General features: G+C 36.3%; 6 protein-coding genes and 1 non-coding gene across 13 annotated transcripts; 4 read left to right on the top strand and 3 right to left on the bottom strand.

The window, feature by feature from the left end:
- Positions 1-36,564: 36,564 nt before the first annotated feature.
- FUS12 (proteasome family protein) lies at positions 36,565-42,122 on the bottom strand. 2 transcript variants are annotated; one of them, XR_013584359.1, is made up of 13 exons: positions 41,974-42,122; positions 41,501-41,593; positions 40,432-40,510; positions 40,046-40,286; positions 39,455-39,529; positions 39,254-39,388; positions 38,823-39,010; positions 38,485-38,553; positions 37,903-37,993; positions 37,460-37,594; positions 37,208-37,320; positions 36,875-37,027; positions 36,565-36,758 (listed from the first exon to the last, which is right to left on the bottom strand). XR_013584359.1 is itself a non-coding variant. In XM_078589209.1 (13 exons), the coding sequence occupies exons 1-12, from the start codon at positions 41,978-41,980 to the stop codon at positions 36,937-36,939; spliced, it is 1,317 nt and encodes a 438-aa protein (XP_078445335.1). In that variant the 5' UTR covers positions 41,981-42,122; the 3' UTR covers positions 36,565-36,758; positions 36,890-36,936. The 2 variants fall into 2 exon arrangements, 1 of the variants encoding a protein (XP_078445335.1); XM_078589209.1 differs by having other exon boundaries at positions 36,890-37,027.
- Positions 42,123-48,491: 6,369 nt separating this feature from the next.
- LOC144714431 (complex 1 protein, LYR family protein) lies at positions 48,492-50,120 on the top strand. Its single transcript, XM_078589175.1, has 3 exons — positions 48,492-48,505; positions 48,659-48,883; positions 49,890-50,120. Exons 2-3 carry the CDS (start codon positions 48,680-48,682, stop codon positions 50,001-50,003), a joined length of 318 nt encoding a protein of 105 aa, XP_078445301.1. The 5' UTR covers positions 48,492-48,505; positions 48,659-48,679; the 3' UTR covers positions 50,004-50,120.
- Positions 50,099-51,545, top strand: LOC144714430 (Ubiquitin carboxyl-terminal hydrolase family protein). Its single transcript, XM_078589174.1, has one exon. It carries the CDS (start codon positions 50,099-50,101, stop codon positions 51,365-51,367), a length of 1,269 nt encoding a protein of 422 aa, XP_078445300.1. The 3' UTR covers positions 51,368-51,545.
- Positions 51,546-54,778: 3,233 nt separating this feature from the next.
- LOC144714319 (co-chaperone protein p23-1-like) lies at positions 54,779-57,655 on the bottom strand. Its single transcript, XM_078589039.1, has 6 exons — positions 57,611-57,655; positions 56,269-56,446; positions 56,040-56,190; positions 55,144-55,178; positions 55,006-55,063; positions 54,779-54,938 (listed from the first exon to the last, which is right to left on the bottom strand). The coding sequence occupies exons 1-6, from the start codon at positions 57,613-57,615 to the stop codon at positions 54,913-54,915; spliced, it is 453 nt and encodes a 150-aa protein (XP_078445165.1). The 5' UTR covers positions 57,616-57,655; the 3' UTR covers positions 54,779-54,912.
- A 1,396-nt stretch (positions 57,656-59,051) lies between these two features.
- Positions 59,052-59,124, bottom strand: TRNAR-ACG (transfer RNA arginine (anticodon ACG)). The gene has a single exon. It is a non-coding gene; the product is annotated as a tRNA-Arg (tRNA).
- Positions 59,125-59,198: 74 nt separating this feature from the next.
- Positions 59,199-60,712, top strand: PSRP5 (plastid-specific 50S ribosomal protein 5). The gene is made up of 2 exons (XM_078589204.1): positions 59,199-59,357; positions 60,262-60,712. The coding sequence occupies exons 1-2, from the start codon at positions 59,231-59,233 to the stop codon at positions 60,582-60,584; spliced, it is 450 nt and encodes a 149-aa protein (XP_078445330.1). The 5' UTR covers positions 59,199-59,230; the 3' UTR covers positions 60,585-60,712.
- A 4,596-nt stretch (positions 60,713-65,308) lies between these two features.
- LOC144714283 (GCN5-related N-acetyltransferase 6, chloroplastic-like) lies at positions 65,309-69,931 on the top strand. 6 transcript variants are annotated; one of them, XR_013584304.1, is made up of 11 exons: positions 65,309-65,455; positions 65,622-65,793; positions 67,056-67,211; positions 67,297-67,349; positions 67,805-67,841; positions 67,999-68,070; positions 68,317-68,421; positions 68,506-68,653; positions 68,735-68,811; positions 69,158-69,394; positions 69,683-69,931. XR_013584304.1 is itself a non-coding variant. In XM_078589002.1 (10 exons), exons 2-10 carry the CDS (start codon positions 65,660-65,662, stop codon positions 69,743-69,745), a joined length of 915 nt encoding a protein of 304 aa, XP_078445128.1. In that variant the 5' UTR covers positions 65,309-65,455; positions 65,622-65,659; the 3' UTR covers positions 69,746-69,931. The 6 variants fall into 6 exon arrangements, 1 of the variants encoding a protein (XP_078445128.1); XR_013584301.1 differs by having other exon boundaries at positions 66,986-67,211; XR_013584305.1 differs by having other exon boundaries at positions 65,312-65,428.
- Positions 69,932-72,089: the final 2,158 nt, after the last annotated feature.

Genomic DNA, 72,089 nt, shown 5'->3' with positions numbered 1-72,089 from the left:
GGCATTGGAAAATGAAAGATGTAATGTTATCATATTTCAAAATTTGTAAGAACATTTACTGTTCAGAACTGTAATGAATTTCACAGAGAGAGATTATTTCTTCTTTACAACTGTTGAGATTTTTTTACAGTATTAAGTCTCAGAAAAGATTACCACTGAAACTGTAGAGATTTACAATTTCAGACAAAGATTTAATGTTCACATATGTAGAAAAAAAAGGATATACTAAAGTTTAAATGCAATAATAAATTCAGAGATATTAAAGATCAAAGTTATTTGAATGTTGAAAGTCAGTTCAAGAAAGTTAAAATTCTAATTTCATCAATATTAAATCTCAAAAGGCAGTTAAAGAAACATGAAAGTTTCAGAGATTCATATTTTAGTATAGTTAAAATACGAACTCTTCAAAATTTAATGTTGACCAATATGAATCAAGCATTTCAGACTGTTTATTGTACTAAAAACTCTGAATTATGAAATCAAAATATTCAATGAATCCCTAAATCTATTTTATATAAAACAAAATTTACCATCACACTGATAATATTTTTTAGAGAAATGAAAAGTCAGGGAATATAGCACAAGAAAATAAAAGATACAGGAATATTGCATACTGATTTCAGAACCTGAATGTGATGGCCTAGAAGAAAGCATGAGTCAATAATTAAAGACCAGGAAAAGTGTTCTTGAATTAATGAGGAGTCACAAATATGGAACTTTGAAAGAGAATGAGGTAGAACCAAAGCCGTAATGGTCAGTTTTGAAATTTAAGGTTTACTAGAACATAGAATTTCAGTAAACCATTTAAGAATTTTCAAGCGTAATCATAATTAAAATTTTCTAAACATATATGAAAATATATTACTCATTATCATAATTAAAATCTTCACTGAATACATGAGATGACTCTAAATTCACACTCTTGGTAATATTATGATTAAAAAATATTCAATATTGGTGAATTATAATTTGATACAGTTTTAACATATATTCAGAATCAAAGTGAAAACAATAAATAACCATATTATCTTACCTTCAACAAGTCCAAAATTATCACTATGTTCATTGCCACATTATGATTTCTCAGGGATTTTAATGAATAATAATTGTTGGCTTCATAAAATTCAACAAGTTTATTTTTTGATGGGTAATTTTGGAGATTTCAGGAACTTAGTTTTGGAGTTGAGTAGGCTGAAGACACTTATCGAACCCTGACAATGGCTCCTTGGAGCTTCTGAGGTCAAGAATGGATAAATGCCCACCTACAGAGCCCCATCAGAAGCCCAAAAGGTTAAAGGAAGTCACCTTGCATGTTCTTGAAATTTGAACTTCCTCTCCACGACATAAATTAAATATTCAAACAGTAGCTCTGAATAAATTAGAAACAATAGCATAATTGTATGGAGATATACTAGTGGAGATGAGAGTGAATTTTTTAAAAATGCTTGCCTTGTATATAAATAATCTCATCTTCCCTCTGTACACATTATAAATATTTTTCTGTACAGGCTGGAAAACTAGAAGAGGATTCATAGGTTTTAGGTTTATCAACATTTTAAGTATAAGTTTCTTTAAGTGACATCTTCTCATCATCCCCTCTCTGCCCTTGCAAAACAGCTGCTCTAGGAGGAATAATCAGAGCCAGTTGAGGAGAGATTAGAGAACCAGTGAGACTAACATTCATACATATGTTTATATGTATTTCACTTATGGAACTTTTATCACATATAACTCATATATTCTTTCTTTCTACACTACCTCTCTCGATCACCACCCATACATAATATATTAACCATTATCAACCGTTATTTGATAGCCTCACATAACCTATTTAACTTATTATAGTATCCTATGACTTATAGCCAAATCCCCTAATTCATATCTTCTCAACCAACCTTATCCAATTTTCTCCTCACCTTACTCCTCTACTTTCATATATACTATCCTTTCTCATATAAAATAAGATAACATGTAAATTCCTGTCTTGCAATGGATCTACTCTTTAAGGTAACATATCATTTCCTACCCTATATATTTTATAATGTCTTTTGATAACATTATCTACATATTCCGGATGAATTTTACATCAAAAAATGACAAAAAATACAAAATCTGGATTCATTAATAGGCAGAAGATGTAAATATGATTCTTTTGAAATTTGTGAAAGCCTATAGAGTCTTCAAATATTCTCTTTCATAACATCAGAATGTGAAAAAATGTACAACAATAATGGATATTATGTGTAGCTGATCATATTGAAAAAAAAAATGTACATCAGAATGCCCTTCAAGTCAATCACACAACCATATTGTGTTTAAGTTCATTGAAATAAATATAATTGTTCATTATTATTCTCATGTGATTTTTCTAATGAAGTCCTTGAATATTTGCAATGACTGAGTGAATTATGATGAGATCATTTTACATTGATCACTAGCCTTTCCTTGTGTAATCTAATATTCTTATTCAACGGAGACTTGAGACAGACGTCAAACTATATAGATGGAATAGCACAATATGACCCGACATATATGATAAGTATAGCTGAGCATGTGGCCATTAATGTGGAGACACTGAGGACAGATTGTAATTTTTCTTTAGAGAAAGATTTCTGTGAATTGATCGGTTTGAATCCTTGAATGCTATAATACCTAAACTTTGATCAGGTTGATTCATGTCCTGGTCATATAAGTTGTCTGTTGACATGTGACACCAAGGGAATCTTAGGCATGGATGGTGATGTTTTGATTAAGATGTATGAGTCACTACTATAGTTCTGGATCATCCCAGACGTGGACGATGGACAAGACGGGACGAATTTCATGCCGTCTGACGTCCAAAGTCAGTTCAGGGACGAAGGACAGGATGGGTTTTTTGCCCGACAGTTCAAAAACCATCCCGTCTGGTCCTCTCGGGATGATTTTTCATCCCGGCCAGGAAAAAAACTGTCTCGTCCCTCGTCCCAGATGAAAAAAACAGGTTATATTTTATAATGCTAATAAAATGTCTTTTGAAACAACAAGGCCGACAGACGCCCCCCCTAGTTGTTTCTTCCTTTTTGATAGAAGAACAAGGCCGAAAGTAGTTTGCAGCCTCCCTCCTCCACCCCTTCCAATGCTACCAGCCTACCACGCAAGGTCCTCGCCAGCGGCATTCATTTCCTCGGCGCCCTCCATGCCCGTTCTTCATCGTCAGAGATCGCTTCCCCGATGGACAAGCCGACAACGATTGAGGTATGTGCATTCTCACATTCTGATGTGAATCTCGCATTCATTTGGATATGATGAAATGCGCATTTCTATGGCCTATGAACGTCTGCCTCAATCTCTCAATTTCCAATTATCTTGTTATGTTTCTTATTTTTCTCAATCTTTCCTCTCTCTTACTCTCCATCACTCCCACTTTCTTAATCTATGATTCTCTCGCATTCTATCTCTCTTATATTTTCTGATATTTCCTTGTCCACTCTTCATTTTTATGAATCTCTCTTTCTCTTGCTTTCTATCTTTCTTGATCTCTCACTCTTTTCTTCGCTTATTCTCCATTCCTTCCCATCTCTTAATAATGTATTTCTTTTGCTTTCTACCACTGTGAATTTTCTCAATCATTGCTTCATTCACTTGCCATCTCTCTAAACCTCTCTTTCTCTTGCTTGCTATCTTTCTTAAATCACTCAATCATTCCTTCTCTTACTCTCCATCCCTCCCAATATTGTAATATCTCCTTATCATGCTTTCTACCTATCTGTATCTTCTCAATCTTTCCATATCTCACTCTTGATCTCTCTTAATCTCTCATTCTCTTGCTTTTTACCTCTTTGGATTTTCTCACTATTTTCTTCTCTCACGGTCAATCTGTCCCGATATATCAATTCTCTTTCTTTTGCTTTTTACTTCTTTGGATTTCTCTATATTTCCTTCTCTCACTCTCCATCTGTCCTAAAATATCGATACCTCTTTTTTATTTCTTACTTCTTCGTATTTTCTCAATATTTCATTTTCTCAATCTCCATCTGTCCCTATATATCAATCTCTTTCTGTGCTTTCTACCTCTTGGAATTTTCTCAATATCTCCTGTACTCACTCCCAATAACTCCAAATATCTCAGTCTTTCGTTCTCTTACTTTCTACCTCAATTTTCTTAACCTTTCTTTATCCCACTCTCCACCTATCTCAATGTATTAATCTCTCATTCTCTTTCTTTCTACTTCCCTGAATTTTCTCAATTTGTCCTTCTCTCATTTTCCATCTCTCTCAATACCTCAATCTCTCATTATCTTTCTTGCTACCTCCCTCAATTTTCTCTATCTCACTCAAACTCTCTATCTCTTGCCTTCTATATTTCTTAATCTCTCAATCTTTCCTTATCTCACTCTGAATTGATTCCAATCTCTCACTTTCTTGATTTTTATCTCTCCAAATTTTCTCAATCTTTCCTTCTCTCACTCTCTGTCTCACTCAACCTCTCTTTCTCTTGCTTTCTATCTTCTCAATCTCTCAATCCTTCCCTCTCTCCCTCGCTCCCTCTCCATTGATCCTAACGTTCAATACCTCATTATCTTGCTTGCTACCTCTCTGAATTTCTCAATATTTCATGTTCTCACTCTCTATCTCTCTCAATCTCTGTCTCTTGTTTTCTATATTTCTCAATATCTCAATCTTTCCTTATCTCACTCTCAATTGATTCCAATCTCTCATTCTCTTGCTTGTTATCTCTCCAAATTTTGTCAATCTTTCCTTCTCTCACTTCCACCTCGCTCAATCTCTCTTTCTCTTGCTTCTATCTTTCTCAATATATAATAAATTGTTCATATATCTAATTTTACCTCAACTTTCTTGGATTTTATAGAAGTCTGCGCGGCATCCTGAGCATGTCACTACTGCCACTATTGAGCAGGTCAAAATATAACTCGAGCATAGACACCTGATCTCGTGTGTCTTTGTCGTCAACCTAAAAGAAATATATTGTGTTAAATTACATAAATTTCAATTTATTTTATGTGTTATGTGATTAATGTGTAAGAGTCAGCCAGAATTTTTCTGGATCAATGGATCTGTAGTTAGTTCAATCGGTCAAAAACTTTTGTTTGATTATCAGTGGTCATCACTAAATGTGATTGAGAATACAGAGAAGAAAAAATGGGCTCTTTCCACCCATCTTCCTTGTCATATGCACTATTGTAATGGATCCATCAGTCCATTCTACTCAATGGCTTACGATTCGATCAGTCCATGGAGTACATCTGATTGATGGATGGTTTGATCCGGTTGATATAATTTCCTTTCACGTAGTTAAGTGTAATACAGCATCATTATTTTCTGTGATTTTTAATTTTGTGAACTTAGAGTTTGGAGAACATTTTTTATATTTGAATGCGACTCTAGTATTTCATGAAAATTGTGTGTAACGTGCATTGTACGAATGATTGCATCTTGTGACTTAATTTGGTACAGTAATGGAGTCCACATCCGCTACCACTCCAAAATCGACGTCTAGGGCCACGCCGCTAGTGTCCGCAGAATACCTCCCACTAGAGGTTGATGACAATGTCTCATCTCGAAGTGGAAGATAAACGATTAGTCTAAAGTTTTAGCTCGATTTGTTGAAGTTGGACAGGACGAGTACCAATAAACGCTTTGTCAAGCGCAAAACCCTACTCATAAGGTCATCATCAAGAGGGATAAAGATAAGAGCACAAAAGTATTTTGGAGACATCTAGAGAAAGCACATCGAAAATTTCACAATGAAATGATGGGAGGCCTGACAAAGCAAAGAACTATTCACCACTATGAATTAATGTCCCACCAGTTGTACTTACACGGCATCAACATGGAGCAGACGAAGGAGGAATTCGTTTGGTTCATCTGTGACAACAATCTTCCTTGGCGAGTTGTGAAGAAGAAGTTGTTCGGAAGACTATGGTTCTACAGGACACAAGTGTTGGGGACATCCCTGGTCTGGATGCGGTCAAAGCGATGGTTGAAAAGACGTACAGAGAAGTCCAAGGGTAATTGGTGAAGATTTTTCCTCACGTCCATTGTGTCTCTCTTACCGTGGATGATTGGACATCCCAAAATAACATCGCTCTTCTAGGTGTCATTGCCCTCTAGAAGCTTTGTCTGCTACTTCTTGCTCTCCAACAAACCAAGGGATCCCATTGTGGCACCAACATGGCGAGGATCTTTGTGGAAGTTGCATATGAATATTGCATCGAGTTGAAGCTTTGTGCCATCACCACGGACAATGTGTCTAACAATAGAACGATGGTGGCCTCCATTGTGGATACTCTACAGACCGTAAACCCTCAATTCACTATGGACTGACACGTACCAATCGTTGCCCATGTACTCAACCTCGTAGTCCAGGCCGAACTTAAGATTGTTAGTAATCTAGAGGCACCGGGAAGTAATACTCTACGCGTTCAAGATTGTTGCCCAAATATAATGCTAAACACCGATGAACTGACCAAATCACAAGTTGACGAAAATACTGTGGCAACAGTTGCACCTTTGGGACTAGCCACTTCATGCATGAGAGCCATCGTTAAAATCATTCAGGGATCCACATAACGAATGGAGAAATATGTTGATATGTTAAAATGTTTGACCTCACGGATTCGAACAAGATAAAGGTTCACAGCCCAATGCGATGGAACTCCACTTTCACTATGCTAGAGCGCGCTCTTGCCAAGAGATAGGTATTGGATCATATGGCTATGAGGTTCCTTTCGACGTCGACTAAGGATTACAGCCTATGTGAGGAGGACTGGGAGTTAACTGATGGATATCTGGGCATCCTCGGCCCACTATGCTAGGGTTCTGTTTGGCAAAAAAATTGTCAATCACTAAGGTAACATCATTGGTCGCAGAGCTTGAGACTCACCTTGAGCAGGCTATGTACAATGCAAGGGCAGCATTGGATGTCGAGCGGAGTAATGCATTGCAGTCGGCGTGTAGTGCTATGCATACCAAGTTGATGCAATATGCAATGGTACTTTGGGGCAATCATACGTTCACTATAACAGCAACATTGGATCTATTTTCCAAAATAGAGGTTGTGCATTTGTCATGTCGCCAAGATGTGTTTTCCTATCTTGGCGGTCTTTTAGAATATGCATATCATTCAAAATTCATTGAATGCGACTCAGAGCAGCGAGAACCGTAAGAAAGTTTCCATCCACCACATTATGTTTCCTCCAAGCGGCTGTATACATGTATGTGCAATCGTCAGCGACGGCGCTCCATGCCCAGACAAGAGCTGGATAAGTATCTAAACGAGGCTGGTGGAAGGATGTCGGGATGCGATACCTTCCAAACCTGACCAAAATTCCATGCCAAAATTGCGTGCCAACTTGACCAGCGCACCGGTGGAGCGGTTTTTCTCAGTTGGCCGAGGCATCACCATGTATCGAAGATCATGTCTAGATGCAGAGAACATTGAGCTGCTAATGATACTTTGGGATAGTTCCACCATGTAGACCAGTACTCCTCAAACTCCGATGATGGCTCTAACGATGATGACAGTTCGTGTAATGGTGCGTTATGTTCTATTGCTTTCTGACCTGTGCGTAAGCATCCTTCTTTTTCTTAACTTTCTGTATTCCATGTACTAGAGTAAGGGGGGAACAACAGGAAGGCAGTTGATGGGTTTATGTTGTTGCTACGTTCTAACGTTCACTCTAAGTCATGCTAGTTCACCATCTTTTTACATCATATCCTTTATTTAAAACAGCAAGGCGGTGGGAAATGATTCAAAAACCTTGCTGATTTTTTTCACATTCCCTCATATGTGAATTTCAATGCTCTAAAAATTACTGATGGAAATTAATCTTTTATGAGTCCAGGATATGAAACTTTTTTTTTGGTTTTTGGATGATTTCAGACTTCCACTCATTTATGCCAAATTTATCAGTTTAATTCCTACCCATGAAACTGACTTTTTTCTGCAGCTCCTATTCTCAAAAATCTCTCAATGGCTTTCCTCCCTTTAGAACACCCTGCAGTAGACCCATGATCGTCTGGAGGATGTCAGTAATGCTTCAAAATCGTGTGCCATGCAAAAACAAATGGTTTCTAGAGCAGCACATCTCCTATCAGAAGTCTCTACACATGCTGCTCAGATCAGAGTTTCTCAGGAGCTGGAGGAAATTATGCTTTGTTTGGCGTAGATTTCTACGATTTAATGTGAAACATGCATACTGTTGTGTATGATTTTGTGTAAAACTGGTCGTTTATTTTTCTTAAACTGGACATTCTCTCTCCTTTATTTATCTCCCTTGATTTTTTTCTATGTTACAATCTTTTTTAGTGAGTGATGTTTGCCCCCTTTTACATATACATTTAACCAATGTTAGAATGGTTCTTTTCATGTTGTTCTGTCTCTGTTTTTCTATAATTTTCTCTTTATGGTTGGTGTGAAAGAGAGCTCATTACATTTCTATGGAATTTTATTGCATTTTTTTTGAATTTAATCAAAGGGTAAATGGGATATAAAAAATCTGATTTTACCCTAATTATCTGTTAAATTATTCATTTCATGCAATTAATTTAATCATGGAGATTAATTTCACACAATTAATTTAAGTATGGAAATTCATTTCACGTAATTATTTTAAGCATGGCATTTTATCATCCATTATTTGTCCGTCCATCATCCGAGACCTCCAGACAGACATTATTTTTGTCCCATGGGATGAAAACCATCTTGTCAGGTTGTCCACAGGATGAATTTTCATCCCGTCTTTCGCCTATACCCTTGGACAGGATGGTTTTTTTGTCCTGGGATGAAAAAACCATCCCGTCCGCGTCCCTGCACTATAGTCACTACTCATGGGATTCAGATATTCCTTAGCTCTGATATAGCATGAAGCAGACGAAGGTGGTTCAGAGGTCAATATGGGATTATCTTCCCTCGGTATAAGAGGAGATTGACTCCAAGAAGAAGAGGTATTAATCATTGTCCAGCATAGAGATTCCCTTGGTGTTCTCTAATGTATATGTTACACAGCAGTTCTTGCTAAATCACGGATTAAGGTTTGAAGACTGACCATACCCTGAGTCATTCAGGAGTATCACATGGACAAAGGATTATATATATAATAATTGATGTCATAAAAGGTTTTATTTGAGATATCAATTACTATTCGCTATCTTCAAAATCACAAGATGTAGCTTGGCAGCCCACAAATTAGGTACCTAACCAATCAATAAAATTAAATCAATCCTTGATTAATTAATATGTTTGTATATAATTAATTGGGTTGCTCAAGTAGTGTTATTGGGCCATCAAACTTATTAACTAGAATGATACATAGGCCTAGAGGATCAGACACATGAAATTAATGGACATTAATGGATATACTTAAATGTATAAAGTTTATTTATTAAAATTTCCTGAAATAAATATAAATAGAGGGGGAACCCATTATAGGTGCTCACCCCAGCTAGATCTCACCCCAGCTCCTTACTTCATTCTCTTCACTCAACTCACTCCACTAGAATGTCTTGATGGTAAGGAGATCAACAAGATATTCAAGCAGAATAGGAGAGAATTAGAGAAGATCCAAAAACGCATTAACTGCCTAGATACATCTAGAAATCCTACATGTGAAAAACTTGAGGACATTTAGAGATCCTACAGAGTAAATCCATGGTGGACCAATTTCCCCAAAAGGTAATGAGTTTACTTTATAGATCAATTTTGAATTGATCGCCTATCTTTTGTAGCATTGAAAAAGATTTTCAAACATTTACTAATAGCATGTGAACCTCAACAAAGATATGTTAATATTTCTGTGAAATTATTTGAACCTTTAAGATATTATTTATAGCATTAGATCAGAAAAAAAAGCTTCACCAAGAATTATAACTAATTTTTTCTCTTCTTTAAAACCATAAATCATATATGAAATATATAAACCATTTGACGCCTTTATACTCAAATAATCGTGGAACAGAGATTCACAATGATAGAGATAAAAGTATTATAAAAATAAAAACTAAACAAAATCCGAAAGACCCACATGGGGATGATGAATAATGGAATCCACACAGATAGCATCATATTATTATTTTCAAGCTTCAATGATTTTTTTTGTAAAATCCAATCAATGAAATTTCAAGATGATCACTTAAATCTAGTTCAGACTGATCTTTTGCAATAAAATTTAAGATATGCCATATTATTCAAGAAATGTGTACTTTATAAATAAAAATATGCTATTATATTCTGAGTCATAACTTAAGATCAAATATTTTTTACTAGTGAGTATTAAGAGCTTAAGATCACTTTCTCACAAGGGGCTTTTTTGTGAAGCTTATAGAGGCAGTGGATCATGAAATTCGACCTGTTTTCTAAATCTATATTAAGTACGGATAATATTGAAATCTAATATGAACCAAAAAAATATTAATCCCTCTAATATATTTATAATATGAAACACTTGTCCCTAATGAACTTAAAGATGAAGGCTATGGTTTCTTTGTTTCTGAATGATCCATCAAGAAATAACCTTAATTCTTATCTCCAAAATATAAACATATAATATGTCCAGAATAATTTCATATTAATTCAAATCAATAATAGATTGATAATTCCACCTTCAAAAAATATTATTTTCTTTTTTACATTCAGAAAGCAATGGAAATAGAGTGATGCACCATATTCTTCACATTATTTGAATTATTTTATTCATTTAAATAAAATGATGACTACCAGTTTATTAATGTTCCCATCAATCCAATCTGACTTTTCTAATTATCGAAATGTACTGTGTCCCATTTATCATTATCTTCCTCAAATCTCAAAAATTTCACACATTTTTTTTTCTAAAATCCAAATCTATGTACATTTTGGGCATGCCACTAACTATATAATATTCCTTAACAATCCAATCAATCACTATTTCCCACATTTTTTGAATTTATACTAAAGATCAAAGGCTCTTTTATACCTTATGATGGTTTATGCCCTTTCATAAGTTCACTTGGAATCTTCTCCATGTATGTGCTGCATTATGAGATAGTGAAAAACATCTAGAAGAGGCTTTCATTTCTGTTTTTAAAATTTTAATTTCTACCTTATATTTTCTTCCTCAAATATTTTATATTATTTGATTTAATTAAACGTTCCTCTTAATATGCAAAAAAAAATTACTTTGTTTTGGGAAACAACCTACTGGGTTTCATTGTCCATCCAAAAAGATCCAGTAAGAATTCAAAAATTCTTTTGCCACAAACTATTTATCGTCCAAGATTATAGATTCAGTCTGTACATCTTTCTCTCTTGTCTCACAACACTATATAAAGATTATCTAGACCTAAGATGAATTCAACTTTTTCCCATTGGGTCTTCTCCAATAGGACCCTTAATCTCTCCTTCCTTCAAATGCCAAATATCCCTGAAGACTCTACCATCTCCAATCCTCCCAGTCTTCCCACAAAAACTCTTCCCAACCTCTTTGTGTCAACTTCTAAAACTAGTCCAATAATCTACATTAACAGTTCCCCTTGATTATCATTACAATCTTTCAAAAACTTCATCAAAACACAATAATTTCAGTATCAGTGAATAATGGAGAAATGGTTCTTAAAAATCAAATTCAGAAAAATAATTTAAATAGTGATTTACATCTATACAGATCCTTAATACAAAATATTCAATTGTATAAGTAGAAAATTTTAGTTCAGATTTATAGAATTATGAAGTATGCTTTCAACTTTAAACTGAATTAATTGTCACAGATAATTCTTCAATAAGTACGGTACAAAGTTTCAAAAAGAATGTTAAACTCTATATTGTATATTGTCAGAAAATTTTACAAGACTCAATGCGACAAGAATATTTTCACATAGAGAATGAAAATTTTAATGTGTTAATAATTATATAAAATTCTTGATTTGTAGGTATGAAAAAATATAGAAATAAATTGCAAACTTAAATCAAGCATTTTTTTGAAACTAAAATATAAAATCATATTCAAATATCTTGAGGTTATGATCCTTTCATAAATAATCTAAGACATATTTGGCTGATAAGAAATTTAGAATGGACAACAAAAGAGTTTACTTTGGAGTATTCGTGACTTGGAATATGTTAAATTTTAGTGATACATACAGAAATTGATTATAAATTTTTAGGCCAAAATAAATCATGTACATTGAAAATTCAGAGAATAAGTAAATTCATAAATTGATCAACTATTAGCAGTACTAAGTAGCAGTATTTAGTAAAGTCAACGATGCATCAGCGTCTCATTATATCAGTTTTCTATAATCACACAAATTTAATATATGAAATGTTTTGGAGAGAGAGATTCAATTCCAAAATAATTTCAGTTTTTTTAAGTTAGCAACAACTTATACTTAAACACTTTGATAAATCATATTCCATATTAAATCAATATGTTATATTCAAACCTCATCCTAACTTTAAATAAATATCCCATCCACAAAATTGTTATAATAAATGCCTTTGAAGAACCAACGAGATGAGTCGTTTTTTTCCATTTGTATTGAAGGATCAAAAAAGTATAATAAAAAATTATATTGTATGTCCCCTAATGTGTAGCATCAAGAGAGTTGCAGAGTCAAGATGGTCTGTCAATTCCCATCTTGCACATCACCAAAAGCCAGAAAAATGCTTGCTATGTGCCAAGTTTTCAAAATAATAATGATAATATATTACAAGAATGTTATGTTTATAATCGCCCATTGATAATGTCAATTTTAGGGGTTTTAATTCGTCGTTGATAATTGAGATTATTCAATAAAAATATATTTAACCGTACTTAAGAATATTTAATTAGTGACAACGAGAGTAGAGTGTGCGAGTTAATATCTCGAGTAAAAGGATGTAAGTTATATGTTGATTTACTTAGTAAATAAAAGAGTAAGTGAACATGAATTATGCAAAGCGATATGGGGTTGAGTAAGATAATGTGAAGGACACAACGGTGGTCGAGTGTTTGAACGATGGTAGTTGTAGAATGTAGAATGGAGTGATGGAGCGGATAGAGAGACAAGATAAGAGGATATAAAGAAGTAAAATGTGAGTGAGAAGATGAGGATAAACCCTAATTAAGCAAACTATGATGTTGGGAAAAGAAACAACGTAAGGCAAAGATACTTTCCTTAGATTCTAACGTTCCACCAGGATCACGGTGACTTACGAGTGCCGGTAAGCTCCCCCTCTTCTCCAATGCTTCTCTTCACACACCCGGGACACCAAGAGCACACTTGATGGATCTCAAAACTCACTATCTTTCAATCCGCCCACACAAGTAAGAAGCTAGTTCAAGATGAATTTCATAATGATCCAGGCCTCTATTTATAGATCAGAGGGCATGGATGGGAAGAAGCAGCTCAATCAGAGTTGTAACTCAAAAGTTATGGCCGTTTGAAGTTGAGAAAATCCTAGCCCTTGATTTCATTCTCTCTCCTCATCAGCCTCGCTGACGCTTCCTCCTTTTCCATTTTCATTAAAATGTCACATCGCTTGATACTCCACATCTCCTCCCCTACTGCGTGCGCACTTTTTGAAGTCCACGTGTTCCTATAAAAGGGCAAAAACAAAGAAAACAAAGATAAAAAATGAGAAAGAAAGTTTTTCTCTCGAGGCTGACATGGTGGCGCGTCAGTGCGCGCCACATCGCCTCTCTTTCTTTCTTCTGACTTTTTTTTATTTTTTCAGCAAAGGATACGAGCATGCGACGTGTACACGCATGAGCCACATGTACATGTGGCACCCCATTGTGTGCCCACGTCTCTCTTCGTTAAAAGCAACAGAAAAAGGAGAAAAAGTATTTTTTGTCTTCTGCACCTCGGTCCACGCCGCATTTATTGCAAAAAAACACGTCCCTTTTTTTTATTGGTCCATGTCGCCTTGTGCCAGAAAAATCAAACAAAAAATGTGTTAGTCCTAAATACAATCATGGATTTGTGAATCGTGAAGCCATGATTGTCCAACTAGATGATTGGTTGTCGCCAATCATCAGCATAGCTATGATTTGTTGCCACTTGACGAATCGAACAGCAACATGTAGCGGCGCGGAAAATTTTTTAAAAAAAATTATTACTTTAAAATTTCATATTAAATGAAATAAAAGCCCAAAAATGCATATATATGTCAAAAAAATCATATCTTTCCAAATTTAATGTCAAAAAAATCATTTTCTGTCTTGAAAAAATATATTCTTTTAGAATCTATTGTCAGCAAAATTCCCCAAAAATGCACATAATTTAGAAAATCATTCTAAAAATAGATCTAATCATTTTAATCTTGATAACAGAAAAATATGAATGATTTAATGCAAATAGACATGTAAATATGATCATATTAAAGTACTAAATATTCATGTTATCCGACCCCCCAACTTAAATCATTGCTAGTCCCTTAGCAATGGCTTTGAAGATTCCTTGGGTTGTTACACTCATTTTGATCCTAGAAACATGGGTATGAAATGTTTATAATATCATGTACACATCTAAGTAAGAATATTTCCATGCATAGCTATAACACAAATGATAAATTCCCTAATTGCTTCGGAAATAGCTGGTGGTCATGAGGGAAGCTTACTTCTCACACGGTATGATACTATAATCATGGTGGTGCTCTCTCTTTCCTTCTAGTATAGGGAACTCTCTCACTTGTGATAGATATGGTGACTTCTGGGGCTCCCTACTAACCTTCCTCTCACTTGAAGTTAAAAGGTGAACATTCTTCTCCTCTTATTTGAGCATAGAATATCAACTGTGTATCAACAAATAATGGCTAATGGAATTCCTATCTAACTAAGGGAAAAGAAATAAATGAATAGTGGGTGGCCCAGAAGAATGGGTAAGGATAGGTAAGGGATGTTGGGTGGATAGAAATACTTAGATTGGTTACTCCCAATATCAGATGAATAAGTGGAAAACACTAGGAGGAGTAGAGAACGATGATGATGATGATGATGGTGGTGGTGGAGGACACTCTTAATTAGTGTGGAAAACATAAGTTCTTGTCTCCTAAGCATGAGATGATGCAGGTAGTGATCAATAAATTCCTCCAATTGACAGGCATATAGCTTTCGGAACAAGAAACCCCATATTTTTTTCTTCTCCCTTTTTTTGTAAAGGAGTGCCAAAATTGGAAGCACATAAACAAAGAGGTATTTGATCAAATAATCTCATAAAAAAAAATACTCTCATGCTACTAGTAAGAATGATGAGATGATGTAGATGAAGACAAAGGGAAGGATAATAGTGCGAAGATATCATAACATTGTTATTGGGAGTAAAGCATATCATTAGTATGGGGTATTGGTATAGATGGTTCCTTATAGGGATAAACAATAATGGGTGAACTGCTCAAGGTAGAGTAGGAGAATGGGTGAAGCTGAAATATATATGGTTTTAAGGTGTCTCAAGAAAAGTGATTCTGTGCTCTAAGACTTGAAGAAGTGATAACCCAAAAGATTCTAGTTAACAAGGATCCCTTTCATTTGAGAGACTCAGCTAGTGGAAAGTGGTATGATGAATATTTCACTTGGCACTCAACCTTAAAATAGTACTTCAACCCTTTGATTTTCATGTTTGTTCCTCACCATACCAGATATCCTAGCCAGTTAGGAAGAGATCATAGGTCTTGAATCACGACTCCTACCATTAAGAGGTATACTCGATCCGCTACTAGAGCCTAACTTCTATGCCCATATTTCTAAGATTTAAATTGGAGAAACTTCCCAAGGTGGGGTTGGTTGAAAGGAAGGGAGAAATTTTGAAAAAAATACTGGATTTTTTTAGAAACTCAATTTACACCCCAACTTAATTAGATTCATGAATTTATAAATTAAAATTGTTCTCCCCACCAACGGAAATTTGCATTTTCCCTAATGCAACAAATAAAATTGTAGGAGAAAGGGTTGTCAAACCTTCATTCTTGTGCAACTGATGTTGATGTGTTTTCGTGGATCCTTATGTTCAGTATAGTTGCCTCCACGCAATTTATTCTCCTAAAAAAACCAAAATTTTCTAGAAAGATAGTTAATGAGATTAAATATAAAAATATTAAAGGAAAATTCAAAAGGTTAATGAAGAAAATCTATGAATTAAGCAGACCATACTAATGCAAGACTAAACCCCAAGATCATGAAGATCTATCGTCGCTTTCATAGGTTGAGGTTCTAGCTCTAGGTATGGCTTCAACCTTTGTCCATTCACTTTTAACTGTCTATATGTCTTTGGATCTGAAATCAAAACAACTCCATAATGAAACAATTTGATGATAATGAAAGGTCCATCCGATCTGCTCCTAAGCTTTCCTAGAAATAATTTCAATCGAGAATTGTAAAGCCATACTCTTTGATTCTCATGGAAATTTCTTCTATTTAATTTGCTATCATGAAAGGCTTTCATTTTGGCTTTGTAAATTACAGAATTTTTTATGCTTCATTTATTAACTCGTGCAATTCTTAGAGCTGTAACATACAATTTTTCCCTGCATCTCCCACAGCAAGATTCAATTTCCTAATTTCCCAATGAGCTCGATGTTGGATCTCAACAGGAAGATGACATGCTTTTCCAAATATAAGTCTATAAGGGGACATCCCAATGGGTCCCTTATAGTATGTTCTACATGCCCATAGAGCGTAGAGTAATCTCTCACTTCAATCTTTACTGTCAGGGCGTGTTATTTTCTTTATAATCTTCTTTATTTCTCTATAACTTCAATTTTTCCATTAGCTTGAGGATGATATGGAGTGGTCATGTTGTGATGTAATCCATATTTATTAAGTATAGATCTGAAATGACAATTCTTAAAATGGGATCCACCATCACTAATTATTACCCTTGGACATCCAAATCTAGAGAATATAAATTGAGTTAAAATTTTCAATACTACTTTATAATAATTTTTCCTATTTGGTATTATTGCCTCAACCCACTTGGACACATAATCCACAGCCATCAGTATATACTGGTGGAAAAGGTCCCATATAATCTACACCCCATAAATCAAAGATCTCAATTTCTATAATCAGTTTTAATGGCATGGCATCATTCTTTGTTATATTGATCATGTATTGGCATTATAAACAAGTTTTGCAAAACGCATATGTATCTCAAAATAACATAGGCCAGAAAAAACAGCATTGAAGTATTTTCAAAGCAGTAATTTTTTATGCAAAATGTCCACCACAAAAAGATGCATGACATAATTCTAAGATGTTTCTATGTTCATCTTCCGGGACACATCTCCTCAAGTATTGATCAGCCCCTAAATAAAATAATTCAGGATCTTCCCAAAAATAGTATTGGACTTCTCTCATAAATTTATTCTTTTATTTTTCAGACCAATCCTCTGGGGTTCTTCCTGAAGCTAAATAATTCACTGTGTGAAAACCATGGGACTTTTCAACAATCAGAATTGGGTCACTAATATTGAGTCGGGTTAAATGATCAGCTACACAATTTTTAGACCCTCGTTTATCCTTAATTTCCAAGTCAAATTCTTGCATCAATAGTATCCACCTAATTAATCTAGGTTTTTCCTCTTTTTCATTTATTAAATATCTAATCGCTGCATGATCTAAAACTATGACTATTTTACTACCTAATAAGTAAGATCTAAATCTATCTAATGCAAACCCAATAGCTAGCAATTCCTTCTCACTTGTAGTGTAGCGTACATGAGCGTCTCCAAAAGGTCTTGCTAGTATAGTAGATGGCCACGCACTTCTTCTCAATTCATTGACCAAGTACCACTCCTACTACAAAATCAAAAGCATCTCACATAAGTTCAAAAAGATAGTTCCAGTTTGGAGTTTGTAGTACAGGTGCTTTCACTAGAGCCTCCTTTATCTACAAAAAGGTGTGCTTTCCTGCAACGTTAATTATGAAGTTCACATCTTTAGCCAATAAGGTAGTCAACGGTTTTGATAATTTTGCAAAATCTTTGATGAACCGTCTGTAGAAGCCTATGTGGCCGAGGATTCCTCTAAGTTCCTTGGTGTTGGTGGGGAGTGGAAGGTTATGGATCACCTCCACTTTGGCCTTGTACACCTCTAACCCACCACTGCTGATCATGTGTCTCAGTACTATTCCCTCTTGGACCATGAAGTGGGACTTTTCCCAACTGAGTACTAGCCTCTCTCCACGCAAATCTGCAAAACCTTTTCTAAAATAGTCAAAGATGTATTAAAATTTTATCCAAAAACAGAGAAATCATCCATGAAAATCTCTAGAAAATCTCCAACTAAATCTTAAAATAAAGCCATCATACATCTTTGAAATGTAGTTGGTGCATTACATAGTCCAAATGGCTTTCTTCTAAATGCAAAAGTTCTAAATGGGCAAGTAAAAGTAGTCTTTTTTTTATCGTCGGGGTAAATTTTGATCTGGTTATATCCTGAATATCCATCTAAGAAATAAAAGTAGTTTTGTCCTGCTAATTTTTCTGGAATATGATACAGGAAGGGCAGTGGGTAGTGATATTTTTTTGTGACTGCATTAAGCTTCCTATAATCAGTGCATATCCTCCAACTAGCGGGTAGTCTAGTTTGAATTTCATTCCCTTGATCAGTTCGAGTTACGGTAATTTCATCAGAAACTAATCAATACAGTTCTCAACATTTGGCCTGGTCAGACCCTATTCTAAGTGTAACATGTTATATTCATGAATTTTGTACATTCCTATTACAGTCATTATCTAACATTTAACCACTCCATTATGTTATAGCGTCTCATAAATGTCAAATAATTCAAGATCCCCTTCTATTCATTGAATTCAGTAAAATATTTTTTTCAAAATTTCAAGGACTTTTATAGAAGTCACAAATAGCATCATAAGGGATATAGAAATACATGGACTGACCATCAATGTACCGCACAACTATAACTAAGAGACAAGATCTGACATTAAGTTGGATCGATAAGCAGGTCATTCTTGATCATATGGATAATGAGTAAACAGCCTATTTTTATACTATCTTTGCTTATTACTTCTCATCACTTGTGTTTACTTAAAGCTCATTATGATTTCTCCTTGAAATTTCTCTAAACGTCTTAAACGTTTCATTCTTATGAGCTATAATTTTCACTTAGGTAAATCTAGAATAGCCATCTATAATTACTGATCTAGTTAATTATTTCTACTCTGGCAGGATTTTGATGTAGAACAAAAATATTGACATAGATAACTCCAATTTTTATCTTTAAAAATATTGACTTGCAACAAAAATATGTCAAGTTAAAAGTCGAATATCTTCTTCACATGCTTAATTTTATAACAAGCTAGGCATGTCTCATCATCTTCAAATTTACTTCCAAGATTTATCATTAGCATATGCTAGTTATATTTATAAGCTGATGATGACCGATGTAGACATTTTTTCTATGCAATATATACATTATATTTAAATACCTCTAAGCAGATAATGGCCTATATTTTTTCTATTACTTCCTTCTTTATTATTACATGTATAATTTCATCTATCTTTCCACTCAACAGAAAGTTTCCTTTAATGTATTCTATGAATTCAAATTGTTAAGTATTTTCAGATAAATAACTTCTGATATTTTTAATTGTGTTGAATCCCTTCAACAAATAGAATATTTTGGATTAAAGCCAAATTCTTCAAATCGACAGCTATATGCCTAGCATTATAATACCTTTCAATTATTTCCTATGACTTGGACATCTGCCTTTCAGACTCTTTCTTTGAGCTTCAGTTCTCTAGGGCATTTGCTCCATCTTCATAGATCTCACTATCAAATCCTTGGTGGTGTTGATGATGAGACGTGGCATTGATATTTGAGATATCAGAGCGGCTCTTATTGTCCCCCTCTCTATAACCTTAGATATTGGTACAATCTCTGATATGTTATCCATAAAGCAAATTAATGGTTGTAAGTTTTATGTAATTGTGATGTAAATTTTCTTTAATCAAACTAAATATTTTTTAAAGTTATTTGGGATTTCTAGCGTTGAGTGAGTTCATAATCATAGGGACTGTTAATTAAAAATAAATATAATTATAAATTATAAAAAAAGAATAATTTAAAATAAGATGATGGTAGGAAAGATATTAATAGGTATGTAGCTATATAATAATCTAAACTCAGTAAAGATAGTGATAATAAACGTGGTAAAGATAATACTAAGAGTAATTATTTTCTATGTTATGAGATATGTGAAGAAGGTTTAATAATGCAGAGTTTTATGTAGTTCAAAGAGATAAATGAGAATATTTGGATTACTTTTTTCATAATAAATAATTGATAGGTAGGTATATGTGTGAAGAAAATAGTTCTTCATATTATTATAATAAAAAAGGATAGGTTTTTGGATAGATATAAATCAAGGATATATTTGATGTTTACTCAGGAAAAAGAACAAATAAATGGAGAGAATAATTAAGGGGAGTAAGAGAAATCATAGGATAATACTGTAAAATGTAGATAGGAGAAAATTGTATTGACAGAGTGAGAATGTACATAGATATAGCAATCTAGGTAGTCATTTAAGATAATATTAATGAAAACTGGAAGAGAAAATATTGTTTAAAAATCTGAATGGAGCGTGTAATGAGGTGTTTGATGAAATAACTCAATAATGTTAGGTCTCCCTTCAGTATATTGTTTCCCGAAACAAAAGATGCTGTAAAAATGATGAAAACTATGTTTTAAAGGTCGAGGTGGGTTATGTGCACCAGTGGTCTCATGAGACAGCTCTGCAAGCTTTCTTAGCTCTCTTGGAACTATTGGATCTGATTTGGGCTCTCCCCTTGCTTAAAAACACTATCTGGCAGGAAGGAGTGATGAATGGAGGGAGATTGGCAATTCTATCATTGGGCATTATATCTTCGTACGAAGTCAAAATGGTTGCGATTAAATAGCTTTCATAAATGATCCAGATAAGGTCATAATTGATTTCCACAATGGCATGCTTATTTTCTCAATAAAGGGACAATGTACAAAATATAACAAAAATAATATCCACTATGACGGAGAACTAAGATAATCATACTATATGTACGTATTCATGTGAAGAGGAAGCTGTGAAAAAATGATAGATAAAATTTTACATTCAACACATCAAATGAAGAAGCTGAAGCTATCACTCCTCAAATTTTATCTAAAAAATAGTATTTAAATTCTGTGTAGTTGTAAATTTTAAATAAAAAAAACCTTCTAAAAAACTATCAATAAATGACTAAAAAATCATCATTTATATGAAGAATTTATTCGATCAGTTGTATTACTAAATATTAAAATATTTAAGATAATATATTCTAGAAATCAGAATTCAGATACAGTGATAATATTCATACATATCACATGTAGTTTATAAATTCAGGTCAATATGTCTACTAATCTACAATCTAATACCAATCAATTGATACAGTTGAGATAAAATCACTGGCTAACCTCGTTTCCAACAAGATTTATTCTATTTTTACTGAACTTTTGGCATTCTATGTTGAAATCCAACTGGTAGATCCCTTGTTTCTTGAATATGCATGTCCCTCTTGTTCCAGCAGGAGGTCAAGATTCTATTATATCCACGTACTCAAGAACATGCACCAGGATAGATTTACCCAGTGAAACAATGGAATAGAACATGTTACACTAAGTTGTTGAGTATTTGGACAGAAGAGACTCTTCCCTTAGATGGAAAAAAATTGCATCAACTTTAATGTCTTAAGAGGGATTAATTGTTTTGGAAACCAAGGGCGTTGATGTTTGGAGTTCAATGTATCAAGCAAAAAATTTGTCATTATAGGATTAATACGGAGTGTAAATGGGTTAGCAATTTTTTTCCAACTCACTTATGATAAATTCATCCTATCCATTGTCTCGCATCCCTATCCTGTCAAGTAATCAAGAGACATTCCTTTTACTTTGATGGTTCTTGTCTTTTCTTCAGAGCTTAAATGTCCATATCTATGAATCAAAATTGACATCTTCTTCTCCCTGTGATCTCTCTCAATGATAGACATGTTAATTTTATATTTATGATGATTAAGATTTTATAGCAGAAACTACTTATTGATTTATATCGCAATGACATCTGTAAGGATTCATTCAAATATAAAGTTAATATTTAAGTTCAAGGAAATCATTCATCGCATTATGTGGCACATTTTTTATTAAATCTACTACTCACAAAGATATCCAATGTTCTCTTATAGATAATTTTATTTTAAAAAATCATATAAATTCTTCATGATCTCTTTAGTGTCAATATTGTATCTCCAGTATTTTAGCCCGCCCCTTTGAAAGTCATCAAAATGATCTTATAAAAAAATTTGTCTCTAAGCATAGTTATGCTTTGACTTTATGTAAAATATTTATAATTGTCGTTCTGGCTCACTATTTCTTAGAATATTTAAACCCATAAATAAGGGTATAATCATGTGCACTTATAATTTGGTTGGTATATAATAAGTTTTTCAGACTACATAATTTATTTCATTAAATATAGTTATATTTAGTATTCATGATTTATTCTTAATAATGTGATATCATAATAAATTAAATGATAAATATTATACATACTTTCTCATATTCATCATGTTATCAAATAAAACTTCCAATAATAAACTTTAAGGTGCATACATAGGGAACTTTTCACAATCATAAGCTTGAAATTCATATGTACTTGTTGTTTTTTATCCATCACTAAATAGATCAAAAATAGCATCTAAGTTTTCCTCCTTATATATATTTTGGCTTCCATGAGATATTAGTAGTGATAGGTGGATACATATCAACTACTTGCATTTTACATATCTTTTAGTCTGAGGAACATTTCTAATGTTTCTCATAAGGGCCATTATGTATGAGCGGCCCACAATAGTTATGTTTATTTCTTTTCTTTTGTCTCTCGTACGGCCCTAGGCACACCTGATTTAAATAGGCCCACGTCTGCCTTTTACTACCTAGTATATCTACTTCCTTAAAGGAATAGAAGAAGTAACTTGTTTATTTGGCATTCTTTCTCCATAAACATTTTTCCAACCCTTACAAGACAGATAGCTGGTGGTTGAGGAGAAGAAAGGTATCAGAGCATGGTATTAGAGCAAACAAAGTGATATGTGTCTGAGTTCTCCTATGCCTTGGTACCATCTTGTTTCAGGTCGCCTGACTTACTCCAGGTCATCCACACTAAGACATTGGTGATTCTCCTACCACCTTGTTTCAAGAAAATGCTACGCGCCAACTGACTTGGGCCCATCAAATTCTTGTGTATTTGCATCTATGATATTGTTTAGAGCCCAATCTTCCAAATATTCTGAATTTGTACCCCTCAGTTGTTTGAGTATTTTTTTATGGGTCCCTTGATCTTCTAAAAGGCTAGAAACATGTTTTTTGCTATCAATAATGGCAAAGAACAAGGAAGCATCTAGAGTTTTGACACTAGGTGAATCTAGTGGCGAGAATAGTAGAAGCACAGTTGTATTTCCAGATTTTCAGGTCAATTTTGACGGGCTGAACATGTTTGAGCAGACCAAAATGGTAGATTTTGAAAGATATTATGTGGTCAACAAGCCAATCACACCACCATGTTTATTTAAGTTCATTGAATAAAATATTGTGTTCATTATTCCAGTGTGATAATTATAATGAAGTCCATGAATACATGCAATGAACTAGTGAATTATGATGAGATCATAATAGAGTGATCACTAGTCTTTAAAAATATATTCTAAATATTTATATTCGATGGATAGTCTAGATGGACATCGAATTATCCGGATAGAATAGCACTAACTTATCCTACTTATACAATAATTATAGTTGATCTTATGGCTATTAGTGTAGCGACACTAAGGATAGATAGTTGGTTCTCTTTGAAGAAAGAGTTCAATGAATTGATCCCTATGAATCCCTGAATGGTATTATACTCTAAACGTCAATAAGGTTTATTCATGTCATGGTCGTATAAGTGATCCATTGACCTGAGACACCAAGGACCTCTCATGGATGGATGACTACATTTTGACTATGACTTACGAGCCTCTAATCATGGGATTCAAACAAGCCATTGATAATATGAAGCTCACTAAGATGATTGAATGGTCAAAACGGGATCATCTGGCCACGGTATAAGAGGAGATTAACTCAAGGAAGACGATGCAAAGAAATCCTGGCCAGGGTAGTGAGGATATTGGATAAGGAATTCTCAAATGATCCCCGTTACGCACGAATACTAATCAAATGAAAGATTAGGGTTTGACGATCAACCATACCCTAAGTCATTCAAGAATCTCACACAGATAATGAATTATACATATACGGTAACTCATGACGATAAAGGCTCCATGAGAGAGTTCAAAAAATACTTCGATATCTTCTAGGGCACGAGGTGTAGCTTGGCACCCCACGGGCTTAAAACTTAACCTATCGATTGGGTTAAATCGATTGTTAATTAATTAATCTACATGTTGATATAGGTAATTAATAAGGTTGGTCAATAAATGTTATTGGGCCACTAAAGTTATTAACTAGAATGATACATGGGCCTAGAGGGTGACACGCATAAGGTCTTAGGGGCATTGGTGGATATATTTTACTTTGTGGGGTTTTTGAGAAAAACTTGAGTAAAATATAAATCAGGAAGGGGCACTCATTTCAAGCACCCAGGCCAGCCAGATTTGGGAGTCCCCCCTTTATCCACTTTGCTCTCTTCTCCACTCAACCAAGGAGAGTGTTTTCATGGTGAGAAGATCTTAAAGATTTTCAAGGAGAGTTGAAGAAGAAGAGGTGGAGATCCAAGTGCCAAGTGATGTGTGGATACTTCTAGAGGTCGGACACGTCAGCGGCTTCAGAACAATCTCAACGAGATCAGGTCAAGGGTGGAACAAGTTCCCCAAAAGGTACATTTAATATATTGATTTTAAAGATAGATTATGAATTGATTTCATACTTCCGCATCATGGAATCATGTTTTCCATGGTTGAACCAAGGCACAGAACCCAACAGAGTTGACCTTAGAAGGTGAAAGATTAGCAGATCATTTGATGGATAAGCCTATTCCCAAAGAAGATCATGAACACAAGACATGGAAAGCAATGAGGCCGTAATCCAGCCTTGGATATTGCGCACTATAATCCTTGATACGATGAGATATTTATTATTCGTGGATCCAATTAAGGAGTCTTGAGATGAGGTTCACAAGTATAGTGCAAAACAGCATCATCCGTGGCGCATTTATGAATTGAATATGAAGATTGCCCAAGCCAGATTGGGAGATGATGGCATTATGACTTATGCATGTCAGTTGAAGGGCATCTAAAGTGAGATGGATTATCTATGGCCATGTCAGCAAGGGGGAAAGGAGTATATACTCAAACAGAGACTCATTGTATTTCTCATGGGCCTTCACCGCAAATATGAAAACCTTATAAGCCAGCTTCTCCATAGGGAGAAGGAACCTACTTCAGAAGAAGCCACAGGAAAACTGATGGAAGAGGAAGATTTTCTATAGATGATGCTAGAAGCACATGTAAGTAATGTCACTGCATTTGTGACAAAAAGAAGTGAGATACGGCCTTCTCAGGGAGAAACCTGGTCAAATCAGCTTAATTCAGGAGAAACTCAAGCTCTAGGATATGATTCAAGGGAAGCTTGGTGGTGTGCCTACAAGAAGAGAAGAAGACACTCAAAAGAGACTTTATGGAAGTTAGCTTATAAAAACCAAGAGCAGCGAAAGAAATCTTTCGTAAAAACTAGTGAGATAGGGCACTACATTTGAGGACACCTATCTTATCTCTAAAAAAGTTATGGCATGGTGTTTTGGGCTAGATGATCCATTTTTTCTTTATATGATAAAATATCCAGGACGAAGACATCATACTTTAGAAGATAGGGTAGCCTACTACTAATGGATGATTGACCCATCAAATGTTTCTCATCCGTGAAGCTGGATGGAACGATTGGAGAAATGATTTTGTTGTTACATAGGCACATGGGCCATCCTCCATTTGAACTATTATAAATTTGTTTTCCGATTTTTTTTATGAAGTGACTATCAGTGACTTACTATGTCAAGCTTGACAATTGACTAAGCATATATGTTTGTCTTTTAAATACTTGAATGAAATATATTTAAACCCATTTCCTTTCGTATATATCAGTCATCTTTTAAATACTTTAATGAAAGATATTTAAACCCGTTTCCTTTCATATATATCATTTTATCGAGACACTATCATATGACCAGTCTTTTGGGTTGCATATGGTTTGTGATTTTTGTGGATGATAGCGCATAGGCAACATGGTTATATTTGTTGAAATCAAAGGCAGAGGCGTCTCAGATTGTATTACAGTTTTGTGATGTGTTCAGTAATCAATTTAGGACAAAGATAAAGTGATTTAGTTATATAATGTGAAGGAATTTTTTAATTCATGAATTAACTCATATTTCTTGGAAAATGCATTGTTCATGAGTCTTCATGTGTCAATACTCAATAGAAGTGGAGAAGAGAATTGGCTACATTTTAGTAATGGCCAGGGGGGCCTTTTCAAGCCCAGATGACAAAGACTTAATGGGGAGATGTTTTTCTTACAGCCGTGCACATTTCCAAAGTCTAACTAACCAGCTGAACTCAGGTTTCCTAAGATCTCTCTTGAGCACTGGGTTAGTATCCAGAATCTTCGAATGTGCATCCTATATGCATGTGGCCTCAGGGAACTTGATCCCAGGGCAATCAGGTTTGTGTTTGTAGGTCACTTGTGCACTCATAAGGGGTACAGATGCTTCCACCCAGATATCAGGAATTTTACACCTCAGCAGATGTGACATTGGTAGAAAAAGAAATGTTTTTCAAAGCACCAAAAAATTTTGCCCAGGAAAAACAGAAGGTGAAAACACTTGGTTGCAAGCATCGTGAAGAAAAAACATTGAAGACGATAAATTGGAGAGGGATATCCTGAGTCAAGCTGAAGCTCAATCAGGCCAAATCAAAACTGATAGTTGGGTTAATACATCAGAGACTGGAGAAACAAAATCTATTGGTGGGAAATCAATCGACTGATCCAGAAGAGCATATCAACCAGTCTAATGTAGGAGTTGGAGATTCTATAAGACATGATGACAGTCATATGACTGAACATGAAGATCCAGAGAGTCCAGATGAAGCTCAAATTGAGGAAGATCTCCATTGACATATTGCTTTACGTAAAGGGGTAAGAAGCTACAGAATTCAGGTGGATTTTCCCATCAGTCAGTATATGTCTTATGATAGGTTAATCCCTCAATAAAAAAGCTTCCTAAGTACCTTGAGCGAGATCGTTATTTCAAAGAGCGTTGAAGAATTACTTCGGAGTGCATATTGGAAGAAAGCGATGGATGAGGATATGTGTGCATTGGAGAAGAATGAGACATGAGCACTGGTCCCAAATAAAGATTGATGTATAAGCATAAATCTTGATTTGGGAATTTTGATGAATTTACTACACATGGGCTAACTCACAATACTAGGACAAAGTTAGCGGTCAGAAATCAAGATTAAGGTTTAGGTCAAAATTATATGAATAGCTTCCTTAGCTTTTATTCAAAAATAATAAGTAGAAGGACAAAGGTATACATGAAAAATATTTTGTTTTATTTCAGATGCATAACTGAGTGCAAATTGTATTTTGAAAAATATATTATTTGATTACTTAATTTCAATTTATCTTACTGCCATGTTTCCCTACTTACCCTCAACAAGAAGTAACAGTTATATTAAGCGTTGCCAGCGCATTTTAGTAAAAACAGTTAGGATCTTCAAAATAAAGGAATAAACATGAAATGAATGTAGTTGTTATTTTTGAGTGCTTTTTTCTTTGATTCTTGACCTCTCTTGCGATCTTGACTCTCTCTCTCTCTGACATTCTTCAAGAAGAAGGATCGACGGGCTGAAGCAAAGTTATAAATTATTGTGCAAGTTTAGAAGAAAAGAAAAAGGGCAATCACAAGATTCAAAAATCCACAACCTCCGGAAGCAATCCGGAGATCTTAAAATCCAGACCTTCTGAAGCGATCTGCTGAAGAAAAAGAAGAAGAGGGATTGGGATCATCTACTGAGCCTATTGAACAAGATCACTTCTGAAACTATTGAGCTCTGGAAATCTGAGAAATCCTGAACGACTGGAAGAAATCTGGTGAGAAAAAGTTGGGTTGTGTGTGTTTGTTTGTATTACTCTTGCAGATTAATTCAAGTAGCTTGAGAAGACGCGGGCAGATATTGGGATCATTTGCTGAGCCTATTGATCAAGATCACTTCGGAACATATTGAGCTCCGGAAATCCAAAAATCCTGAACAACCAGAAGAAATTCGGTGAGAAAAAGTTGGGTTGTGTTTGTTTGTTTGTATTTCTCTTGCAGGTCAATCCAAGTATCTTGTCAGGGCGCTAGGAGATAGAATATACCTCAACGGACAAATATCATTTTTATGGTAATGTTTCTTTAAATATATATTATCTATGTTGAACCATAGATATATATATATAATCAAATAATTATTAAAATCTTTAGATTGTGGATTCAAACACTAATACTTCAACTGAGCTATAAATACTGATCTAAATTTCTAAATCTGATTAAACCTATTCATTCCTTTTTAGAATCAGTCTGATGTAAGACGACTAAGGAAAAAGGGCGACTGAGGAGATGGATGGATGACGATGGGTAAAGGGTGGTAGATGGTTTGCAGGGAAGGATAAAACAACCCACAGAATTCACACGGTCGAATTCGGATTGTAAAACTGATGAAAATCTGGTGGTGCAGCTCCGACCCTTATCGAGGGCGGGAGTACTGTCTTCCCCCCACCGCGACGATGCCTAAGCACCGAAATCAATATCCGAATTTGCGTCGCGAAGAAACACTCAAGAAAGAGAGAGAAGAAGTGGAAATCCAAACCAAATCTAATTCTGATGGCAGTGGAAACTTCTCGAGAAAACACTGGACGGAGAACACTTTCGACACCAAAGAGTTCAGGCGTAAATTGGCACCGTAGTGCGTGAAGAGGATGTGGGAAATTCCGATCGTGATGAGGCTGGGCGAATCTGGGCGTTGAGCGGCCCACTGGACGAGGAAGATTCTGGGCGTTCCGGGTGTTGAACGGCCCTGGTAGAGAGTAGATGTCGTTGTCGCAGAGTCAGGCGTAGGCAAATACCCGCGCGCGTGAAGCGCGCGTAGGGTGCGTGGAGCGCACGAAGCGCGCGGAGCAGCGCGCGGAGCAGCGCGCACGGGCGCTGAGCGCACGGAGCGCCAGCGCGCACGCGGAGTGCTCATAGCGCGCGCGGCTCGAAGCGTCCGACAGCGTCGACGACGACCGGCGCCGCCGGTGTCAAAGTCTTACGGGGCGGCCTGGGCAGCCCTGGCTGGGCGGCCCTGCCGGGCAGCTGGGCGCCTGGCGGCCCTGGTTGGGGCGGCCTGGGCGGCCCTGGTTGGGGCGGCCTGGGCGGCCCTGGTTGGGGCGGCCTGGGCGGCCCTGGTTGGGGCGGCCTGGGTGGCCTTTGGGTGGCCCCAAGCGGGCGGCCTGGGGGTGGCCTTGGGCGTCCTTCGGAAGGTGAGAGATAGAGAGAGGGGGAGAGAGAGAGAGAGAGAGTAAGAGAGAGAGAGGATGGAGAGAGAGGATGGAAGGCCGACATCGCGAGGCGGCGGCAGCGGCGGCAGCGGCGGCGGTGCTAGGGCTGGCGAGATAGGGAGGCTTGGGCAGTCCTCCAAGAAGAGTTAAACAAAACTCAATTCTTGAAATATGACTGCCTAACTGTTTCTTGAAACAATGGCCTATACATATAGGCCTTGGAGGAAAGAGAAAATACAACTTTAAGACGAGAAATTAAAGACGAGTTGTGCTTCATGTCACGCCAAGGGGCAGTTGTTGATCTGCCGTTGGCGACGTGTCATGACGTGCGAAGGAACGTGCGTGCATGGAGACGTGCGTAGTGGAGACGGTTGCGGCATGTCCGGAGCGGTTGTGTTGACGTGCGTGCGTGAAGACGTGCGTGGCGGAGACGGTTGCAGCATGTCCGTATCGGGAGTGATGATGTCGGTTGACTGTGGCAGCGTATCTGTGGCCGAGACGTTGACTTTGGTTGACCGTGGCGATGCGTCCGATGGTGATGTGTTGGCATCCTCGCCATCACAATCACTGTTGAAATTAATCCCATTGAATTTAATTACTCTATCAGCGTATATTAATCTGTCAAGCCAAATTTAATCTATTATCTCTAATCAATTTCCGAATTACAATATTAACATTTCTGAAATACAGAATTAAGATTGCTGAAATACAATATTAAGATTTCTGAAATACAATATTAATATTTCTGAACTACAATACTAATTACATACTGCTATCTGCAAATTAGTAATTGTAAGTCATTAAACATCAACTGTGACTGCCATACTAAGGTTGATCTGGATTAATCCCAACTGATCATCTCCTTCTAAAATTGGAGAGCCTTTGTTTGTTGAAGCTAACGTTGCAGGAAAATTGACGCATATATCTGGAAAGAGTACAGAAGAACTTTCACATGTCTTTTCAGGTTTGGTTTCAGGTTTTTCATTCATTTGAGCTTTAAATTTTGAATTAATATTAATCAGATATTTGAAAATTTAATATTTTCTTATTAAAGAAAATCTCAGATTTTGTTGATCAAAACTAAGTGTCTATTGGAGATTGAGAATGATTAACAGTGACCAAGTGTTAACACGACTCAAAGGTATATAGGTTGACATTCTATATTCACTTTGTCATATATTATTGTCTTTTGTTTGTTTGTGAAATTTTCTAGTGAATCATCTTGAATATTCAACATTGTAATGTGATTAGCTCTTGAAAGAAGATAGGTAAATATCTGGGTGAAGGCATATTAGGCCAGCTGTGAAGGACCGGGGTGGTCCATTGAAAGAAGAGGAGAAAGTGCATGGACCTGAAAAGGCTAAGGGGGCCCAAGACAACTCACATTTTTCAATTCCTAGATAGGAGATACCCGTGTATCCCTATTACCAGGCTGTTTTATCTTGGGGGGCTATAAAGACTTGGATAGGGACTGATTAAAAAAATCTGATCGGATATCCCAGGAGAGGAGTAAGGGGCTAGCCCTAACCTGTATAAAAATCTCAGGTGACATCTTCCTCCTTTGCTCTCGTTAAAAAGGATCAGAAGAAATCTAGAATTATAGTAATATCCAAAGTAAAATTTCAAAGGACAGCCTAATTCACCCCCCCTCTTAGGCCATTCCTAAGTACCTTGAGCGAGATCATTATTTCAAAGAGCATTGAAGAAGTACTTTGGAGCGCAGATTGTAAGAAAGCCATGGATGAGGATATGTTTGCACTAGAGAAGAATGAGACGCGGGAACTGGTCCCAACTTTAAGGAGGGTCTGCAATTCCATCGGTTAGTCATATATGTAAACATTACAATATAAATATGAGTATGAGGCTATTGATCAATTATACATTAAAATAATTCATTATATATGGTACATAATATTTACATTGATATCATTCAAGAAATAATGTGATGATAATTCAATTATTTATGTTTCATTGCCGAATTATTCTTAACTATAATATCTCAAACATTAAAAACTTGTGCTAAGCAAAAAAATGGATAACATTAAAGCTAAAAACTATCATATCCAAGATAGGTTAAACATATTTTTTTATCCATAATGTAAATCAGATCCCTGATATTTATATTCATCTATTGATCAAAAATATCCAGCTAAATTTTATCTCTTGCACTATTTTTATCTTTTTTTCTTATGTTATTCATATTATATGCAAATAAAATTTCTAACAATTTGAAACTATGGCATTGAAATTTTTCTCCGTTTTTTTCTCAAGTAAAATCAAAAAATATAGAGGAACATTTATATATTAGGAAATATAAAATAAATTATTATATAAGGTTATGTTTTTAATTTATTATCACACATTAGTTATGTTTTATTTAAGAAATATCATCTATATTTTTCATTAAGGGATAAATTTTGTAAAATAACTGTATTTTTTAAATTTTCTCCTCATATATCTAAAATACCATAATATGTATATGTCCCCAATTCAAGTTTATCTTTAAATTAAAAGGTAGATCTCTAAAAGATATTTTACAAATAATTGTGTGTTTCGTTTAATGCTATGGGTTATAAAGTTTAAACCAAAAGGTGATACTGAAAATGACGGGTACTAAGTGAATCAAATGATATTACTCATGGTTTGGGGAGTTGTGATCAATTCTCAAGAAACTTGATTAAACCGTATTACCATATCCCATAAAATAATTGGAATATATTTTTCTAGGATTCCTTATATAAGTTCAGTTTAGATATTGGAAATAGGTCTTCTTAATATCATATATTTAAAGTAATTAGGATTTTAGCAATTATATGATTAAATTCTATCATTAAATTTTAAAATATTAAATAGTAGAATAAAATAAAAATTATAAATCTGATAAATGAAATTTATTTTCTGAAGAAAAAATATATTTTTAAAATATTAATGTGTATCCAAAGTTACTTCTAAATTTCTTTTCAAATATCATCTTTGAACAAATTTTGAAATCACAGTATTTAACTCTTGAAATCAGGATTTACTTCAAATTATCATATAGTATGTCGGTATTCATAGCAGGGGAAATTTGATTTATTTTTATAATACCTAGAGTAAATGTATAATTTGTAATTAGCGAATTTTGAATGTTGATATGGAGAAGCGTATGATGTCTTGCATATCATAGGGATATTCATAAATTAAATATCTAAAAACTTATATCTGCAATGATGGAATTATATGGGCTTACAGTCCAACTGCACATCCTACATCTCAATCATTATTCATATTATCCTCGTGTGATTTGTATAATGAAGTCCAATGATATGTGGAATGATTAATGAATAATGATGAGATCATAATATGATGATTATAAAGATTTAAACATATATCCTAAAAATTATTATTCACATGATACTCAAGAAGGACGTTGAAACATCCATATAGAATAGCACTATGTATCCTTGCTCAAATGATGAGGAGGATTGACCCCGTAATCATTGGTATGAAGAGACTAAGGATAGATAATGGGTGGTCAAATGATGACGATGGTTTATAGCTAAATATCAATCAGGTTGATTCATGTTGCAGTAGTGTAAGCGGTCGTTAGACCTGACATATCGAAGACATTGTGGATGGACGATTATATTTTGACAATGGCCTACAAGTCCCTGATCATGGGATTGAACAGTCATACCGTGCATGTATCAAAAAGTCTACAATGGTGATTGTTTGTTCAAAATGATATTGTCCTCCCTTGGTATAAGAGGAGGATGATGTATTCAAATTTTAATTTTATCAATAATTCTGAAGTTTGCCCAGTAATATTTATGTAAGATATTGAATCCTAAAAATATGATTAGGTAGAGATGAGAAAAGGGAGTCTCCATTGAGAACAAAGATGAGAGAATAAATGTATTTTAAAATGGTGATTAGGGGATGAGAATGATAAAAAGTAGAGATATATGAATCCAATAATAAATACATATTGCTTTGTCTTTTATAGGGGGATGTTGGAATGATGAGATATTCCCATCAAGGATCTGATCGAAATCTGAAGACCTGAAATCCTTGTTAATTAAAAAAAATTATTCATGTCCCGTTGAACACTTTTTGTAGTTTTAAAACATTCAAAAATGCAAGAGAATTTTTAGAATAACACATTTACTTTGGTTAAAAATTAAAAATATTAATATAAATTATCATACCACCTCTTAATTCACAAATCATTTAAGGATATATAAATGGGCCTGAAATAAATCCACTGATGATGAAAAGATCATGAAAATTTGAGTGAAAACAATTATCATGCTGGACGTTACTATCATGTATAAATATCAATATTTATTTTATTTTTTAATCATTAAACACTTCATATGATTGGTGTCATTCAGTTATTAAACTAACTCGCACGAAGTAAATGTCACGTATATTAATAAGAGTTAATGTGGGATTTTGGGAATTCTCCTTTTTATTATCAAATTTTATCTAATTCAAACCTAGAGATGTAGTAAAATTTACTATGTGAATATATATCTCGAATGCCGATTTAAAGGTGGCTGTAATCAAGAATGCACGGCCTTCTTCCACATTTAGTGCTTCGACGTGTTAACCAATTAATAATCATAAATACTTATAATTTCTTATAAAAGGACACGTCTCTTGTGGGCCATTTTATCTCATTTTACTGATGTGACCCAATCATCCCTTGTTTATCAATCGTCCCCAATGGATTGTCTTGGAGCCAGAAATTTCTAAACATGCAATTCAAATCATGCGAGCAGGGGATTCGATTTTGGGGCCATTAACACAAGGTCATATATAAGTTTTTTTTATATATGATCATGATTAAAGACATAATCATGTAAACAAAATATGCACTTGGCAGACTTTTACATAATTATGGTTGATAAATTAAAGATAATCAAGCATAATGAAATATCTACCATTTTCTGGTCTGATGATATACCCTCTCATGAATGCATCTCACTCAAAGATTTTGAGCACAACTCTAGTATTAAAACGCACATGATTAATGATTAGGATATGTATCCTCTTAAAGAAACTTAACAGAAATTGGTATGGAACCCGTAACCTTCTCTACAATGAAAGGACTCTCTAGAGTGGGTGTCATCATATCTTTTACATAATCAGATTACTCGGAACTCACATAATTCTTCATCATACATTACCACCACAAATGATGTTACTTGAATAAAGTTGATCCTGCTATGGCAATGACTTCAGGTATAAATTCATCATGTATTTCCTTATCATGCATTTTTTTACTCAAGTTTATAAGCAAATCCAGTGATTATCCAAAGATTATTCTAAACGATCATAGTTACATAATTATGTTTATTTCCAACTCTGACCAGTGAGTCTTGTAATTATTTATCAACGGCGTATCTGAATGATTATACACATTAATCGCAAATTTTGTATCATGTGATTCACCTGAATCCCTTATATTTAAGTGTTATTGCTTCATCATGATATTGTCATTTACTTCTATGTTAGAGGAAATGAAAATGCTAGAGAAAAACCAAACATTGGAGCTTGTCCCTCTGCATAATGGAAATAAAAAGTCATGGGGGTGTAAGTGGACTTATGCTATTAAGAAAACTCAGTTGGGTATCATATTTCTCTTCAGTTATCATCTTGCCAAAAAATGTTATGGCACAAACGTTAGGGTCAATAATGAAGAAACATTTTCAGAAGTGGCAAAGATTAATTTAGAGAAAATTCACATCTATTGTGTGATAAGAAAGAACCTTGATGTAGGTTCATATTGGGGGAAGATGGATAGAGGAGAGGAGTAAATGCTCCCGGAATTGGAGAGTGAAATGGCAATGATCGGAGGGGACGAACAGACGAGACAACTATTGACCGGGAACGAGCTGCCTGGAAACGAGGTGAGGTAGAGATTATCAAGATGGGACCGGGATCATAGAGAGAGAGAGAGAGAGAAATGATCTTGCTTAATTCTTCTTGGCTGCCCACCTAGACTGAGGGCAGCCCAATTTAACGAAAATACAAGAAGGCTATATGACCAAAATGCCCCTAGTGGGCTAACTTGAATAACTAATCCTCAATGGGATAGGGATTGTATCACTGTGCAGCCAAGAAGGAACAAGAACTTGAAAACTTTATGTTTAAAAGTACTTCTTTGTAAAGATGTGATAGAACAAGTTTATATGGAGAATCAACCTGGGTTCTTGAGATAAAAACATAAATAAATAAAAAAAGTAGCCTAACGTGTCTAATCTACAGTCTACAAGCAGAGTAATTTTTAAAGTGCACTGCTTTTTTTTCAGAACCAGTAGGATTAAACAACCATCATTCCGCACTTCCTAGATGACATTGTTCTAACAAGGGATTAACTGCAAGGATTCTCTGCACTCAAAACCAAATAAGCACACGCTTTTGAAACATTGAGATACACTTCTTGGGCAAGTTGAGAAAGTATTTAATCATAGTTCAAATGGAAAGGACCTTCACTGAGAAGAAACGGCAGATAGCAATATATCTTCATCAACGCATATAGACCAAAACCACCATTTTATCATCAAGCAATGGTCAACCAGTTGATAATGTTAAATAGCGATGTCATTTTTGGAGAATAATGTTTTCTGCACTCCACACCAAATGTGCAATATGTCGTTAATATGGTCAATCAGAATATTTTTGCATCATACTCTAATATCATAAATGATACACACCACAGCAACCTATTTGCATCTAATGGAAGCATTTGCATTGAGTGTTACGCTAATGATGGTTGGGCTATGATAAGAATGCAGCTGTCATTTATCTACATAACTTCATTCGTCATGATCTGACTGTGCAGGTTAAGATCGATTGTGTTTTATAAATTAGACATTGGATTCAGAGATCATCAGCTTTCTCAAGCGAAGACCTATGAAACATTGGCAAACACTTCGCCAAAACATTTTACATCATATGTAATAAGGCGGGGTTTTATGATATATTTCACCTTTCCATGCAGGAGTCTACAGAGTATAATGAATAAATGCGTTAAAACTTTTTTTTAAGAAGGAACATAACCCTTTGCGATGTACGAGAAAAACGACAGCAATTCTTCTGAGAAATTCAGTTTGATGATATCTCACCTGATCATTACAGAATCTCACATCAAATGCAGCAGGAAATAAGTTGATCCAGTCAATATGATGTGGCATCCACGAGGATCCTGCGACCTGTCCAACGAAACAAAGAATGTGAGGGCCGCAATATTTCCATTCACAGGGCCCACAAAAATCCAAAAAGAATTGCTTTTTTTTTGTTGAAAAGTCCAAAAAATTGCTAATTTTACTTTTGTGGGTCCCACCACAATGGGCCAACGAAGACAAAACAAGCCCACTTCACATCCATTGCTTAGCCCACTCTGTTGGAGATAGTCTGGTAAAGCGACCGAAGCTGAGTATTCCACTTGTCTATGGCAGCGTACTTCTTCATCCCCTTTGACCTACCACCATTAAAGCAAAAGTTAACGAAATAGACAAAACTATACACAACATTGACCAAGAAGGCACTCACATGGGCGGGCACGAAATAAACCTTTCTTTAAAAAATTAAAAAATCAACAGTAAGGAATGGATAATAAACAATGGACCATAAAAATTAAAATAAATAAAAGAAGAGTCACCTGTCTCCCCGTTCTAAGAGACGGTTGACTTGGTCAATGTAACCGTTGATACGGTTGTCGAGAATTAACGAGACCAGGAGCTGTTCAACGTCTCTTTCCGGCACGTTGAGCTCCTGAAGAAGCCCAAACATGACCCAAGTCAACTCAGGAATCGATTCGTTCAAAAAATAAATGCTAAAGATAAACAGTAAACGGAGGAGATGACATGGGCATGGAGAGAGGGTAGATGAAGATGGGTGGGTGTGAACAGACCTCGGAGATGAAGGGGAGGCGTATCCTTGTATAGGGTTTGATGAGCTTGAGGAGAACTTGAGTGCGGATGTTCTTGAGGAGATCCTCAATATAGTTGCGGATGAATGGGTCATCCATGATCGTCCTCCTGTTGCTCTGCTCATACGGAGGAGACATTGAATTTTTGGTTTAATTGAACAATTGTAAAAGACATACTAAATATAGCTCTCATATATATAGTTAGGAGTGCTTATAATCATTACAATCTTCATATTGGCGTGTTATTAAGCTTTAAATGATAAGATGTGGTTTTATAATGATATTTTGATTTCTCTAGATTTTTAGGAACGTTTAGACATTTGTTCGTTTAGTTTTGAAAGAGTGCTTTGACATTTATTTCAAGGAGCTTTAAAAATTATCTGGGAGATTCAGGAGGGATTAGAATGCTGGGCCAAAGGAGTTACCTTAAGGATCTTTTCGAATTCTAGGATCTCGTTGCGCTGGTAGGCGGCGATGAGATTTGTCATGGCCAGGATTTCTGGGTCGTTCTTGTAACTGCAGCAGTGAATGAACGCCATGAGAATGATTAGTCTTTCGTCATTATCATCCTTATCATTTGTTTACAAATGGATGATGATGACAATGACAAGTAGCCCCCATAGGAATGATGATGATGATGATGATGAGTCATCATATTCATCATCATCCAACCTGCAGGGGAATGTCCAGTACCATGATGACTCGGTCGCCATCCTCTAAGAAACCTTACTGATAATTACAGGCGGTGATTGGATCGGAACATATCAGATTGATCCCTATCAAAATTGTTGACCGATCAGATGGCCCAGATTGTAATCAGACCAGTCTGATCTGACCGATCAAAAGTCCCAATAACAACCAGCCGATCAATAAGATCCTATCAAGAGAGCTGATCAATGCTAGATCATATCGGATGCTACGACATGGCAGATAATTTATCATTCTCTCTAACACTTCCTACATAGGAAATAAAGAAGATGGAGGAGACAGGATGGGAGGAGACTCACGGCTTTGCCTCTTGTCCATCGAAGGGATTCACCTCCGACTCCATCAGCATGTTTGCCAGCACAAGATATCTGCACCGCATTCAAGAGGCAAACATCATGCATATATTAAAACGTAGAGAGAGAACAAAAGGGAGAAATCGGATGCGAAGGGAAAAAGGCAGGAAGATCAGAAAGCACAAAGTCCAGGATGAAGTTTTGGCTGGACAGGATATGAGAGAGATGGAGATGGAGACATAGATGGAGAAATATAAATGTTTAAATAGAGATAGAGATAGATGATGACTGAGATCTAGAATGTATGGGAGGATATAGTCGTGCAAAAGTGAAGGTGAGTTTACTTGAGGCATTGGATACGGCGGTGGTTGCCTGCTTCATCATAGTTTTTGAAGGCTTCAAAGAAATCAGTGGCTGCCTCGGCCCACTGCCTCTCAGCCATGTGCATCTTCCCCCCACATTCATGGATGATCCCCATGATCCGAGGATGAGGGATCGCAGACTTTATGCACAGAGCCTTCTGATAAAGTTGCTGAAATATTACACAATATGTGAATCGAGATTGATTAATGGTTTCTTTAAATGAATCAAAATGACAACCTTGCATGAATGCAGACATTAATCAGCAAGTTTTATTAGATTATGAATTCAAAATGCATATAATGGTATTGGACATAGTAACGAGCTGTAAAAAAGTTTGGACATCAATTATGAGCTTTAGATGCCTTGGAAGAATCGACTAAAAATAGTTTATTTATAAATTTCAGAATTTTACCTTGAGCTTCTTATTGTTTTTCGTCTTTGTGTACATTTGAATCTCGATTGCATAGACTTCCAGGAGCTGGGTACCTTTCTTCTGATCATCTGAGCCATCTTCTCGTCGGCATGACTTGTGGAGTTCTTTCAAAATCTGCAAGTTAAAACAGTATAAATTCTACCGATAATTCAAACTCCAGCAAAAACAAGTCAAAAATACCTTGTTCATCCGACCATATTCCCCAGTATCAAACCAGATCTTGCAAAGCTTGAGATTCGTCTTAAACCAGAGTCTCTGAGAATACAAAGTCCGGCATAAGTACGAAAAAGGGGATGGAGAGGAAGCTAGGGAATCCAGTTTGAGGACAATGACTTATTCAACATTATTATCCACAACCCAGCATCGGAATCTCCATCATCTGCTGATAGGATATGAATAACACTATCATCATTGTCATTCTAGCTTTGCCCAAATGACAATGACGAGCACAGCTCAACATCATCATCCTGTTGCAGATGAACGAAGAACTGTCATTTTCTTATTTGTCATCTCAAAGAGACGTGACTGAGAGAGTCAAATTTAGAAAGAAAACTAAAATAAATTCGCCATCATCTCATCCACGATTATATCTGCCTCAAGGTTGACTAGGACAAAGACGACACATCTATATCAACCTTCCCCAGGTCGAAGGACGATGACAATTACAATGATGATAACGCAATTGTCATCAAGGTAAAAATGCAATCATTTCCCTCTCAACCTTGTCGCAGTGATGGTGAATACTGCCAGGGATTCAGAGGAGAGAACAACCTCGTTTCTGGCTTCTTCTAGGGCTTTTAACGTCGCTTGATAGAACTCTTGGAGCAGACCAAAGTTTTGGCTGGCAGATCCCGAGATGAAGTCCATGATGTTGTTTATACATTTCTCACTGTAATTGCGTGTCACAGCAGACTTGATGTACGTCAACATCTCCCGATATGCCTCCATCATTTCTTTGTACTTTCCCAGGCGATAGTAAAGCTTGACTGTCTGCTTCAACGCTTTAAATCCCCTAAATAACATCAGAGCCACTCATATTTTTCAAAAATAATAAATAAATATGAAGATAACTCATTTTAATCTTCCGCATGGGCTCTTGAATAAAAGGTTAATTTTTTGTTCAAGGAAGAATGTATGAATACTAGAGGAGAGTCAACCATTCTGCTTTATCGGATTCCATACGGACAACCTCCGCAAAGCCAGATAACGCCCCTTCAGGATCAGTTTCAACTAAACCTGCAGTTTAGCAAGCTTATTAGTAACCTAACGTGAGCACTTTTCAAGGGATCAAATGCCAACTTCTTAGTAGAACATTATTGTCTTTGGTTCCGGGAAACCTTGAAAATAACGAATATATTCTCAGCTAATTTGTTGAAACATCAGTCGTCTCTAGTACTCTTTGATGAAAAGGGAGAAAGAAATCATGAAAATCAGGTTTTAATTCATAGATGTCCTAGAAAGTGCTATTCTACAAGAAGAAAAATATTCTCTGATAATCTCCAAGGAGTTAGTTCATTGGATTCAAGACATTCAGGTAATATTTGAGAAAAATTCAGTCATTCAAAGATTTGACGACCATGCCCAGAGATTATTGGTGAAAATATATTTTAAGTTAGTCTGTTCCCGTCAGGTATGTAAGTTTTAAAGATTAATGCCCACGCAATGTAACACGTCATAGAGATGAAAGTTTACCAGAGAGTAAATGACCTCTGCGGTTAAAAAAGATTTGAAGACGTTATTGGGATTGGACAGAAACCTAAAACATTGTCTGGGATGTAGTGAAATTTTACGATGATTCTCATCGTAATCCACCAACGATTTCTCTCTCATAATTTTTTGTTGTTCTACCTCGATTGATCTTGTATCCCCTCAACTTAATATCATGATAACTACACATGGTTTTTTTTTGAAAAGGAAAATTATACATGGTAAATGACAAAGGGAATGAGAGATTAAATCATTTCAGCTCAATTTTTGGGAGCTAGGACAACCCGATGGGCAATTAATACCATAGAAAGGCATAAAAATTACAATCAAACGATGAGCCCAAAATCAAGTTTCTGCGTTAACCGGGAAAATTCAACGGAAAATCAAATTAAGACATTTACAGTTGCAAAAAGTCAGCTTCAAAAAATATTAGCAAGAAATTAGAAAGATATCTGGACAAATCGCGGATAGCCGGGATTTGATTGCAGACAAACATACGAGAAACTGCCCAAGAAATACCTTTCGAATTATAATACTGATTCTCGATGTCCACATCTTGTTCTTCAGGCTCCTCTTCGGAGTACTCGAAACCATAGTCCTCCATATCTGCGTCTAGAAGAAAAATTCAAACGTCAGAGTTAGATAATACCCTGGATACAGAAAGGATGAAGAAAGCGTCAGCGTCAAAATAGAATGACTAATCGCCCGACACTGCAAACCTTAGATCCAAAATCCCACAAATTATACAACGCCAAGGCCTCTTGTTTCCTGACAACGCTAAACCGAAAATCAAGGAGGAAGACGATCCGAACACGAGATTGAAGAAAACGGGCAACGGCGAGAGAAAAATTACACTACAAAAAGTTCCAGCATTCCGTAATTTCGGCATGGAAAAGAAAAACACTCGCATGCGCATGGAGGTTACTGAGATGGATCGATATCACCGGAATTTGCGAAAACGCTGCATTCTAGACAAATCACTATAAACTCACCAGACATTGATGTACGTCGTTTGCAAGACAGAAGCGCACGAACAGATCAGTGATTCGGAAAACCTCTTTGATCGCGGATCGCAACTAGGGTTTCTCCCAATCTGCGAATTTCCTCTTTGCAGCGGGTGCAGACAAGCAGAATTGATGGAAATTCCTTCAATTGGTTATATTTAGTGAATTATAAAGCTAAGTCCAATAAAATTAATCCTCATTGATTCAATTTTTATATTAATCTATGTGTAGAAAATTCTATGATAAATTCAATAAATTAAATAGAAATGTCAAAGAAAGAGTTTTCCTTCTATACTATAAAAATTTACTCCCACTTTTCTAATTTTTTAAAACTTGGCATCAAAGTTCTTTTTTCGGACTCATTCTGTTTTTTTATATGGATAGTTCATAACTAATTTGAGAATACCTTATTGTGTTGAAGAATAATCAAAAATACATGAAGTCCCAACTTACTAGTAAATCCCAGATCAACATTTTTACATTTGTCAACCAAGGGAACAAGTCCATTGATTAAGGAATAAATAAATTTGAAATTAAAATGGATGGATTTAATACTTAGTAGCTTTATTTTATGAGAGGGAGACGATTTTTTACCTTGCATTCAAAGGTCTTTAGTTTTGAACAAGAAATTTTCAGGTTTTGAATATTGTTATTTTGTTTTGGATAAATAAAATTTTCAACTTGAAAGATGTGTAAGTTATGTGCAACTCTTAGTGAAGAATTTCATTCTTATTGTGATTGGTAAAGAGCCAAAATGTTATGAGCTAATGGAACTCCTTCATAAAGAATCCTAATTTTACTAAATCATCAGAATCTAGGAGTGTTTCTATTACCGTGCCGGTACCTTTCGAAAACACTAATGCTGTGTCACTCTAGGTCTGATTTTTATCCTTGACATGTTGCATGTATTATGTCATGGCATGCTAAGGGACTACGTCTTCTACCATTTTTTATGACAAGATTATGATTAGATTATACTACGATAAATTCTCATTTAGAGATGTGTATCTTAAACTTACCAATTCAAAGAATATTCGTCAACTACGTTGAATTATATTGAAATAGTGCCACTATTTAGGCATGCTCATGTGGAGGAGATGATTGATCTCGTGATGAATTATGTGGAGGGGTAGTGTGTGCTCCTTAAGGAAAATAGCTCATTGCATGATCCATGGATAGTATCCCACCTAACCTTCAACCAAATTGAATCATGTCACGGTTATATCAGTGGTCTTTAGATGTATGACACTAAGATGACGACATATCATGGATGGACGGGTGCATTATGATTATGGCAATTAAATCCCTAAGAATGGGACTCCAAATGGCCCTCACTTTCATTAGGGTTTGGCAAACATCATATGTCATGTCTTTAATCATGGTGACAGCAGCATGATGGATGACATGATGATGATGAATGGTGTTTTAGGAGGCTGTGATGGTGACAGATGATGTGAAAGAGTAGCAGTGGCGAATGATGTGATGGTGACGTATGGGCTCAAATGGTTGATGAGACGGGAATGTCACCACTCATGACGGTAGTAAGGGGTATGTCATATTTAATTTTTTATTTTTTATGGAAAAAAAATCTCTCTCCCTCTTTCACCTCCCTCTTCATCCCTTGCCTAGTCTGAAAGCATATAACGGAGAACGAGAGGGGGAGAGAGAGGGAAAGAAGGAGAGGGAGAGAACAAGAGAGAGAAAAAATATACATGTATTCTCAATTACTTATCTCAAATTGCTTCAACTTAGGTGGTCAAGTTCCTAAATTCAAGAATAAAACAAAATATTTGTTTTTTTTATGATATGGAATTACACAACTAAAAGAGGATGTCTGTTGGTGAGACAAAGATGGGACATGAGGGTGCGTGGTGTGCGAGGAAATGTAACAAAATTTATGAAAACCCAGGGTTGTATGACGGGACAGGAGACATGATAAACTTTATGTAAAAAAATTTGTGTCGCCGATCACCATCCATTTCGTCACATCTCCTGCCTCCCAATCGGGACGTGACAGCTGTTACTTGAATACAAGTCCACAAAGGTGATTATGTGCTCAAGATGAGATGCACTATGTAAATAAGATGCAATGAATTATAGTAAAATGAGAAAAGGTATGTTTGGCAATGATTGTCAAGTACATGTAGTCCTAACTGGGAAATTATAGTAAAATGAGAAAAAGTATTTTTGGATATGATTTTCAAGTGCATGTAGTCCTAACTGGGATGATTGATTAGGATATGAAAGTGGATCATTCACTGAGAAATTCTGGGAGTGTAGAATGAATGAGGAATTCTACACGCTAAGGAACTACCAATATATATATATATATTGCAAGAGTGAGATTATTGTACTATGTATACCATTCGGAACATGTGGTGTTAATTTATGTCCTTAGAGGCTCCTGATATATACGAGAATATCCTTATGACCATAGAGTGAGTAAAGCCGGAATCCACAATGCAGTAGGTATTGAATAATTGAATCTTAGTTTTAATTTCTTTTTCGAATCTTTATATATTATTGTATGAATTAAATCAAATTTAATACATTAAAATAATAATAAATAATTCAAAATGGGTATGAAAAGATAAGAAAATAATGTCATTGCTTTACCTAATTTATTAAAAATTATAAAACAATATCGGGAATTTAAAATAGAACATTATAGTTGAAAATACTAGTTTCAATTATTTAGAATGTATTAGGTTGAAGACAGTGCTTCAGTAGTGTTGGGCAGTGGCCGATGAAAGTGGCATGAATGGATTGGAGTATATGAATGAAATATTTTCAATGAATGCAACATAGATGATGGTGGATACAAGCCGACGAGTGATCAATCGGGTGAGTGGTAATGGAGATAGAAATGGATGCACAATGGTTAGCGATGGAGTTGGTAGTTGTATGAGTAATGATGAAACCCTAGGAAAAAGGATGAAGATGTGACTTTCAAAAGAAGAAGGTGACACTAACCTCACTGTCATGTGCCCAACAGGACAAGTGGTGCTTTCTCTTCACAAGTCTTGATTATAATGGCATTCCTTCAATCATTTTCTCATAGAATAAAAGAACAGACCCAAAAAATCTTTTAAACTAGTACATCCCTCTGCTAATCATAATTAGGAATAAAATCTTGGGGTATTTTAAAGAAGGATGGGGGGATCCTATTTATATTTTAGAATCTGTATAGAGAGGGGAGAAAGACGTAGTTCCCTAAAAATTTTGGTCAGAACTCCTTAATTATTAAATATCTTAAATTGAAGTAGAATCATTCTCAACCATTTAATTTTCTCTCCTCCTTGGTCTGTATGGTGGATTGCCAGCACATCACAATTGGAAGATCGAAAAGGTTAAAAGTAACACCCTAAAAATATTTAAATAAATCCAATTTTGTAATTTTTTACATATAAGAATATTTTATTTGTGAATTTAAATTAATAAAATCCATAAATACCATAAAATTGTAAAAAACAGAATATCCTTAAAAAGTATTTGAAACCTTTTAAAGTATTTAGATAAATCCAAAAAATATTTTCTGACTTATAAAGTTATTTTATTTGTCAATTTAATGCCATGAAATTCCGTAAAAATACCATAAAACTATGATATTTTCATTCCATCAGAAAAATAATAAACCCTTAATATTTTTTAAAATCCAATGTATAATTTACGACATAAAACTATTTTCTTTATCAAATATTTCTCAAAAAACTATTTTTAAATACCACAAAATCAACACAATAAATCACTATTGTTATGTTATAAGATCATACCTTCATTTTAAAAAGGCAATAAATCATTTTGATGAAAATATACACATAAAATAAATGTATTTTTAAAACCGTAATAATATGCACTTATGATCATTTCAATGACAATAAATGCAAAAATACAAGAAAATTGCTATTGAAATTGGAATTTTATTTCTGGTTATCACTTTAATGTAAGCAACTCAACCCATTGAGTGGTTAAATCAATCCCAAATTAGTAATTGGAGTACCCAATAAAAAGTCACTGGGATAAGGGAGTCATTAATTTGACAAATACATGTCAAATTAATGGGTTGAGTTTCAAACATGAATCAGTTTCAATACCTCTTGTTTATCAAGAGTCCCTGACATTATACCACAATGGACACATGTAATCATAGACTTAATCAAATAGAATGGTTTGTCTAAAAACTTCATAATTAATTTCAACAACAAATATCTAGGAAAAAATGTAGTTTTAGATATAATGAATCATTGATAAAATTAAAATTTTGTATAAGATTGTCCACGATAGCAAAAATATTTGTATATATTGTTTATCTATTTCAAAGACAATGTCAAGTTCGTAAGTCTAAAAAAGTTGGTTGGATAAATGACTCCAAGTCCAAAACTCTAATACTTGATGAGATAACCCTGGAAGTTATTGTAGAGTACATGACCATGATCTTCGTTAGGGTTTGACATAACCCTGACCAATTTACAATGGTTGGGTCAGTATTTCCGGTTGGTTCATCTTAAAAATACCACATCCAAAAGTCACTCTGTTGGATGAATCATTTTATATTATACCACAAGTCAGTTGGGCAAAACCGTACACTAACCTGCCCACTTGGGCCAGGTTAGCCAAACCACATGTCAGGTGGTCTGGCAGGGATGGGCAATCTAACTGACCCCCAATCAACACCAATTTCCCCCAACCCCTCAAATTCCTAATAGATGGGTCATTTTATTTTACCCACGTGTCATTTGGGTAAACCATACTAGATCATGCTGTCCCCTTAATTGAGTCAGGTTAGTCCATCCAAAGGTCAATTAGACAAACCATGCCCCTGATTTTCCCTCTTCGGTTGTTGGATTAGAGTCACTTGGTCAGAGTCCACTAGTTAGTGTGATCCATTTTACCTCATCCCTAGACTTGTCCTCTTGTATGGGTTAGCACAATTAACCAACAAGTTAGTTAAGCCGACCCACATGTCATTGGCCTCAACCTTACCATCTCCAAGCCTAATGAGTTGGGTTTGACGAACCTGGCTAAGGTTTGGGGGTCTTGTTCATGTTCTGATTTTTTGCAAAGACCTAAACCTTACCCAAAATTCAGTTTGGTTCTGGTCCGTTCTTGTTCGGTCCTGATTTGTTTTCGGTCAAACCAGATTGTCTAGTCAATGCCAAAGTAGAAAACTCACGTCGATGGTTCTTTTGGCTACCAACACAGCCAGCTTTAGAACCACCGGCAATGAATGCTTGTTTGCCTCCCTTCCCTTCTTTTCCCCCACTCCCCTTATTTCCCTCAACAGGTCTTTCTCCCTCCACACCTCTCTTTCTTCACGGAGAACCGTCCATATGTATAGACAATGAATAAATTTTCAATAGGGGTAGATGTTTCAAAGGATTCTTGCAGTCCGCCTTCGAAGAAAAGCTCATCTTCATCAACTATGTGCCGCAAGACAGTCAAATATAGGGTTTGACGGTCCCGGTCCGGTCCGGTCTGGCATGGACCTAAACCTTACCTGAAGTTCAGTCCGGTTCCGGTCCAGTCTTGTTCGGTCCCGGTCCGGTCCAATACGAGGGGTGGCGGAGGAGCACGGGGATGGCGGAAGCATTGTGCACGCGGAGCAGCGGCGATGAGAGCTTGGGGCAGGTGATGGGAAGGGCGACGGGGAGAGGGATGGGTAGTGGGTGGGGCAGGGTCTGGTCTGGTCTGGTTTTTTGGCATTCACCTAAACCTTATCTGAAGTTCGGTCCAGTTCCGGTCTGGTCTTCTTCGGTCCCGGTTCGGTCCGGTCAAACCGATCCCCGGTTCAAAATGTCAAAGCCTAGTCAAATATGTTGCGGTTACGCAAAGCTTAATAGAAACCTCTCCGACAAGTTGGATTTAATAAAATTTAATTAATATTTAATAACTTAATTCCAGTTCTGATCCCAGTTTGACCCTTGGACCTGAACCTGGCCAACCTATTGGTTCGCCTTAAAATGGAGGACCTACGGCTTCAGTTAGGTCCGATCTTACCGTTCTTGGTCCTAAATGTCCATCCCTAAACCTAAACCCTGACCTACCTTTTTGGGTCAGGTTAAATCCACCTGCTTAGGTTAGTTGTCTCCATCCCTACCCACAGACTGTGATGGTTGTTCTGTTCTGTTCGTAAATTCACACAAAAGAACCGCACAGGGCCTTGTTTTTGTTCTGTTCTTTTTTTCAAAACGAACAAAATTCGCACATTCGCATAAATTCTCACATTCGCACAAAACTAGAACAAAATTCGCACGTAGCGAAAAAAAGCGCACATGGGTCTGTGCGATGTCCTGTTCGAATTCTGTTTTGCTCTGTTCGGAAAACCGAACAGAACGAACAATTCGCACAAAAAGAACAGAACGACCACGTGTACGCACAGTTAACCCTCCACCATTCAGGTTTAACTGCCCTGTAAATTGGTCAATTGGGCTGACATTAGCTGGTCCAATAAGACATCGCCACTATATATAACCTCCAAACGAAATACATCAATTTTTAGCTGGTGATTGTGTTCTTCAAGGTAAACCCTTCATCTCCTCTTTCCATCTGTCGATCGTTCTGCTCTCTGAATTGTTTTTAATCGTTTTAAACGCGTTCCCTTCATTTATTTTCGAACAATCGTTGAACCCATTTCGATTGATCTGTTGGGTTCTTCATTTGCTCATCTGGGTAGCAAAATCAAGACTTAAATGTCATGAGGGTCGGAAGGGTATACCGCGAGCTGCTCAAGTCATTGGAAAAGAATCTCGGAACGAAAGACAAGAACAAGCATTTCAGAGATTTCGTCGCCGGAGAGTTCCGTAAGAACGTTTCGCTGTCCGATGAGGCTGTTGCACGGAGAGAATTGAAGCTTGCGCAGGATTACACTCTCTTGCTTAACAGTGTTCATCACCATAAGGTTTGGAAATTTTCCCAAATTTTCCCTCTGCGGCTTTAGCTTTAAATCCAGAATCTCCAATTAAGACTTAAAATTTCCCATTTTTATTTCGTGTTTTTATCTGAATGGCTTGAATCTGGAATTAGAATTCTGAAATCAATTATAATTGACAGAAGTTGATGGAAAGTAGTGGGCCGGTTTAAACTGTCTTGGACTTTTTCTTTTTCCATAACGAACAAATCGTTCTTGAATTAAATAACTCGTTTTTGCTTTTCTCTGGGAACTATTTTTTGAGCATAAATTCTTCGATTAAATCTTGGTATTTTCTTCCTTGGTCGTAGCATTTCCGTATCCTTGTGATAATCAATGTTACAATATTTAATTCTTTATTTCCGTAATCCTTCAACCGCTGGAAAGGCAAATCTTAAATATCTGTGTAAGCTATACTTTATTATGGCCTTCCATGGATGATGCAAAGATACTTAATCTTCCATTATCTTGAAAAATAAATACTTACGTGTCACTTTGAAGCTAGATTTTTTGATAGTCGTAAAAGAGGCTGCCTCGCAAAATTCATTGAAATTACCAATAGTATTTTTCATAAAATGTACTATTAGTTTCCTGAATAATTAATGAAAGAGAGCTCTGGTAAATTATTTGGCTGTATGATCTTCGGAAGGATTATTTTTCCGTCTTTTTCATTGCGAAACCTTAACGAGGAAATCGGTTTTTAATTTGCAATATTAGGAAAATAATTGTGAAACGTTATGTATCTAGTCGTTTCCGTATTGTGGAACATTATATAACTTTGGGTCAAAAAATTATGTTTTTGAGATTTTTTTGTTAAATATTGAACAGGTTTAATTCAAATCAAAGTTAACATATTTGTCTGCTTCTCATACAGCTGGCAAACCTTCATTACTATCATCTATCTGACAAAATAAGTTCATGAAAGAAAAATTACCTCTTTTAATAACTGATTTTATAATAAACATAGTTATATGAAAGGAAGTCTGATCATGTGCAGGAGCTGTTGTTCTCCTACAACATTGCAGTGGATCGGACGGACGAGATGAGAAAGACGCTGAAGAGGTCTGCCGCGAGCGTCGGTCTTCAACTCCCCGATGTCTACCAGCCTTAAAGCGTCGGTCTTCAAGCCGACCACAGTTAGAATTTTGTGGACAATAATTAGGATTTACTATTCTCACTGACCACAGTCACGGATTTTGAAATAAGATGCTGAGATTCAGTCGGTGCCTCGGCCGTTGGACGTCACCACCCGTGATACTGGGCAAGGTTTCTTCTCCCTCTGGAGAAGGTTATGTCTGCCTCTTTGGCCCACTCAATTATAACACGCCAAGAAGATGGAGAAAGCCTGTGGATTCCGCTCGGACCCGGCTTGAGAACAGAACAAGAGATCTCAAGCTGGACAGATTAATGACCCAGTTGAGGAAACTGCGAAAAGTCATGATCTTGCATGAAGTGATCTCGAGCCGGAAAGGCGGGTATGCGTCTGCGCAGCTCCTCTCGAGGTGGAAGACGGGCATTGAACTGAACGCGGGCGTGGGCGCGTTCCTCCGCAAGTACCCACACGTCTTCGAGACGTTCATCCACAATGTCAGCAGGAACATGTGTTGCAGGATGACTCAGAAGATGACGGACTTGATCCAGGACGAAGCGGCGGCAATTCAAGAAAGCATGCCAGCAGCGGCGCAACGGCTGAAGAAGCTCCTCAAGATCTCAGCCACAGCTAGCTTGAATGTTCATGCGCTTTGGCTCACAAGGAGGGAACTCGGCCTGCCTGACGACTTCCGAAACTCGCTAATCCTTGCAAATCCACAGGATTTTCATCTCCAGACCTCCGAAAGAGTCAGCCTTACGTCTCTAGACTGGGAAGCAGAGGCCATGGTGGAGGCATGGAGACGAAGAGAGCATATCGAGAAGTGGCTGAGCGAGTACGACACGAAGTACGCCTTTCCTGTTGACTTTCCCACTGGTTTTAAGATGGAGAAAGGGTTCAGGGTGAAGCTCAAGGAATGGCAGAGGCTCAGGTATGTGAAGCCCTATGAGAAGACGGAGAGTGCGAGTAGGCGCTCACGTGGAGGACCGGAGATTTTCGAGAAGAGGGCAGTTGGAATCATCCATGAATTCCTGAGCTTGACAGTGGAGAAGATGATGGAGGTTGAGCGTTTTGCCCACTTCAGGAAGGATTTCTGTCTGGAGGTTAATGTAAGAGAGCTGCTGTTGAAGCACCCTGGCATTTTCTATGTTTCCACAAAGGGGGATTCTCAGGTAGTGTTCTTGAGAGAAGCTTACAGAGGAGGATGCTTGGTGGAGTCAAACCCTGTGCATTTTGTGAGGAGGAGGATGATGGATCTCGTCTCGTTGGGAAGTAGATCTGCCTCTGCTTCCGTCGATCGGACGGCGATGGACGACGGTAGAGACGAAGACGGAAGTCAAGGTGGTGGAGATTGGGTAGTTGCACTACTGGAGAAATCTAGCTGACCTGCAGAAGATCCAGTGGCTCTGCTGCTGAGAAGAGATGGGTAACTGAGACAATGCTAATCACTTATTTTCATCTTATCCTTCAAAGTAAAGCGTAATTTTGTTTCGAATAAAAATATGATAAACTAAAAAGATGTCACATTAGTTAATGCTTTAGGCCCATTGAGTATTTGTTGTATGGAGCACTCTGAGAGATGGAAATTTGCATTGCTAAAATTGTGCTTGAATTGAATTAATTAAGTATTTCATAGCATGTATAAAAATAATAATGGGATAGTCTAAAAAGCTTCCCACGATAAATTTATTTGGATTTTTGTGAACTAATTTCACAAAAAAAGGTTCAATAAACCGTTTTAACTCAGACCACGAATTGGATGATATTTTTAGGTAGAGGGACATGATATTTTTATTCAAAGTTAGAAATCACGTTAAACAAAGAAAATAGTTGGAACTTTAGTATAATTATTTGTCGTAATACTCATCTGCTGAATGCTATAACTTTTAAATTAAATTCACCAATTAAATTATGGAGAAAAGAGCAAACAACCATAGATATTGTGTTTACAGGTTAAATAAGGTAAAACATAATTCTAACCGTAAAATAGTATTACTTGTTTGATTTGGTATTTTTTGGCAGTTCCAACCAGCAAATATGCACGCGCTGACAATATTAAAAACTAGAAAAAAAGTTTGAAATTTTGAAAAATTAAAAGTTATTATAAAAAAGAAAACAAAATCAAAAAAATTGAAAGTAAATTATACCCAGTTTCATTGAATACATCCATAGATACTGTGTTTATGTTTCATGATGTCAAACCTCATTTTCTCTTAGTCACAATAATGTAATTGGAATATCTCAAGACATTAACCAGTATAAAACTCATTCTCCATCATTTGATGTTTTTTTGCTGGTTAAATTTAAGGGATAAAGAACAAATTAAACATTTAAAATCATCTCTAGAAGTTAGAAGTGATTATACTAGAAAGTAATTAATCGATATAACCATAATTCATGTGCAGTGCATCTCCAACCCAATAATTTCATATTGCGTATTTGATATGATCCTCTACCCCCAGGGTATCTTAGGCATTTTAGCCCATTAGGGGTGCTTTAAACACCTGATGTTTAGGCTAGCCTGCTTCCTTTTCTTATAAATATGTGTGTCATAAACCCCAAACCTGTCTTTCTTACACTTCGCATTACCTTCCTCGCGTCCCCAGTCTGCTCCGTCGCCTCTGCTCATTTGCACCTCGCTTCTGCTCTCTTATGCTCCTCGCGCCTTGCTTGGTAAGCCATTCTTTCTTTCTCTATCCGGCAGATAACCTTCATCTTAATCTTCAGATTCATTTACTGCTTATTATATTCACTCCTAAAGTCGCGCCTTTTGCTTGTCACATCTTCACTCCTAGAGTCACGTGTCCCACATCGCGCATTTCTTGCATTCGCTCCTTAGCACCGTTGCTTCTTCGCTCCTAAGCGCGTCGCGCCTTCCGCTTGTAAACTCGCGCCTCAGACCTCCTAAAGTTGGACCTTGCAGAATGTTGTTCACTCCTAAAGTCATCCTGTCGGAACTTAACTTAACTGTGGGACAGTTAATTGAGGCACCTACCACCTTTCTTCGATATGTAATAAGCCTTCCAAGAATGGATTAAGGTGGGCTTCGAACTTACATTCTATTTTTTTATTACAATCTTCGATTACCTTCGGAACCTGTTATAACAATATAATTCGGCATATCATAACCAAGCCTTCTGCATGGGCTCGCCGTGCATTTGTCTGGTCTGGAGAGTCTTACTTGTATAATTTAGCTGCTTTATCTGGTCTATATTTGGTTCAATAATACTGCTTACACTAGTGAATTTTATGGTCCAACCAAACCAGAAGCTTCTCAAGCTCAAGCTTTTACTTTCCTAGTTAGTATAGTTCCGGATCGTCCCGAATGTGGACGCAGGGCGGGAAGGGACGGATTTTGTCCCGTCCTACGTCCAAAGTTTTGTCAGGGACGAAGGACGGGACAGTTTTTTTTCCACCGACAAAAAACCCTCCCATCCAATAATCTCGGGACAATTTTTCGTCCCGTCTTGTCTGCCTGGGACGAATTTTGTCCCCAAATTTGTCCTGGACGAAAAAAATACATTATATAAATTTGTCCTAGCGAGGCCACGTGCCAACATCTAACCGTCGGATGTGAATCCGGCGGTTTTCCGTGCAGATTCATCTGCCCATCATTTGGAGACCTCCGGACGGACAATTTTTCGCCCCACGGGACAAAAACCGTCCCGTTCGGTGGTCCTCGGAACAAATTTTTGTCCCTGAATTCTTGTTTGACTCCGGACGGGACAATTTTTTTGTCCGGGGACGAAAAAACCGTCCCGCCTGCGTCCCGGATATATACTAGTTAGAGACCAACTCCTCGGGGCCAAGGTGGAATCCGCTCAAGGACCTACTGGTTTAGGTAAATATCTAATGTGTTCCCAACTGGAGAGATCGAGATCATTTTTGGAGGGGAATCCATACGTTTTTGGGATCTACGAGCTCCTTGGTTAAAACTTCTAAGAGGTCCAAATGGGTTGGACTCGAGCAGGCTGAAACAACCTTGGCAAGAATACAACCTTAGCTACCGAAATCAATGCAGTGAATTATGTAGCTCTTAGAAGTTGGTTAGCTACTTCTCATTCTGTTCTAGGCTTCTTCTTTTTTGTGGGTCCTTTGTGGCATGCGGGAGGAACCTGTTCTATTCATGACCCTCTTAATTCATTGCGCCTTGGCCTCTAACCCCACCTCCCGATAGGCACCTCGATCATCGAGCTTCTTATCAGTATTCTCATGATACATTACATTGTTATTTGAGTGCATATTAGATAAGAGTCAAAGATAAAATGTTACTTGACCCTATACTTTTTCTCACTATCAATTGCTCACAACTTGAATAGATGTGACAAATCAAGACTTTGGTCAACATGAAAGTGAACTATGTTAAAACATACCAAATTTAATGTTTTCAATGATAATTATCAAAATTAAAACAAGAGTCGCCATAGATGCTGGAAATGATATTAAAATTGATATTTCCAGAGAATCTTCGACATCTTAATTTGGCCGATGCATTCATTAGATCATTGAAAGGTTAAATAATTTTCCTGACTAAACTCAGTTCAAGAATGATAGACACTTTCAGAACCTGAAGACATTTAAGGTGGATGATAAGCATTACAAAACCCTAAAGACATCATCTTAATTTGGCCGATGCATTCATTAGATCATTGAAAGGTTAAATAATTTTCCTGACTAAACTCAGTTCAAGAATGATAGTCACTTTCAGAACCTGAAGACATTTAAGGTGGATGATAAGCATTACAAAACCCTAAAGACATCAATCGATTGTGCCTATCTTGTATTAGGCTATGATAGCTTTGAATAACTTGGCATGATAACAATAAACTAGGGTTAAATAACTCACAAATGTGAAAGTCAAATCCCATACAAATGATCATCAGCTGGTCTCCTCATCGACTTTATCGTTGACTTTGGCAGGAGCCATCGCCTAGTCCTTTGACTGCACAGTGTCATCTGTGACCATAGTAATATGCATCAGATAATCATAATTTTGCAATAATTATAAACTCTCTGCATGTACCTTCATCACTCCCAAGATCATCCATGTCGAGATCGTCGTCACCTCCCATGTTCAGCTTCTGCATTTGTGTTAGAACAATTACATGAGTAAAGTCCAGATAAATCCTGACAAGCAAACGGCTAATAGATCGGTACTTACCGAAAAATCCATGTTGTCTAAGTCTAATCCTGTATCTGATGGTTCACAGAAAGGAAGGAAACAATTAAGCAAAGTTCAAAGAGAATTATTTGAATCAGGGTTCAGCACATGTTAACTTTAATGTCAACATCATCGATCCTCGTCAATGATGAGGACAGAAGAACGATGGACATTGACAAATAATTAAGGAGCAAGGACATGGACGGGACAGTTCTTTTCGTCCCGAAGGCGGACCGGACAATTGTACTAAAATTCCATTTCATGACTTTTTCTTGAATTTTAGAACTTCTATGATTCAGAACATCAAGGACGCGCCAGTTTCCCAACGGGACGGTAAGATGGTTTTGGACGAAACTAAAACCATCTTGATCTGCAGACAATTGTGCACCTTATAATGATGTCATCTATTGTTATCTCTAAAGTTGATAGAACCCATTATTTTCGTCATCGTTCGTCATCGGTCACGTTGCATGAGAATGACGGACGGGACAGGATAGATCAAGTTACAGAAAGCACAAAGGCCGTCCTTCCATTTTCCAATCCAAGGTCAAGCAAGGGATGAGTAATGGAAGACGGACAAATTCTAACCAAGTATAACGGATGACGTTGATGCCGTCATCGACTAAATATCGGTTCGTCATCCGTTATCTCTAAAGTTGATAGAATCCATTATTTTCGTCAGCGTTCGTCATCGGTCACATTGCACGAGAATGACGGACAGGACGGGATCGATCGAGTTACAGAAAGCACAAAGGCCGTCCTTCCATTTTCCAATCCAAGGTCAAGTAAGGGATGGGTAATGGAAGACGGACAAATTTTAACCAAGTATAAGATGACGTTGACGCTACTCGTCTCCGTCATCCATATTTGAGGATTAGGGTTAGAGGATTGATTACCTTCATCTTCTTCATCCACCCATCTGTCCCAATCCACCTTGAGGAAACTGGGGGGCTTCCCCTCCTGTTTAAGTAACCTGGTCCACCACTTCTTCTCTGATTTCTGAATCACATAGACAATGCTCCTCACCCCGACGTTGACTTTGCTCTCCTGGAAATTAATGTAACAAAATAATCAAAACTTTGGGTTGATCTCTGCTGTTAATCAAGGATGATTAGTATAATTCACCTCCGCGTTGACTTTGTCGGCGAGGTCAATGTCGATCTCGTAGGGCACTCCGTCTTTCGTTGCGGAGAAGATGAACTTGCCTTCAGGCTCGAGCTTCAGCTTGACGTCCTTCGCGTCTGGTAATTCAATGGTGAAGAAGATCTTATCGGATCTCTGCGACCACTTCGCTGTTGGATGCCTGCCGCAAATTCCACGAAAATATGATCGTTGATCGTCGAATCAAGTTAAGTTTCAGAGCGCTAAGATGAACATAAAGGTTTCTAAGCAACTTCTGATCAACTAAAGAGATCGACGAACAGCCATATTTGCACTTTCGATTTGTCGAACGGATCGGATGAACATGAACTTGAAGATATATAGAAAGGGTGGAATCCGTAAAAAGATTTTCATAATTCTCGCACGAATCGAATGCACTGGAAGATGAATCGAGATTCAAATAGGTAAAGGACGAAGAATCCAAGCTTAATAAGCTCGTGGTAGAGAGCGCGTTCGCTCGAAGACGGAGCAATCAACAGAAAACACAAAAAAGAATAACGATTAAGCTTCCAGAGAGCAAGACCGGATCGTCTTCTCCCCATTATACCGAAATTCGCTCGGTTGTGCTCAGCGGAAGCTTAATCATCGTCCGTTTTATGTCACCAATTCATAATCATCTTGCAAACTCAAGCAATCGACGAACAACCGCAACCTGTAAAGTATTCTATTTGCGGAGCCGAAACGCGTAAAAATATCTGCATAATTCTCGCACGAATCGACTAAACTGGAACACGAATAGAGATTCGAATTGGCGAAGGACGAGGAATTCAAGATACGTCGCCTCATGATGGAGAGCGCGCTCGCTCGATGACGAAGCAATCACTATAAATCACAAAAAAGGATGACGATTAAGCTTCCAAAGAGCACAGTCGCATCATCTTCCCCGCATTAATCAACGAACCGAAATTCAATCGGCCGTGCTCAGCGGAAGCTTAATCGTCGTCCATTCGCATAGCCGCAACACGCAAAAGGATCTACAAAATTCTCGCAGGAACCGAATGAACAAGAAGATGAACACAGATTCGAATTGCTGAAAGACGAAAAATTCAAGCTACTTTGTCTCACAATTCGAATTGAAGAGATTCGAATCGTCGTCCGGTTTTAACCATTTTTTTAGCCGTAATCTCTACCATGAACATCAGAATCATATAGCAAACTCAAGTGATCGATGAACAACCGTAAAATGTATAGTGAAACATTAGCATAGTCGAAAGAGGTAATTCGATCTTCATAATTCTCGCACGAATCGAATGAAAAGGAAGATGAACAGAGATTCGAATTCGTGGAAGAATTCAAGCTACATTACCTCATGACGGAGGGCTCCCAAGTAGTTTTCTGACAGTTCTTTCTGTTGAAATCGAACGGAAAAGGAGAGCGAGTATTTATAGTGGCAAATGAAGACACTAGAACATTCCAGAAACAGGATATTAAACTTAATTCAAAATTTAAAAGTCAGCCGAGTTAATAACTTTAAAAAATGGAAAACAGATGACTGGCGACTAGTAAAAGTTTAAAGTCACCAGCAAATTATTAAAACATTATGAAACATGATGTTTTTGCAGATAAATTTAGGTTTCGAACGCAGAAACTATTAATTTGGCAAAGAGATATCCTTAAAAATCAGCATATTAAGAATAACAAAAAATGTATTATATGCTTCACTGAAAACAATATACACAACAATAATATCATGAAAAAATGCACTGCATGAATTAATATAAGCACAGCACCATGATAGAGTTCTCAAAGAATCGGCAAAATAATGAAAACAATAACAACAAATGCATTCTATATCTAATGAAATCAAAATAACATAATATAGCGATATCCATAAAAATCAGCATGATAAGAATAACAAAAAATGCATTATATGCTATAATAAAATCAGAAGAACAGGAGAAAGATCTAAAAAGAATCTGCGCAATAATAATATCGAGTAAAATGCAATGTAAGAATGAATAAAAGCAGAGCGACATAATAGAGTTCTTAAGAAATTGGAAAAATTGTAATAATAACAAAAACAACAAATGAATTATACGATCTAATGAAATAAAAATAACATGACATAGATTATCTTTAATAATAATGACAAAAAATGCATTATATGCTTTGATCAAATCAGAACAAGAGAAAAATATCTAAAAAGATTCTGCACACTAATAATAACAACAAAAAATGCATTGTAAAAGCAAATAAAATCATCACAACATGAGAGAATTCTTAAAAAAATCGGAATAAAAATAGCAACAATAATAATGCATCATATGATCTAACAAAATCATAATAACATTAGAGGGTTATAAGATCTAATCACGAGAACATCAAAGGATGATTTATACAATCTAAAATTAAATAAGAATAATGAAATACATGATATAATAAAATCAGACTAACACAAGAGATATGTAATAACAACAACAAGATACGCCTAATGATAACAACATATAAAAAATTCAACAATAAATGTACAAAATAGATCTGATAACAACAACAAAGAATGCGTTACATTACCTAATAAAATAAAATAAGAAGATATAAATGTGAAAATTGATCTGATAACAACAACAAAGAGTGCGTCACATGAGACAATGAAATCAAATAAGGCAAATATAAATGCAACAAAACACATTTTATAACAAGAGCAAAGAATGAATTACATGAGATAATAAAATCATAGTACCACAAGAGAGATGTAATTACTACAACAAGAGTACAAGATACGCCAAAAACTTGCAAAAATAACACAGCGATTCCACTGGGGATCGAACCCAGAATCTCTGGTTCCGTAGACCAGCGCCTTATCCATTGGGCCATGGAATCCTTGATGTGTGATTGATGACATAAAACTTTATAGTTACAAAATTTCAGCTTATCCACATACAAGACTTAACTTGGAGCTGATCCGATAGCTCGAGTGCGGAGAGAAATGGCAGCTCTACCGCTCTCGCCAGCGGCCTTCTACGCCTCATCCTCTCTCTCGGCCTCCTCCCCGCGGCGCTCTTCTCCTTTCCCCTTAAAATTGGCTGTTCTCCCCTCCTCAACTTTGGCCCCCTGTAAGTTTCTCCATCAATCGCTGAACACCTATAATGAAAATCTGCGCTTTTTCTCCTGTTGAACCCTTGTTTTGCCGTCTCCGTTCATACCCTTTTCTCCCTTTTCCGGAAGAGGCCAGGATTTTTCTTTTCTTAGAAATTTTGATTTTAATTTGTGGATTTTAGATGTTTTGGGATTTGAAATTCGCCCATTTTTTGGTGGTTTATGTTGAAGCGTTTCGTCTTGCGTTGACTGTCCCCGGGTTGGGTTGCTTTGGCGGAATTATTTGTGTGAAATCTGGGAAATTCCTGTGAATTTGCCGTTTTTTTCGCTTATTCTGTGAACTTTTTCGTTCCTTTTCCGCCAGATTTGGTTTATTTTTATCGGGTGCTAGCTCTATGTTAGAAAATATTGAAAGCGTGGAATTTAGCTTTCTAAAAACATTGTAAACAAGACCAGGAACTATCGACGTTTTACCTCGCCGTGAACACTGGAACTCAAATTTTTTGTTTTCAAATTTTCTTCTGTGTCAAGTTTATAGGATTTTTTCAACTATTTCATTTAATAATTAATTTATGTCATCATGGGACTGAATCGGTTTACATTTTTACCTCTCTGTGACCTCCGTATGTCTAAATTTTCATTTTTCTTGCAAGTACATCCACGTTTCTCCATATATCTCAAGTTTATGGAAACGTATTTCTCCGTCAATTTATGCTATGACTACTTCCCCATCATATTGTGGCAGAATCGATCAAAATTTTGCCACTCTGTGACATCTGAATCTCAAAATTTTCGTTTTTCGTGCAATTCCATCCATATTTCATCTTGTATATCAATTTTGTACAAAAATATCTCTCCATCAGGTTTATGTGCTGGTTAAACTCATCATATTTTTTTTAAAACAAACTCATCATATTGCAGCATCAACCTGGCAATGCGGAAGCTTGAATCTTCATCAGGGCTTATCCTCTTCCTCCATTGTTTCTGTCAAGAGGAAGATGATGACTCATGCCACAGATAATGATGCGAGTCGCCCGAGTTCGGGCGATGCTGGGAAAGAATCTTCTGGATCTCTGGAGGATCTTCCTTTGGAATCTAAGGTTCAATTGCGGCTCGAGCAACAGGCTAAGATGAAGCTGGCAAAGAAGATCAGGATGCGCCGTAAGCGCCTCGTGCGCAAGCGCCAGCTGAGGAAGAAGGGCAGGTGGCCCCCGTCTAAGATGAAGAAGAACAAGAACGTCTGAAATCTTCATCTTGGTATGTTTCTGAATCTTAATCTCTTGTTCATTTCCTCTAGAACCTGAGCCTTTTTGCACATCTTGTTTATTGTTTTCGGAGAAAATATTGGTGGGAAGATTTTTGTTATTTATCATTTCTGCTTGTCTGGAAGTTCCTTTATGTCGTTTTTGATTCAGACTTGGCTTGCTCCCATTCACGAAGATTTGAATCCAACGACTTGACAGAAAAAATAACCGAGTAATAAATGTACCAGTTTTTAGTTTTTGCAATCTCTCAATCCACAGAATTTCACGTAGTACACAGAACTTTTCTTAAGGCCATTGAACGGTGAGGCTAAATTGGATCATCTCAATAGAATGTGGAATTTTTTCACAGTTGGCTTCCTATATATGAAAACCAACTGACTATAACATCATTTATTGTGTATGCTCCAAAACAGTCAGTAAATTATTTAAATTAAGTCAATTCAGTGGCTACCCAATTATAACATTGATGTCATGCAATGTTTACGAAGAAAATGCGCGTGAGTTGCGCATTATGATGTGATTTTGCCATGTTACAGGGATAAAATAAGAGTGGGAGATAGATGAGAAGATATACACATCTTTTCCCTAATTTTTTATATTATTTTGATCGCTTTGTTCTCTGAATTCATTCATTCTCTGGGTTTTTCTAGTGCATGGGCTACTTTCCCGTGACTGAGTAAAGAATCTGAGTAAGCATACATAAATGGATCATAGTTGACGTGAATATGTCAATGAATATCAACCTAAGTTCTGCTCGGACAGTAAATTTTTTTACCATTTATAATTTTTACCTCTGCTTGATTTCATTGAACGTTTAGTTCCACTTTAACCTCTATTAAACGCATACTTTGTTTTTCCCTTCCCAAAATGAATGACTTTGAGGCTCAATGGGTTTAAATATTCAAGAAGATATTTTCATCAGATTGAACTCAAATATGTATTGTAATTTTCAAGCTATTCAATTATCAAAGTACATAGTAAATAAATAGCTGTTCACTTACATCACTATTTTCTTCTCCATCTCAGAGTTTTCCTAAACCTGTTCTTACAATATATGACAAGACCTAGTTTAACATCATGTATATTTTTTTGCAATGCCTTAGTTCCTCTTTAATTCGGCTCTTATGAAATTTGACCTGGTTTTTTCTCTTAGATATTTGATTCTGACAAGGTCCTAGCTTAGATCTTATGAGAATTCCCTTCTCACCAGTAGCCACTCCAACACTTAATTGAATTATATCTTCTTGTTATGAGGATAATTTACTTGAGTTTTCAACATCCTTGCAAGTCAACACCATTATTTACAATATAATAATTTCAATTAATTCCATAATATCACCTTTAATACCAAACGGTTGGACCTCAGTATTCCAATATGAAGAACTCTCATTATAGATATCCATTACCCCACTTTGAGGATCTCTTGAACTGTTTCTTGGAGTGATTTACCACCTCAGAATATGGTTGGGTTTGGTTGAAATGATTTAAGGAAGGAATAAAGAGTTGGGGAATTAATTTCTAGTCACTATTACAATCAATAGCTTGGGATGAAAGATATCAAATATCCCCATCAAAATCAGCATCCAGCTTATGAAGGCATGTGTGTGTTTTTAACTGTTGCCTTATTTATGGTGAGTTCTTGCACATGGGCCAAGAGTCTAATAAGACTAATAATACATTCAATAACTTCCATGTTATTTCTCATTTTCGTTGTGCTTTTTTTCTGGTGACCATGATTTACAACCGGAAGATGATTTGTGCAGTGATAATCAAAGTAGAACAATTACATATCTTTAAAACAAAATTAAATTTTGATAACTAAATCACCTCGAGTGGAACCAAATTTGCCATCATTTTGAATACTCAAATGAGTTGTCATGAGCTGTACATGTGTAACACTTTTAGAGGTAACCACATGATCCTCTGCATGTCAAATCCCCTCGGCTTCTACTCCATAAGTGCCACAATTGATTCAAAGGAAGGAAGAGCATCCAATGATAGAAGGGAAGAGAATGATGGAGACCCAATGAAATCTTGTATGGGTAATTTCATTTAGGGCCCTCTCCCATTCATATTTAATGAGATTTCTATAAAAACCCTTGCATTTTAAGTAGATATTCTAACGTCTAATAAATATTTTGTGCATGCCCCTCTAGTCCCATGTGCTAAGGTAGTTATTAAACAATAACCTAATAACCTTTTATTAATTTATGTAGTTAATTAATTAGATCTAAGATATAGATTACTAAATCATTGATCAATTTAGTCCAATTGGCTGGTGGAGCTGCCAGTTAATATGGAGCAAAGCTAAAACTCATCTCATGAATGTAAAAAAGAGTGTTTATCAACTCTTTTATGAAAACTTCCTATCCTTAAGAGTGCACATATAATCTATCATCATCATGATTCTCTAAAATAACTTAGGGTATGGTCAACCATTAAAATCTAATTAGTTCATCCAAGTTAGTACTAATGTTTCCGGAATCATGGGAGTACTCCCCTAATATTTATACCTCCTTCACCAAAGACTTCATTGCATTGTCTTCCTTGAGTTGTCTCCTCATATATAGGGGAGAAACAATTCCATCTTTACCTCATAATCACTTACATGCATCCAATCTAATACATTTTAGGATTCCATAGGATTTTGAATGTAAACAATCAAAATGCAATCATCCATTCACAATATGTCTTTGGTGTCTTAGGTCTACGAACCACTTACACAACCATGACATACATAAACTTGATTTATATGTATAAAAATACCCAGTGATGCAAACAAAAAAAATTAATGAAATATTTCCATAAAGAGCACACCGTTCATTCTTTATTTCTCCAAAACTAATGGTAACGGGATCAACCATATGCATCATATGTTGTAATATATTAATATACTTTGATTTCCTTCTCAAATATCTTATGAATATGAACATTTATAAAGAATGTTTAAAAATAAGTAATCTTTGTATTATTATTTCATCATAATTCATTGATCATTGCGTATGATCTATCATTCCAATTAGTAATAATGTGTAAGGGAGATAATTTGAGACATCTTCTCTAATATCTACACTGAATTTTCCAAAGAATATAAAGCATCTTATTCATGTAGTTTGTCTCTTTCGTGACCACTCAGTCACCTTCATGGGCCTGTTCTTATATATGCACTAAGCCTGATTTGAATAATGTGATTCGCCCTTTATTACGATTCTTAAACATTCTCTAAAAGATAATTTTTATTTTTTCCCAATTTTATAATCTTTTACAAAAATCAATCATAGTAGTCATCCAAATGTCCTATGAATTCACACATTGCAGACCCGCCGTCATCCATCAAGTAACATCATGTTGTGTTTGTGTCAACATTGACTTCCATCTCCCATCATGTCTTTTGGGTTCACAAGCCTTGACCTCGATGAAAACTTAGAAAATTTTGCAATAGAAGATGTACTAGATTGACATGCCAGTCGGGCTGGACACAGACCGGTGATGATGCTGATGACAACGAAGATGGCCCCGCTTACGATTCATTGGCGTCGTCAGGATGCGCTCCATCAAAAATATTATACAATTATAAATAAAAAAGTGATAAGGATGGAACACAAATCAATGGGAAATACCAAATCCTCTCAGAGATAAGTTTGATCAAGTGCCAAAAAATCTTAGCTCTTGCCATCCAGCGAACAAGTTTTAAGATCAAGTTATAATCAATCATGATTACATTAAAAAATAATTCTACTAGTGGAAGTAGTTTGTACCATTATATTATTCCTATTGCCATGTCAAATACTTGTGCAATTATTAATACAAAAAGAGTACAACAGATTACTAACACCAATTAACCAGAAAGACCAAATCCCCTCACAAATAAGTTTGATCAAGTGTCAAAATCGTCACCCTCTCCCTCCAGAAAAAAGTTCAAAGATCAAGTCATAATCAAACATGATTATATTAAAAAAATAAATTTACACATGGAAGTAGTTTGTACCATCATCTTATCCCTGATGCCAGGTCAAATACCTGTGCACAAATATGCAATTATTAATAAAAATAGCATGATAGATTAGAAACACAAATCAAGGTGAAAGACCAAATCCTCTCAGAAATCAGTTGGATCAAGTGTCGAAAAATCATAACCCTCTCCATTCAGTTAACAAGTTGTAAGATTAATTCCTAATCAATCACGATTACATAAAAAAAAATCTATTCCTGCTGTCATTTCATACCTGTGCAGAACTATGCAATTAGTAATAAAAAATAACAACAGAATAAGAACACAAACTGACCAGAAAAATCTTAATCCTCTCCATCCAGCAAACAAGTTATAAGATTAATTCCTAATCAATCACGATTAAATAAAAAATAAATCTATTCCTGCTGTCATATCATACCTGTGCAAAACAATGCAATTAGTAATAAAAAAGAACAACAGATTAAGAACACAAACTGACCAGAAAAATCATAATCCTCTCCATCCAGCAAACAAGTTCTAAGATTAAGTCCTAATTGATCATGATAACATAAACAAATAAATCTACAGGAGGAAGTAAGTTTGAACCATTATATTATTCCTGATGGCCTGTCAAATATCTGTCTTTGAAGACTCAGAGACCACACGTGGAAAAATTGAATATTTGTGTTTGTCGTCTCTTCCCTTAAAAGGCTGGTGGGCCTCATTTTTCCAAGTATCAGATAAACACAGAAACCGAGCGGATAAGAGAGAGAGAGAGAGAGAGAGAGAGAGAGAGAGAGAGAGAGAGAGAGAGAGAGAGAGAGAGAGAGAGAGAGAGAGACATGGGTCGAAGAAGACGAACTCTTTGAAGGTGGGTTCTCGTCTGCTTCGCCGATCGGTATGATCTTTGAAATTTAATTGGCAATCTTTTTTCATGCTGTTTGAGATGATTTTTTGTTCGTGGGACGCGGATTTCTGGGTTGTTTTTCGTCTTTTTTTGTGGCCGGGGTGGCGCTCGAAGAACCCAATTCTCTGATTTGGCCGTGGCGTCGTGTTTTTTGCAGGGAAGGATTAGAAATTGAGCGTGGGTTTTGTGCGGAGAATGATTTTGTCGAAAGAATTTTTTCCCAGGGAATGCTTCTTTCCCCAATTACGCGTTGTTTCAATTCGTCAGCCTGCGGAAATCAAGCCGAGACGTTCCCTCCCGTTCTACGCTCGGACCAGCTCCACTTCTTGGTAGATGTTGGCGATACATTGTTATTTTATAATCCTTTAATCATTCATAAGTTTTTTTTAGGCTTGTGTTTGAATCGATTTCTTTTTCTTGGATGTCTATTGATTATTCTAAGGATATCCGCGTGATTTGGATGCTTCATGTTGGAGAGAGATGAAAGAAATGCTGTGAGATTATAAAACGTTTAATTTTCGAGGAAACGTTATGGCCCATCATGTCGAACTTTGAAATCACGTAATCAGGCTTATTCTTGCATCTTTTTTCTCATATTTTTCAGCTCAAGAGAATCTTTTTACAAGGCTTGGGATCTTAAAAACACATCTGGATTAACGGGTTCCTGTCTCATTACCGTTTGTGGATGGTTCACATAGTGAAATGAAATTATACCATCATGCTTGTGATACCCTTACGTAAAAAAGATATATTGTTTTTCCAGTCATGGGATATTTTAACTTGAGTTGAGATGCTGAGAGAATTTAAAGAAATAATAAAAGAAACCCCAGCCTTCATACTTTGGATAACTGTGGGGGCAAATTTGGATAACCAACATTTAAACTGTCTGATTGAGCCCCACTAAGAATCTTCCTTCCCTCAATGAGATTCAGTTGCCTTCTAGAAGCTTCCTCTTTTTTTTGTTTCATTCATACTCTATAGTGTTTGCAGATGATGACGAAACTCGACTCATAAATGTCTACTGCTTTAGTGATGTTAACAGAGTGAGAGTGGGGATAGGACATGACAAAATCGTTGTCGTCATCATCTTATCTGCAGACGCGAGATGATGACAACGGCGACATTGTCATTGTTATTGTCTCTGGTCTAACTATAATTAGTCCTTATTTGAATATTTTATCATAATCCTTGCAGTGAGGTTCATGTTATCTACTTTTTTGTATCATACTATTGTTTTGACGTTTGCACTAGTTACCTGCCGATAAATCTGTGGCAACAGCAACTGTTATCTGTTTTCATATGATATTCAAGAGATGGATTTGGTTGACTGATTCAAGCTTTATCTAGATTCAAGAGTCTATCTTCTCATGCTAATGTTACACTATTACCATGACCACGGTTCATCTAGTAGAGTTTATTCCAACTTTCTGTCAGGAGTAAAATAACTGCTTTTGGTCATATCAATCAAATTTGTGTCGCAAAAAACCTCATTTCAACTCTCCTGCTTTGGTATTATTTTAGGGAAGCATCATCCAGTAATAATTTTGTACGTAAGATTGATGATTTGCCACGTGTGGATGATTCCACAAAGAATCAACGGTCAATTGACACAGAAACAAGTCCATCAAAGCTATCAGAGCTCTCATTTGACAAGCTGCAGCAGTCTGACAAAGAAAACAATGAAGGATTGAGGAGGGCTTTTGGTCGATTTGTAGCTCGCGAAGCTGCCCTTGATGAGGAATATTGGGTATGCTCCTCTTTTTCCATTATTCATCTCCATATGCTATTTTCCTTGCTCTCACTGAATTTAAATTTATGATTCAACCTTACAGACAGCTTCATGGCTACGTGCTGAAGCCCACTGGGAGTCTATGCCACATATGAGGTAAATGTAGGGCAAAAGATTGGACTTTTGCACTCATAGACTTCAGTTACGTTTCAACTCTTCTCAATGATGATGACGACATTGGCAATGACGACTTTTAGGGTGGTTTGATGTAATTCACGAGGTCACTACTGATGATTGACACTGCCAGGGTATCCGAGACAAAGGACATTGTTGGGGCAGCAGTCAATGTTGTAAATTCTAGCTTAAAAAATGTCAACCCCCGCCAATACCAAAGTCAATGTCAATGTCAATGTCAACGTCAACAGACCAAGTTGACAATGCCGTTGATGACAAATATGGTTGTTTGACGATGACGGCGATGTTGGTTACCCTCGATGGTGACGATGTCATCAGCAAACTGTCAACCAATGTTACATTTCAGTGTTATTGGGATGCAAACCCTTTACAAAAGTGTAATGACCATTTTTCCTTTTGCTGGGTTTATATTGCAGGCATGTTGATAACTACAAGCGTAAATACGCTGAACAGGTTAACCATTCTTCCCTTGTCATCACTGCATCATGTTTTTGCTTCTTCCCATGTCATTGTCCTGTTCAGAGCATTCATTTTTTCGTTTCAAGCCCAAACGTTCATGCTCAAAGTTTACTATGGTGTTAATAATGATCTCATCGTTGTCTTTTTTAAGGAGTTCAATGCCCTTAAACGCAGATGTGCTGGGAGAGAGGGGAACTCCTTGAAATGTGTCTGCATTGTTTCGGTATTATATATAGTGGATCCTTTTTCTTTTTTTCTTTTTCAGAAATTTTTGGAGACATATGTTGTGCTGTATTTTGTATATCCTTTTGAATCAGTCGCCTCTTTATCTCCTGCTTGTTTTTATGTCTGGTATTAAAACTTAAAAAATAAGCATAAGAAGATTTACTTTATTTTACTGAGAAGAAAAAGACTGACCATTGCTTTTAATAGGGTTGATCCAAAGTGTAAACTTTTTCATTTATTTCAGGTGAAGAAAGAAGATCCTAACATTAGAAGAACTGTCCTAAACAGTGTTGTTGGGACCTTAGACCTCAGTATCAGGCTGCTTTTACTTGGAGAAAAAATCCCAGGAGTAAGAGACTCCCTTCAAAGAGACTGATTTTTCTTTTAATATATTCTGGAATATAAAGATAATTAAGATTATTTTCTCTTTCAGGAGAACAAGAGAGTTTGTTCTATCCCGGCAATTCATGACACAAACCGATATGCGTACATATCGAATGTATGTGTCTCAAAGTTTGCACGCCGCCAAGGAATTGCATCGAATATGCTTTATTTGGCCATTGACGTTGCTGCCTCATCAGGTATATTCCAATCAGAGATAGAGATATAAGGGAGACTCCATCTCCTTTGATAATGGGGGCATCCTTTTTGATTCTTGGTAGGAATGAAGCAGCTGTTCGTCCACGTTAATGCAGACAATACTCCCGCTCAGGAGCTATACAGGAAAGTGGGATTTGAGGTCTGATTTTTTTACTCTTAGCTGGTTGAATTGTTCATTGTTTATTCAAACCGAGTCTGGTTTACACCTTGGGGAAGTGCTCTTGGTAGGGTAGAGACAGAGTAGTGATGGTTTTTTGGGGCTGTAACCATCGCTTTTAATTTAACTAACAGTTTCTTGACTGCCCTCCTCAAGGGGAGTTCAAACCACACGATGATAAAATGACAAAAACACCCCTGCCATGGGTCAGAATCATACCATAATCCTAGTAATCAGTTTATTATATTTCTAAGTTGAGGAGTCAAGCCCTCGAAACCCAAGTTAGTTCTTCTGCTTTACCCCACATAATTCCTTCTTTTCATTTTAGGCTTGGTTGCAGTGCATTATTAATCCCTGGTCTATGATGCAAACCATGCACAACGCAAGGACTCAACCAATATATCTGATAAGATTCACGCGCCACTCGGACTATCGTTTCTTCAGATATAACTTCCACACTCCACCAAGAAGATAGAAGAACCTTCCGCCAATGAAGATGCTGATCACCAACTGACAGTGGTCTCCTAGAGGGAGCAGACCGAATGCAGCCTCTTGCCTCAAGAACGTCTGCCTCCTGACTGTAGATCGGAATCGTTCCATCTTCATATCCCCTCCTCTTTGTCTTAACTTCCAAGAAGATGCTTTCCCCCTCTTTCCCAATCCCCTCTCTTTATATATGCTCCTCCCCCACGACGAGCTCTTATTCACATTCTATTCAGGCGTCACAACCATATGAGTCAGGCTCATTTAATCCTTATTCACATGCTGATCTGGCAATGTTGACCTATCTTTTCTCTTATTCTTCACATAGGTTTTCCATGGGATAGTAACAATCTATCTCTATTGTTGGCAGGTTGTGGATGGTACCTCTGCAGCGCCTCCGGATCAGCGGCTTCTGATGTGCTTGAAACTCTGATGTCACCCTGCCTCGGTGTAAATTTGAAAGGTGTGTCATCTCCCTTAACTTCACATTTTGGCTTAGTTTGGAGTGGTTTTTACATGCTCCCTTCTATCTTTGCCAAAAAAATGTATTCATTTGTTTATGTATATGTTAATCTAGTACAGCATGCATTATAGTCAAAATGTTTTTTCCCCAAACTTATTCATTTTGTGTTTGCCTCAAAATATTTCAATACTATATAGGTATATTCTGTTACATTCCTCTGTTATATTCAATAACGTAGCTTAGAAATAGCGATCTCCTTCACGAATTCAAGAAACTGCAGCTATTCGCTCAATGCTATTAGTAGAAAGAACTCCCATCAAGAAGAGTTCGGAACAAAGAGAAATACTGGAAAGAAAAGTATAGCAGACTAGTCGCTGACATGATTGGCTTCTCCTCCTCTGAATGCCGAGAGAATCTCCCACCCCAGCCTGGTCGAATACAACTTCTTGATAGAAAATGCAATCTCCTCTCTCGGCTACATCCTTCTTTTGTTATAGCTCTAGCATTCCCGCCATTACTCGTTTGAACTCCCACGTGCAAATTGCCTCACACGTAAGATGTTGTTTCTTCTCCTTTTTCTATCATAATAAGTCGTAAGGACCTCACCAATAAGCCATGGGAATAGGTCTATATGGATAACATGCTAATTTTTGCATCAATCTCATGGATTTACATATTAATTTTCATTCTAATCATAATATATATAATATGCATGTTATGATGATTAACCTGATAAAATCTATTTAAAGATGATATTGTGATTTTTCAATATTCTGGTATTTTTTTAATGGAATTTAAGACATTAGATTCATAAATTGAATTGATTTTAGTTGAATTTTTTGGGGGACTTGTTTCAATGGTTTCATAAATTTAAATGTATTTTTTGTGATTAAAGTTGTCATTCTACAAACCAAAATCTGATTCATTCATATTGTCCAATCTACAATTGTGACGATGCAAAAACGACATTATGGTCAATCATTTAATGATTCTTTCTTTCATTTTAATGTGCACGGGTATGTGTCAACATATTAAACTTTATCTATTTATTTTTTGATAAATGTGATGGAAAGGTGATCAAAAGTGGTGACACTACAAAATTTGAAGGTTCAACTTGTCATGAATGCTGCAAAAAAACTGAAATAACATGTCGGGGAATGATAAATGTTTGATGCATAAACAAGGATGTATCAAATGATACTCCTATAACTGCATTAATGGATGTCAATTCCAATTGCAGAACAAAGAAATCCGAGGCAAAATCTTCTACAAATCTGTGAGTTCTGCTAACACAATGGTGATTCAACGTGGATTGACTAAGAAAAAAATTGAAGAGTCATAATCATCTAATTTCAGGCTGAAATTTTTATGATAGTTTTCTCTCTCATCTACAATTCAATGGAGGAGACATAAAAATATGCGACTCATACTCATCCAACTTCAAAATAGGATATCTAAAAATCTTGGTGGTGTTTTGGGCAGGAATTTTGAGGGTATATTTTCTCTCCTCCAATCGTTGATATCTTGAATGCATGAATAAACTTCTATAACCATGTAAAAATCAAATTGGAATTGGTCCTATCTTGGTAGACTTAGTTAAAGAAAATAATTTCATGATCCATCAAGATTTCTTGGTGTAAATTATTTATTGAAATTCGAAGATGAAAGAGAAGTGGAGGGACTCCTTTGAATAACAAAATTGCCTAGATTGGGTTAGAACATAAGCATCTAAGGTGAGTTCCACATAGTTACATTATTTGATGGATATTATGTGGTTGTCAAGCCAAATCACACCACCATGCTTTTATTCAAGTTCAATGAATAAAATATTAGTTTATTATTATTTTAGTGTGATGTTTATAATGAATTATATTTAGAATGATACATTGCCTTGAGTGTTACACACATAAGATCATTGGGGCATTGGTGAATATATTTTACTTAATGAGTTTTTTGAGAAAAACTTAAGTGAAATGTAAATAGGGGAGGGAGTACTCATTTTAAGCACCTAGGCCAGCCAGAATTGGGAGCCTCCCTTTCTCCACTATGATCCCATCTCCACTCAACCAAGGAGAGCGTCTTCATGGTGAGAAGGTCTTCAAGATTTTCAATAAGAGTTGGAGAAGAAGTGGAGATCTAAGAGTAACGAGATCACATGGATACTTCTAGAGGCAGGCACGTGAACAGCTTCAGAAAAATACAAATAAAATTAAATAAATAAAAAAAATTAATCCAACTCAGATTGGTCAATTTTTATTTATTAATGCCTTTTGATCCTGAAGTTCAATTGAGGTGATTTTTTATGGATTTTCTC

Source organism: Wolffia australiana, chromosome 17, assembly GCF_029677425.1.
Source record: "Wolffia australiana isolate 7733 chromosome 17, ASM2967742v1".
Lineage (NCBI taxonomy): Eukaryota > Viridiplantae > Streptophyta > Magnoliopsida > Alismatales > Araceae > Wolffia > Wolffia australiana.
This window is presented reverse-complemented; position numbering and strand designations above follow the sequence as displayed.

Excerpts from the sequence above, each read along its gene's own strand:
- FUS12 (XM_078589209.1), bottom strand. Across the intron at positions 40,287-40,431 it reads GAATCCGATAAAGCAGAATG|GGGATTTAAAGCGTTGAAGC; the intron begins GTTGACTCTCCT and ends GATGTTATTTAG. Across the intron at positions 39,530-40,045 it reads TAGAAGAAGCCAGAAACGAG|AGACTCTGGTTTAAGACGAA; the intron begins GTTGTTCTCTCC and ends TTGTATTCTCAG.
- LOC144714431 (XM_078589175.1), top strand. The coding sequence starts at position 48,680 with ATGAGGGTCGGAAGGGTATACCGCGAGCTGCTCAAGTCATTGGAAAAG. Across the intron at positions 48,884-49,889 it reads ACAGTGTTCATCACCATAAG|GAGCTGTTGTTCTCCTACAA; the intron begins GTTTGGAAATTT and ends GATCATGTGCAG.
- LOC144714430 (XM_078589174.1), top strand. The coding sequence starts at position 50,099 with ATGCTGAGATTCAGTCGGTGCCTCGGCCGTTGGACGTCACCACCCGTG.
- LOC144714319 (XM_078589039.1), bottom strand. Across the intron at positions 56,191-56,268 it reads CCGACAAAGTCAACGCGGAG|GAGAGCAAAGTCAACGTCGG; the intron begins GTGAATTATACT and ends ATTAATTTCCAG. Across the intron at positions 55,179-56,039 it reads GGTGGATGAAGAAGATGAAG|ATACAGGATTAGACTTAGAC; the intron begins GTAATCAATCCT and ends GTGAACCATCAG.
- PSRP5 (XM_078589204.1), top strand. The coding sequence starts at position 59,231 with ATGGCAGCTCTACCGCTCTCGCCAGCGGCCTTCTACGCCTCATCCTCT. Across the intron at positions 59,358-60,261 it reads CTCCTCAACTTTGGCCCCCT|CATCAACCTGGCAATGCGGA; the intron begins GTAAGTTTCTCC and ends ATCATATTGCAG.
- LOC144714283 (XM_078589002.1), top strand. The coding sequence starts at position 65,660 with ATGATTTTGTCGAAAGAATTTTTTCCCAGGGAATGCTTCTTTCCCCAA. Across the intron at positions 68,422-68,505 it reads TTGGAGAAAAAATCCCAGGA|GAGAACAAGAGAGTTTGTTC; the intron begins GTAAGAGACTCC and ends TTTCTCTTTCAG. Across the intron at positions 68,812-69,682 it reads ACAGGAAAGTGGGATTTGAG|GTTGTGGATGGTACCTCTGC; the intron begins GTCTGATTTTTT and ends TATTGTTGGCAG.